The sequence below is a fragment of the Zingiber officinale genome, chromosome 6A, assembly GCF_018446385.1.
Source record: "Zingiber officinale cultivar Zhangliang chromosome 6A, Zo_v1.1, whole genome shotgun sequence".
NCBI classification, from domain to species: Eukaryota; Viridiplantae; Streptophyta; class Magnoliopsida; order Zingiberales; family Zingiberaceae; genus Zingiber; species Zingiber officinale.
In genome coordinates this window covers 23,193,372-23,265,460 of record NC_055997.1, presented here as the reverse complement: position 1 = coordinate 23,265,460, position 72,089 = coordinate 23,193,372, and the positions used below count along the sequence as shown (strand labels likewise).

Below are 72,089 nucleotides of genomic sequence, written 5' to 3'. Positions count from 1 at the left end.
ATAATGTCCTCAAGAGGAGCTCATAAGGATTGTCATGTTAAACCTCGGTGGACTTAGTCCGACATGACGATAAGGTTGAGTGGTACTACTCTTGGACTAAGATATTAATTAAATGAGTTGTCAGTTAATTAGTGGACATTCGATATCTTAAACACAGGGAGACTAACACACTCATAATAAGAAGGAGCCCAAAAATGTAATTTGGGATTGGTGCGGTAGTTCAATAATAGTTCTCTAGTGGAATGAATTATTATTGATAAAATTAAGTTGTGTGTTCGGGGCGAACACGGGATGCTTAATTTTATCGGGAGACCAAAACCAATTCCTCCTCTCGGTCCCTATCGTAGCCTCTTATTTATAGAGTTCTATACCCACCTATACCCACCTTCTATACCCACCCAATAGGGGTCGGCCAAGCTAGCTTGGGAACAAGCTAGGGCCGGCCTAGGTATAAGATTGGGTGGCCGGCCCTAGCTTGAACCCAAGCTAGTGGGGGCCGGCCAAATTAAATTAAAAAAGAAATTTAATTTTAATTTTTATTATGTGGAAGAAATAATTTATTAAAGAGAATTTAAATTAAATTATCTCTCTTGTAAAATTTACAAAAGATTAAAGAAAGAGATTAGATCTCTTTCCTTATTTGTAGATTGGTGAGATATTTTATTTTCTCTTTAAAAATTATTCACATGTTGTAAAATTAAAATTATGGAAATTTCTTTTTATTAACCATGAAGAGATTTTTTGAAGAGAAATTTTATTTTTAAAATTTCCGGAAACAAATAAGGAAAGTTTTAATTGTTGATTGAAACTTGTCCAATTTGCTTCCTCTTGATGTGGCCGGCCATTAGAGATTAATTGGGGAAATATTATTTTATTTTTCTCAATTAAATCATGTCAAGGGAATTAAGGAAATTTTATTGTAATTAAATTTCCTAATTTGCCTAGGCCAAGGAATATAAAAGAAGGGGTGAGGGTGCCTTCACAAGACACAACCTCTATTATTTTCTCTTCCTCTTTGTTCCTTGGTGTGGCCGGCCATCATCATCATCCTTTCCCTCTCTTCCTCTTGTGGTGGCCGAACATCTCTATTCCTTTGGAGCTCTTGTGGTGGCCGGATACTACTCGGAGAAGACGAAGAAGAAGAGAGAAAGCTAGCATCTCTTGGAGCTTGGTTAGTGTTTTGGTTTTCTTCCTTGGTGAAGTTTTTCCTTTGTGGCCGAACCTTGCTTGGAGGAGAAGAAGGTGGTTGGTGGTTTCTCATCTCGGTAGATCGTTGCCCACACAACGTCCGAGGTTAGAAGAGGAATACGATAGAAGATCAAGAGGTTTTTCTACAAGGTATAACTAGTAATTTTTCTTTCCGCATCATGCTAGTTATTTATGGAAATAATACCAAATACAAGAGGCTTACGATTCTAGAAATTCGAATATGTTTTTCGATGTTGTGTTCTTTTGTTTTTTCTTTTCCTTGTGATTTGATTATTCTTTTCGGTTAACCTAAAGTTATTTTAGGAAATTAAATATTAGCTTTCTATAAAAGGTTTTGTCTAGTCGGTGGTGGTTGCTCCCATATCCAAGAAGGCCATGTGCCTCGCCACGTCAGTACTGGGAACCGATTATGGAAACTAATATTTAATGGAATTAATAACTTAAGGCGATTTGGGTCGAACGTGTTAAGTTCCGCAGGAGACCCAAGTCTAAACCTAAAAGAACGAATAGATTAAGTTTTGGATCAAACGTGTTAAGTTCCGCAGGCGATCCAAAATTTAATTTAATAGAACACATGGTAGCTAGGAAAAGGTTCAGACCTTTGTACAAAATTTTTGTACAGTGGAACCTCTAGGTTTTCCGAGTAGCAACCAACAGACATCTCCTGGGGTAGCTCTAGCTCATATGCTACCTTGCCCACTCTTCTGCTAATAAGGTATGGTCCCACATATCGGGGACTTAGCTTGCCCTTCTTCCCAAAACGCATTACTCCCTTCATGGGAGCTACTCTGAGGAACACTGAATCCCCAACTGAAAACTCTAAAGGTCTACGCCATGTATCAGCATAGCTTTTCTGGCGGCTCTGAGCTGTCTCTATCCTCTGGCGGATCTGCTGTATAGCTGCTGTGGTATCTGCCACTAGATCTGTCTGAAGTTCTAGTTCTTTCTGTTCACCACTCTCATACCAGCAGATTGGAGATCTACACCTCCGCCCATAGAGAGCCTCATAAGGTGTCATACCGATAGTGGCCTGATAGCTGTTGTTGTATGCAAATTCTGCTAGACTCAGATATTTGCACCAACTTCCTTTGAAATCTAGGGCACATGCTCGGAGCATATCTTCGAGTACCTGATTTACCCGCTCCGTCTGTCCATCTGTCTGAGGATGGAAGGTTGTGCTAAACTTCAACTTCGTGCCTAAAGCTGACTGTACACACTCCCAGAAGTGTGATGTGAATCTACTATCTCTGTCTGATATAATGGTTCGTGGGACTCCATGTAATCTAACGATCTCCTTGAGATACAACTGAGCTAGCTGCTCCATGGAGTAGGAGATCCTGATAGCTAAGAAGTGGGCTGATTTAGTCAATCTGTCGACTATTACCCAGATGGTATCAAAACCATTCGTGGTTCTGGGTAATCCCACGATGAAATCCATAGAAATATCTTCCCACTTCCATTCTAGAATCTGAATGGGCTGTAAAACTCCTCCTGGTCTCTGATGTTCTGCCTTAACCCTCTGACAGGTTAGGCAGGTGCTGACATATCGAGCAACGTCTCTCTTCATCCCAGGCCACCAAAAATGTTTCTTCAAGTCCTGATATATTTTGGTGGAACCTGGATGCATCGCATAAGGAGTCTTGTGAGCCTCATCTAGAATCTTCCTGCGTAGTTCCTCTTGATCCGGAACACGTAATCTGTCACCGAAGTATAATACCCCGCTATCTGATATTCTGAACTCTCCACCTTCTGATTTTGCTATCCCTTGCTTGATTTTCTGAATTTCAGGATCCTGTTCCTGAGCTGTCTGAATGTCACCAAGCAAGGTAGACTCTAATGTCATAATAGAGAGCTGTCCAACTATGAGTTCGAGACTGAAATCGGTGACCTCTTTCTGTAGGGGCGGTGACATGGCTGCTAGAGATAATAGGGTAGCGCTGGACTTTCTGCTGAGGGCGTCTGCTACCCTATTCGCTTTTCCTGGGTGGTAGAGGATATCTATGTCATAGTCTTTGACCAGTTCTAGCCATCTGCGCTGTCGCATATTCAGATCCTTCTGAGTGAAGAAGTACTTCAAACTCTGATGATCTGTATACACTCTGCATTGAGCTCCATACAAGTAATGTCTCCAAATCTTGAGAGCGAACACCACTGCTGCAAGCTCAAGGTCATGAGTAGGATAGTTCTTCTCATAATCCTTAAGTTGTCTGGAGGCATAGGCGATCACCTTGCCATCTTGCATCAGCACTGTTCCTAGTCCCAACTTCGAGGCATCACTATATATGTCAAAGCTATCTGCGTTCTCTGGTAGAGTCAAAATAGGTGCACTGGTCAATCTCCTTTTCAGCTCGCTGAAACTGTTCTCACAGTCCTCCATCCACTGAAATTTCTTTCTGGTAAGAGCTGTCAGTGGGGAGGCTATCCTGGAGAAGTCCTCTACGAATTTCCTGTAGTAACCTGCTAATCCCAGAAAGCTTCTGATCTCACTGGCGTTCTTGGGTCTTTTCCAGTTGCTCACAGCTTCTATCTTACTGGGGTCTACCATGATACCATCCTTTGAGATGATGTGACCCAGGAAGGACACCTGATCTAGCCAAAATTCACATTTGGTGAACTTGGCGTACAGCTGATTCTGCTGAAGGGTCTGCAATACTGTTTTCAGGTGCTCTACGTGTTCTTCCTGAGTTCTGGAATAGATAAGGATGTCATCGATGAACACGATAACGAACCTATCTAAATATTCTCTGAATACCCTGTTCATAAGGTCCATGAAAGTAGCTGGAGCATTTGTCACGCCAAAGGGCATGACTACGAACTCGTAATGTCCGTATCTAGTCCTGAATGCTGTCTTGGGTATGTCCCCTTCTTTAACCTTCACCTGATGATAACCTGATCTGAGGTCTATTTTAGAGAACACTGCTGCTCCCTTTAGCTGATCAAACAGGTCATCTATTCTGGGAAGAGGATACCTGTTCTTGATTGTGACTTGGTTCAGTGCCCGGTAGTCTATACACAGGCGCATGCTCCCGTCTTTCTTCTTCACGAACAATACAGGTGCTCCCCATGGTGAGTGACTAGGACGGATGAAGCCCTTGTCAAGCAGCTCCTGTAATTGCTCATGAAGTTCTTTCAGTTCTGCTGGAGTCATGCGATAAGGCGTTTTGGAGATAGGATTTGTACCGGGAATGAGCTCTATCTCAAATTCAATCTCCCTGTCTGGTGCTAATCCTGGTAACTCTTCAGGGAAGACTGCTGGGTAGTCACATACGACTCGGACCTCTACTAGCTGTCGGTCCTTGTCCTGACTGGTACTGACTACGTGTGCTAAGAACCCCGTACATCCTGAATCCACTAACTTCTGTGCCTTCATAGCTGAGAGAAATTTCTTGGCTTTTCTCTTGGATTCTCCGATAAACTCGAACTATGCTTCTGCTTCAGGTTGGAATACGACTTTCTACTTACGACACTCGATGGAGGCACCGTATCTGATCAAGAAGTCCATTCCGAAGATGACATCGTAGTCCGTCATATTTAGCACTATCAGATCACAAAAGAGTTCTTTGTCTGCTATAATGACTGGCACGGCTCTGAGCCAGTGCGTGGATGCCATAATTTCTCCTGACGGTAGCGTTGTCAGAAACTGACTACTGAGTACCTCTGGGGGTATCGCTAATTTCTTTGCAAATGCCCTGGATATATATGAATGGGTTGCCCCAGTATCGAATAAAACAGTTGTACTTTGCTGTAAAATACTAATCTAACCTGTAACAACTGTCGAGGCATTTGCTACGTCCTCTCTGGTCAGTGAGTAGATCCGTGCATTTGTCGTAGCTGGAGGGGCTTCTAGTCTGCCCTGGCTGATGTGTGGACCTTCTAAAGCGGCCTGCATATGATGTAACTGAGCTGGCTGGCCTCCATACTGAATTGGCTGTGGCTGAGAAAGACTGATCTTGTTTGGACACTGCTTGGTCATATGCCCTTCCTGCCCGCATTCAAAGCATCCTCGTGTGCCCTTACGACAAACTCCAGGATGGAATTTCCCACAAGTAGCACACTTTGGATAACTGGGCTGCTTGCTGGCTGGTCCTCCTTTTGGATAACTCCCTGGCTTGCGCTTGTTGCTGGAGTTCCCTTTCCAGTTAGAGCCATGGGAGCTGTGGCCCTGCTGTTTCTGAGTGCCTGAGCCTCCTTGACCTTTAGCTTCTGAGAGGACTTGCTTCTGCTGCTTGATGCTATTCTGGTAATGCTCAGTGATTAGAGCACTGCTCACTAGCTCTTCGGTGGGTTGTGGCCTATGAACGCCACCAGCCACGTTCATCGCTATTTCCAGCCTCAGCATCTTGAGCATCAACCGGACTCGTTCCCTTTCTGTGCTGACTAATTCAGGGCAAAGACGAGCCAATCTATTGAATTTCTTCACGGCTTCCTCAACTAATAGATTGCCCTGACGAAACTCAGTGAACTCGTCGTAGTGGCGGTTGGTGACCCGCATGTGAAAGAATTCCTCAAAGAACTCCTTCTCGAAGTCATCCCATGTCATCTAGTTTACTGGGCGCTTCGCTCTAATTCTCTCCCACCACATACGTGCATCTCCTGTCAGACAGAAGGAGGCGCACTTCACCTTCTCATGTCCTGGCCAGTCCAGAAGCTCCATCGTACTTTCCAGTGTTTTGAACCATGCCTGAGCATCCCATGGTTCACTGCTGCCTGAGAAATTCTCTGGCTTGACTCTCTGCCACTAGATCAGATAGGCTTCTCTCTGCGCTCCTGCTGCTGGGGCTACTGGTGCCGTAGGCTGGACTGGTGGAACCTCTAAGACCACTGGTGTCGCTAAGTTAGGCTCCGGGGTGACAGTGGGAGTGTTCTGCTGACTAGCCTTTAAGGTGGCTATTTCCTGTTGCTGTTCATCTAGCTGCTACTGTAACTGAACTACTAATGCTGTAAGGTCTGGGGGAGGCACTAAACGGCCTACCTCATGCTGGGGCTCAGTAGCTGGTGCCCTTCTAGCTGGGCGTCCTCGTGTCATTCTAGAGACATAGAGGACATACATGACTAACACAAGCATAATAGAGTAACTATTGTTATCATGTTAACTACTATCATAAACAAGCATGCTTTAGTTATATCTGAACATGAAAACAAGAAACATAACGAAAGTGAGAGATGTTCTTACTTGGAAGCTGCAGGTTCAATGCTGATGTGTGTGTAGGAAGTATGGGAACTTGCTCTGATACCACTCTGTTGTTGAGGCCGATCGCAACATTATGCTGTGCTAAACTATTCCATGACCATCACTAAAACTAGATGCGGAAGCTGTGCTAATTAAAATTTTACTCAACTACTAACATTTCTTGGTTCTATACATATTAAGGTAGGTAAACTAACTATTCATGACATGTTTTACCTTCCCCATGGTCAAGGAACTGAACTTAGACATTTTCCCGCTGATATCAGACCTCCCAATCGATCCATGGATCGATTGGAACGTCGGATCGATCCAGTGATCGATCCAGCACGCTACTGTGCTCGGGCAATAATTTGGATCGATCGGCTGATCGATCCAAGCTGGTCAATCGATCCATTGATCGATCCCAGAGCTTTCTGTTCGCGACAGAAATGGCTGGATCGATCGACCGATCGATCCAGAGGCCTACTGTTCGCGAAGCCAGATGCCCAGTCGATCCTTCGATCGATTGGAAACTCTCGAATCGATCAGCTGATCGATTCGAGTTTCTGATTTCGTGCCAAAGGTCTGATTTCAGCGCTTGCTCGTGCCAAGACTACTTATAACATTTCTAAACTAATTGCCAAACATTCTAACATCACAAAAATAGTGTTCTGGGCATGATAGGATGCATGATTAACTAATTCATAACACTTAACATATGAAGGTGCAAAATAACAAAATGCTAAAAGGTTCTAATGCTTAAAAACAAGCTTGCTGTAATTCCCTAGGATCTCTACTCCAAGTTCCTGCCCACACACATCTTCGTAGCATTGCCCTCCAGCCTCCGCTAGTCCATCTTTCCTTTACCTTTATCTGCAGTATAAGGAAAAGAAGTATCTATAAGCTTTAGTAAGAAACCATCTACCTCACTAAAACATGCATACGATGCATCTATGATTTTAAAACATGCTATTAAACATATGTTAAACTTGTTGAAGCATGGCCTACTGAAATCACTGAACATGAACACTAAAACATGGCATACAAAGCGAATCATAAGCTAGCATGTGTATCAATAAGAAAGGACTAACTGAAACATAGCTGAGTTAAACTAAAACTGAACTAGAACTGATTTGACATATAATCACATGACTGATTGTGAGTTTGGAAAACTAATATCATAATAGATTAAAATACATAATCATGCTGCTAATGGGCCCGGCAACTGTACGTGCTATGCGTGCATCCTTAACTAGACCCGGGGTTGCAAATCCCGAATTTAGTAAGGTTTACTAGGTTATCTAAACCTAGGGACGACTGTGGAAGCCCAACCCAATGGATATCTAATCCAGTACAGTGCCACTGAAAAGTAAAATACTGAACACTAGCTAATAAATACTGATCTTGCTTTTACTAGGTTGTCTAAACCCAGAACTAGGTTATCTAAACCTAGAGGCGACTGTGGGAGCCCACCCATTGGACATCTAGTCCGGTAAAAGCTGAAGCAAGACTAAATAAACTGTAAAGATGCTTCTATTGCATTTATCTAAGCTACTAAAATGCCTAAATTGCATTTTACTGAACTACACAATTTATCGAACACTTGGCATGCGCTAATTCGCATCCTTTGTGTCAGAAATCGACGTACTATTAAACTAACACATGGAATTTACACGGAAGCTACTTATACTGCAGGTGAGGGGTTTCTTACCTCCTATTCGAAGTTTCTTACGATTCTAATCGCTAGATTTCCGGAGGAGACAATCCTTTCGACGATCTTCTCGCGTCTATGCGTTCTTCTCGCGGAGAGGAACCTCCTCGTGTCGAAGTCGTCGCCGGAATTGCCCTTGGAACCAAACCCTTGCTTGTTCTTGTGGTTGGCGCCGAGAGAGAAAGAGGAGGGAGAAGGGGTGTCGGCGGTGAGGGTTGGAGAGGAGAAGAAGTTGCCGAACCAAACAAAAATAAACCAAACCCCACTTAACTTTTCTATTTATATTAAGTGGAACTTTTGGCCCAACTCTAACTTAAATAAAATTGTCTCCCTTTCCTTTCAGCACGGTCCTGCTGGGTTCAATTGGTTACTAGAATTATCCGTAAACCATAGGTCTCGGGTTCAATTCCCGCTTAGGCCGTTTTCGTTTTTCTATTTATTTTTGCTACTTCCGCTACTCTAAAAAATTCTGTAAAAATATCCTAAAATTCCAGAAAAATCATAGAATATTTCTAAAAATAGTTTTGACAATTTTTGGGCGTTACAAAACCATATGGATGGCATCATAAAAGGAAAGACTTTATCAAAATTTTATTTTTAATAAAACTTCCTTTTCTCTTATGATATGGCCGGCCCCCTTGCTTGGACACCAAGCAAGGCTTGGTCGGCCCTATCTTGAGCTCTAATCTTGGCTTGGCCAGCCCCTTGCTTGGGCTCCAAGCAAGGATATGGTCGGCCCTTAAGCTTGGTTAAGAAGCTGGGTTTTGGGTAGATATAAGGTTTTATAAATAAGAGACTACAACAGGGACCGAGAGGAGGAATTGGTTTTGGTCTCCCGATAAGCTTAAGCTTCCCGTGTTCGCCCCGAACACCCAACTCAAGTTCATCAATAATAACTCATACCACTAAAGAGTTATTATTGCACTACCGCACCAATCCCATATTATAATATGGGCTACTTCTTATCATGAGTGTGTTAGTTTCCCTGTGTTTAAGATATTGAATGACCACTAATTAAATGAGTTACTGACAACTCACTTAATTAATATCTAGCTCCAAGAGTAGTACCACTCAACCTTATTGTCATGTCGGACTAAGTCCACCTGCAAGGTTTACATGACAATCCTTATGAGCTCCTCAAGGGGACATCACCAACCTAGATTACTAGGATACAGTTTCATTCTATAATCAACAACACACCATATAAATAATATCACTTCCCAACTTATCGGGCCTATTGATTTAACGAACTAAATCTCACCCTTTGATAAATTAAAGAAATAAATATTAAGTATATGTGCTTGTTATTATATCATGATTAAGAGTACATACTTCCATAATAACAGAGGTTTTGTTCTTTTATATAGTCAGTATAAAAAGAACCTACCTCAAATGGTCCTGCTCAATACACTCATAGTGTACTAGTGTAATTTTATAGTCAAGATAAACTAATAACAAATTACACTACAACCACTCCAATGGTTTGTCTCATTCCATCTTGGTTGTGAGCCACTATTTATAATTTATAAGGAACTGATAATCTGATCTTTTGTGTCACACCAAATACCATGTTATCTATAATATAAATTAAATGGACAACTGCATTTAACTAAATGCAGACATGACCAATGTGATTCTTATGTTTATAAAAAAAGATAAACTTTTAGTATACACTAACAATTATTTCCCCCATCTTTTTTTTGGCATAATGGAGCGCTTACCAATACACTTGGCCGAAGAAGCATTGCTTGCTAGAGTTGTACAATTTCAATGGATGTATCCCATAGAAAGGTTAGTTTTTGTTTCCTTTATGAATGGATTATATTTGTATGAATATTCAACATTTTGATTAATTGAAACAAAATGATATCTCTTTAATATTTCTAGATATCTATGTACTATGAAAAAATACATGCAAAATCATGCTCATCCTGAAGCTTCTATTGCTAAAGGTTATTTAATGGAAGAGTGCATGAATTTCTGCACAAGATATCTAGATGATGTGGAAACCAAATCTAATCGATCCAAAATAAATTTTGATGGCGGTAATGATGAAGGATGTGCTACAAGAAAAGGAGTGAACATAACTCTTCATAGAGTTACATGGACACAATGTCATCGTTATGTCTTAATGAACACTGATGTTGTGCAACCATTTATTGAGTAAGTAAAAAAATATTTACAGTACATGGTTAGTTAATATTACACCCCTTTTATTTTATGAACATATTATATTGATACAAAATCTACCAAATGAACAACATGCATATGACAGAACTTTGTGTGAAGTTTCCATGTTACGGATACCATCAACTTCAAAGTATGCATAATGATACATTTCATACATGGTTCAAAACTCATGTAAGTTTTTATTCTGTTTTCTATTTAGAAATAAATCTCTGATTTCATTCAACAAACTTCTCTGAAACTTTATGTGCATACTCATGTATTGTAGGTTGAAGAGCAGCTAAATGTAAGAAATTTTAACTTTTTGGAAGTAATCAAAGCATTAGCAAAGTGCCCAAATCCTCGAGGGAGAAGTTTCAAGGCTTATATGATTAATGGATTTCATTTTCATACTAAGTCTTTCGAAACTAGTTGAACAACACAAAATAGTGGAGTAATGTTTAGGGCAAAAACTACTAGCTATACTAGTAGGAAAGATAGGAATCCAATTACAGGAGAAATTATTTACTATGGAGTATTGAAAGATATTATTCAAGTACACTATAGTAATAGGATGAAGTTTGTTATGTTCAATTGTGATTGGGTTGATAATCAAAGAGGGGAAATGGAAGATGATTTCAAATTTACCTTGGTGAATTTTGATCATCTAATGTATAAAGGCAATCAGTTGTCTGATGAACCATTCATATTTGCTAGTCAAGCAGAGCAAGTATTCTATAGCAATGATCCAATATAACTCAAATGGCATGTTGTTCTGAAAATAAGTCACAGAGATAATTATGATGTTTACTCTATTGGGACACTTCAGGGGTTAGAGGGGGTGAATAGCTCGTCTCGTTTGGTTGCTCGCTTTGTAGATGTTGTTGCAGCAGAAAACTCGAAGCAAGCTCCTCCAATGCTAACAAGATGGATTTACTTGGTATCCACCTCAAACGAGGTGACTAATCCAAGGATCTAGCCCTCTCTCACACATTCACTATCAAAACACTCCTTCTCGGAAACACTCTGGAGATGGAAAAGCCTCATACAAGTTCTCAATACAATAAGAAGAAAAAGAAGCAAATACAATAGAAATCTTACAAGATTAAGAATCTCCTTGGAAGTACAATAGCACTTGTCTCCAAGAAGCTTCAAGAACCGGCGGTGAGAATGTGCTCGGTGAAAAGAGTGGAAGAAGAGATATACTCAACATTGCACGCGTCCAAGCCGTTTTGTTACCGTTCGAGAGCCTTAAGCGATTAAGAATCTCCTTAATTGCTTACCATGTCAGCAACTTGTATAACGACTATTTTTCTAAAACTTAATCGATTACCCTAATTGATTAAGCCTTCATAATCAATTAGAAAGCTCTATGTTCGCGTGAGAAACACTACTTAATCGATTATCGTAATCGATTAAGTCTTCCTAATCGATTGGCCCAATCAATTAGGAAGCTCTATATGCACTTCACGAAATTTGCTTAATCAATTACCCTAATTGATTAAGCATACCATAATCGATTACAGTCCTTTCTGTTTCAAACAGAGAGTTCCTATTAAGCGAAATGCTTAATCGCTTAACACAGTGTAATCAATTAACTTAATCAATTACCAACCCCTAACTTCTAAACTTAAGTCTAGGGTTCCTTGTCCAATATCTGGTCAACTATGACATATTGAGACTCCTCATTGCCTAGCATCTGGTCAAGCTTGACCTACTAGGACTTCTCCACCAAGTGTCCAGTCAATCCTTTGACCCACTTGGACTTTTCTCCTCATACCAAGTGTCTGGTTAACCTTGACCCACTTGGACTTACCATCTCTGTGCCAAGTGTCCGGTAAACTTTGAACCTACTTGGACTTCCAAACTCCAGGTGTCTGATCAATATTGACCCACCTAGATTTTCAACTGTCTGGTTTCACTCACCAGGACTTCCTCACTATTTAGCTTCATTCACTAGAGTTTTTCACCTGACTTCATGATGTGCGTAGATTATATATATTTTTATACATGATTTGATGCACATCTACTTGTACTACATGCATATAATGTATGCTTATTGCACTCTATTTCATTATAATGTCATACTTCCATTATATTTTGTTCGGAGATTTACTCTTTGCATATTTTGATTGACAGGACGTGATTTAGAGCACAAACAGAGCTTAAATGGAGTCTAGAGCTTCCAAAATGCCTGGGATGTGCTTATGAGGCATGGATGTATGAAAATATGGCACAAAACAAGGTCCACACAGTCGTGTCAATTCCACACGGGTGTGTCAATTCCACACGGCCATGTCATTTTCAACACTATAGACTAAAATTAAAATGGTCATAACTTTGTACTCAGTTAGAATTAGGAGTTTTGCTTTATATCAAAATGTAGATAACTTCAAGATTTACAACTCTTATGAAGACTTTAACCATATACAAGTACGTCTTGAAGGCCTAAAATGTGTTTCTATGAGACATGGCCTTGGCACACGGCCGTGTCAAATCCTACACTGCACACCAAGAGTAAATGGGCATAACTTTGTGTTCAATTGGAGTTTTGAGCTGTTATTTATACTGAATTGTAGCTAACTTCAAGATATACAACTTTGATGAAGACCTCAACTCAAGAATACCATGTTAAGAGGTGATAAAATGTCCTATAAGGCTAGGTCATGTGAGCCACACGGTCGTGTCACCCAGGTCGTGTGCAAGTCGTGTGAGCCACACGGCCGTGTCAACCCACCAGCACAACCAGAACATGGCCGTGTGAGCTACATGGCTGTGTGAGCCACATAGCTATATCAAATTTCTAGAGAAGAAGCAGAGCTAGGCCATGTGAACCACATGGCCATGTAGCCCATCCAGAACTAAAGCAGAACATGGTCGTGTGAGCCACATAGACGTGTGAGCCACATGACCATGTCACATTTCTAGAGAAGAAGCAGAGCTAGGTCGTGTGAGCCACATGGTCGTGTAGCCCATCCAGAACTAAAGAAGAAAATGGTTGTGTGAGCCACACGACCGTGTCATCCTGGCAGAGAGCAAGATGTATGAGGTCGTGTGGGCCACACGGTCGTGTGACGGGGTCGTGTCATGACCAGTGTGGACTATTATAAAAGGGGTTTTTTCTTCCCTTTTCACCCATCTTTGGCTTGAGGCTCTTCCCCATTACTTGGGGAAGGGTTCTACCCTTTGGGGAGGCCCTAGATCTCCCACATATTCACTGATATGTCCACCTCCGGAGTAAGGGAACGCCTCTAAGGATGCCACGCTTCAAGGGTAAGCACTCTTCTCTCTCTACTTCTTTGTATTGGGTTGTAGTTTGCTTTTTTCTGTCTTTGGTTGTATTTCCTTTGCTATGGAGTAGATTTCTATATCTAGGATGTAGGAAGTAGTTGTGATGTGATTGTGAATGTATGAACTATATATTTGGATATTTTCCTATGCAATGAAGTATTTATATCATCATCTATGTGTGTTATGCCTTGTATGCGTTTGACAAAATGTGTGTGAGGTAAATCCATGTAGATGTAGAGTTAGATCACCATGTAGAAGAAGAGTCTTGGAATGTAAGAGCATGGGACCTTGTGACAGAAGGTATCCCTTACTTTCTATGGCAGTTCCTTGAAACGGGGATCGAATCTCTACTAGGAAAACTAATTAGAGTTTAAAGGGTTCCCCCAAATTAATGTTATAGGAAGTGACTTATGTAATCTAGGAACGTGGACCGTGGGCCCTTGTATGAGAAGGATGTTCCCTATAATCAGACTTCCTAAATTACCTCTTCTATTTAATTACATTAATCTACCGCTAGGAAGTGATCTGTGTAATCTAGGAACGTGGACTGTGGACCCTGGTGACAGAAGGATGTTCTCTATAATCGGACTTCCTAAATTACCTCTTCTATTTAATGGCGATAGAACTTGGGTAAACTCTTCGGTGCGATCTTCACGGGATAGTACCGAACTTTAGTTAGAACTCCTACACGAGTGTAAGCATGGAGTTAAGTAGATGAACAATACATAGAGACATTAAATAGCATCATAGTGAAACTGAAACCCTAGTATCTATCCATCCCCAAATCCAACTCAACCTTTTTCTCTACTCTTTACATTCTCTCTTTTCTTCACTCTCTCTTTTCCAATTAACCTTTGATTGTCTAGATAATTTGTCGTGCGAAATTAACTAGTGCTTAATCAACAACCCTGTGGGATCGATAATCTTTTGTATTATTGACGACGTAACTGTGCACTTGCGGTGACGTAACATTTCACTTACCAGAACTTTTCATCACCTAGCTTCAGTCACTAGGATTTTCATCTTCCTAGCTTCACTCACTAGGGCTTTCACCTGACTTCACTCACCAGGATTTTCCATCTGCCTAGCTTCACTCACTAGGGCTTTTCACCTGGTTTCACTCACTAGGATTTTCCATCTGCCTGGATTTGTTGGGACCGAAAAGTAGCTAGAGAGGGGGGGTGAATAGCTCGTCGCGTGCTCGTGTGCTTGGCGTTGTTTGTTTCTTCAAAGATGCAGCGGAAATATACAAGAAAACAACACTCAACGCTAACACTAAGGATTTACTTGGTATCCACCTCACAAGAGGTGACTAATCCAAGGATCCACACACTCACGCACCCTCCACTATGAAACACACTCCTCTATGGTAACTACCGAAGGCGGAGAAGCCTTTACAAACTCTCAATACAAGAAGAAAGGAAAGGATATGAAATACAAGCACAAGCTTACAATAAACTGTAACCCTAACTTCTCTTCTTGCTTTTTATCCGCCTCTTGACTTGGAAGAACCTCCAAGAATCTTCAAGAACTGGCGATCTGAACTTGAGAGAGAGCTGTGGAGTCGCTGGTGAAGATCGGAGATGAATCATAGAAGCGATGCCGAAGGAAATGAACGTCTGTAGCTTAAATCGACACTAACGGTCGAATCTCGATCGATTGGATTTCTCCCAATCGATTGGGGAGGCTTTGGATCGATCCACGGATCGATCCAGAGCGCCTATGTGCTCTAGGAATTTGCCTGGATCGATCAGCTGATCGATCCAGGGCTTATCGCGACAAAACGCACCATCCCGATCGATCCACTGATCGATCGGGGTCTCTGGATCGATCACTTGATCGATCCAGAGGCATTCTGTGCTCGCGACATTTCTTTCCAATCGATCGGCTGATCAATTGGGAGGAGCTCTGTCACAGGGACTCACCCGATCGATCGGCTGATCGATTGGGAAGCATCCAATCGATCAGCTGATCGATCCAGATGCTGGTTTTTGCCCAAAACCAAGTCCCAAAGCCCCCAAACCAACATCCGGTCAATCTTTGACCTGTTGGAACATCATGACTAGCATCCGGTCACCCTTGACCTGCTAGGACTCCCTCACCAAGTGTCCGGTCAATCCCTTTGACCCACTTGGACTTTTCTTCATCTTGCCAAGTATCCGGTCACTCCCTTGACCTACTTGGACTTTTCTTCATCTTGCCAAAGTATCTGATCACTCCCTTGACCTACTTGGACTTTCACCAGATGTCTGGTCAACCTTGACCCATCTGGATTTCCCCCATGCCTGGCTTCACTCACCAGGACTTCCATTTTGCCTAGCTTTACTCACTAGGACTTCTCTTCTGCCTGGCTTCACTCACCAGGACTTTCACCTAGCTTCACTCACTAGGATTTTCTCCTGCCTAGCTTCACTCACTAGGTCTTTCACCTGGCTTCACTCACCAGGATTTTCTCCTGCCTAGCTTCACTCACTAGGTCTTTCACTTGGCTTCACTCACCAGGATTTTCTCCTGCCTAGCTTCACTCACTAGGTCTTTCACCTGGCTTCACTCACCAGGATTTTCACCTAGCTTCACTCACTAGGATTTTTCCCTGCCTAGCTTCACTCACTAGGTCTTTCACCTAGCTTCACTCACCAGGATTTCCCTTCTGCCTAACATCCCAGTTAGGACTTCCCAGTCAAGTATCCGGTCAACCTTAACCTACTTGACTCTTCTTCAACCAACCTAATCAGACCCTGATCAGAGGGGAATTGCACCAGACAATCTCCCCAAATGCACAATTACATTGTCAAACATCGAAACCCAAACCAAGACTCAAGCTTGGTCAACCAGGTCAACCTTGACCTGAGGGATATTGCACCAACAGGCTTCACTCGCCAAGACTTCTCAATTGCCTGACTTCACTCACTAGGATTTTCTAGTCAAGTATCCGATCAATCTTAACTTGCTCGACTCTTTTTCTTCTGCCAACCATCCTGTTGGTCTTACACTTTCCTAATCTCCAGTTAGGACTTTTCGAAGTCAAGTATCCAGTCAACTTTAACTTACTTGACTTTCCTTCACATCACATTGGTCAACCTTGACCAATCTGTCCAAATGAACAATTGCACCTGCAATCTTCATATATTGTCAAACATCAAAACTCAAATATCAAGACTCAAGCTTGAGCCAACTCAAGCTTAGTCAACCTAGTCAATTGTAACGTAGGGAAATTGCACCAACTTACTCTTCTTTGGATCAAGTGGATTCATATTCTTCTCAAACTTTGGATGATAATATTCCTATTAGGGATAATGCTTGGTGAGGGAAGATGTAGTTGTTGATGGAGCCATTGATCTTGGACAGGACAAAGAAGGTGCAGAGAATGATGAAACATATTAGGATTGTTATTTGTATTGTTATTCTTTAATATACATTTTTATTTATTATTGATTAGAGACTTATTTTTTTATTGTATATTTCTATTTCATTTTTATTCTTCTTCATTTATGCTTGATGTATAATCAATTTTTGAGTATTAGTCTGATTTATTTATACTTTAATAATTGGTCATCAATGTTTTCTTTTCTGAGTTTAGTTTCAAATGTGTAATTGATCTTTTATGGTCTCTAGACTAATATGTTGATTTTTTTCATGACAGGTCATCATGGTTAGACAAAAAAAATAAAGGGATAACTATGCTAGAAAATTTGAATGGTGATCAAACAAATGTGGTAAGAGGTAATTTATCTCAAGTACATCCTCCCACACGTGTAATAGAGAAACCGCAACAACAAAAACCAAATAATATATTACATCCAATAGTTCATCATCCACAAACAAGATCCAAGCATCAATCACAAGTTCAACAAGCATCAACATTGCAAGCTCAAACTTTGGAGCTCATTGATGAACAATAAAATTCGCAATCAATTGATCCACCTAATTCACAACCTAGTTTAACCTTGCCAAATTTATGTTAGTTTATAAAGATTTCCAAAGTGTTCATTTATTTTTAAAATTTTTTATATTATTTGTCACCCCTCTTTGTTAGTCCTTTTTTACTTATTGCAATTTACAAGTTTTTTACATTTGTTGAATTTATAGGAAAAACTAACAATGGAGTTACTAAAAAATAAGGAAGAGGTCCTGCTCGAGGGATTTATATGAGGGTGAAAAATTAATAGTTGATTTCAACGAATCATTCTAGGCTATTGGACTGAATGCGGGGAAGTATTCATCATTGCTTGGTCGAATTGCTCATAATGGTGTCCAAGTTCCTTTAACATATGTGGAATGATCTAACGTGCTCACACATGTTATAGATTATATCTGGAATGAAGTTCAAGTTAGTTCTCTATTTTTTACCATTTTTACCCTATTATTAATCATATCATATAACTGATACAACAAAGTAATGTTTCTAACCTACTTATAATAATTATGTTTGTAAATTTTTTTATAACTGTTCATATATCTCCTATAAATTATATAGGAGAACAACAATGCCCCACTGGCACATAAGTCTATATGCCTTAAATATGTTGGTGACAAATAAAGAAAGTGGAAGAATTAAATTAAAACTAATTATTTTAATGGAAAGAAACGTAACCAATTGTTAACCAATGTTCCTAATCATGTTGAACATAAGCATTGGAGGATTCTCATCTAGTACTAGAATATAGACAAATTTCAAGTAATTTCTTGTCCTAAATAACATTGTTTATGATTTTTTTTATTATTGTCATTATAACTTGTTCAAAAAATCTCTATTTTTTCTATTTTTAAGGAAATTGCAAAGAAAAATACACTCAATAGAGAACTTGCAAGACCAATCAATTCATAGGACTGGAAGGACTTCGATGCCTAACTTCAAAATAAAAGTATGTATAATTATAATATATTATGTTTTTTTGGTAACAAATGTAAAAGGATTTATTATTTTTATATAGTTGACAAAATAAAAGTTGTCAATCGATCCCTTAACAACATACATTGAGGCTCGTTGCAAAAATAGAGTTCCCACTAATGTCGAGGCTGCAAATTTAATAGTAAACATATTCATTTACAATTCTTATATTGTTAAGACATCATTATCCTATTTACTTGTGAAGGATCTATATTAATTGATATTAATAAACATCTAGGGTCAAATGCAAGAAAAGTTATCAGCGGTACCTGTTGAGGATCAAACACCTAAGTTGAGATAGAAAATTTTCAATAGTTTCATGGGAATGAAAGTCATGGTTATGTTCGCACTATGGATTTAGTTCCTAGTCCTTCTGACATGCATACTCACCCCTTGTTATCCAATGAACATTCAAATGAGTTAATCAAAATAGCTATGGAGAAAGTTGTAGTAGAGTGTATGAAAGTAGTGACTCTTATTCTAAATCAAATGAAATTCCAAATAGATGAACTTAAATCAAAGTTAGAGAATCATAGATCCCCATTGACTCATCTTTATATGGAATTCAGTGAATTTAGTAATCAAAAGGTATCTTGACTTTATTTAAATAACTGACTTTTAAGATGAATTTTGATAGTTTTGTGATAAGTACACTGTTTTTTATTTAGGTTGCAGATAATACTATTTCACATGTACAAGGATTAGGTAACCAACAAGTATATTGGTAGTTATTTTCACAAGGAATTTTTTTTATTTTATTAATAATTTTAGCAATATAATGTACATACTTTTATGTTGTAGATAAATCTATTTTACAGGTGCAACAACTTGAAAGGTACAAATATATTGACAACCACATGAACCATCATTTTTTATTACGAGATGAAGAGTTTTGTTTAACTTGGGGTTGTTTGTGTTGTTTATATACATAGTTCCAAGAAAGAGGATTATGTGTTAAATAATGAGATTTCTTATTGAAAAGTTCTATTTATTAATTTTTTCTGAATAGTATATATGTTTAGTCATGTAATCTCAACTTAGGGTTATTTGTAGTCTTTAAAAATAAATTTAACTTAAGGTTGTTTGTGTTGTTAATTTATATACATAATTGTAAGAAAGAGAGTTATGTGTTAGATGATGAGATTTCTTATTGAAAAAATTCTATTTATTGATTTTTCTAAACAGTATATATGTTTAGTCATATAATCTTAACTTGGGGTTGTTTGTGATGTTTAAAACTTAATTTAACTTGGAGGTTGTTTGTGTTGTTTATATACATAGTTGCAAAAAAGAATATTATGTATTAGATGATGAGATTTATTATTTCTGTTTATTGATTTTTTCTGAACAGTATATATTATAAATCATCTTTACCTTTGATAAGAGTTTTTTTTTAATATTCAGGATTTTGATGAAAAAGGATTATAGAAGTTATCTCCATATCATAAGTTGTTCTTTAGACTTTCTCTTGTGTAACATTCATGAGATTAGTAGTCTTTTCTTATCAAATTAATTGTAGATATGTAGATATTTCTATTATTAGATGAATATCGGCATGAAACATACGTACTATACTGACTTGTAAGTTAAAAAATATTAAAATTTTATATTATGTATACCACTTTTAATTTATAAAGAGAGTTTTTCCTTTTGTTTTGAAATGGTAATTTAATAAATCTGATCTAGATTAATTTGTATAATTAATGTTTTTTTAAAATTATTAATTTTCATCACAAATGGTGCATCTAACAAGTCAAAATATTAAGGGTAGTAATTTATTATCTTCACTTCTATTTGAGACGGCATATTACCATCTCAATTTAGTGTCTCTAGTTTTTTCATAGGATAAGACATAACATTTGAGATAAAAAAAAATAATTGTCTTAAATACTTTTGAGATAATTGAACAATCGTCTCATTACCATCTTAAATAGTATTTGAGATAGTACAACTATCTCAATATTTTTTTAAGACGTTTGTATTGAGGACAGCTATATTACCATCTCATCACTGTCTCAAAAATATTTTGAGACACCAAATTTATAATTTAAGACATGTTTTGTTGTGTTTCAAAAAATATTTTTTCTAGAGTGAGAGCAATATTTTCAAGTCCCGCAAACAATAATAATAAGATTTCGCAAAGCAACATCGCCAAGTTCTGCAAGGCAATATTACCAAGTCCCGCAGAGCAATAATACTAAGATTTCGTAGAATAATTGCCAAGTCTCGCAGAGCAATATTACCATGTCCCGTAGAGCAATAATACTAAGATTTTGCAAAGCAATGTCGCCAAGTTTCGTAAATCAATATTACTAAGTTTTACAAAGTAACGTTGCTGCAAAGGGATATTATTAATTTTCTCCAAGCAATATGATGGGATTTATCCTCACGAATTAATTAAACTCCTCCAAGCAATACAATTATACTCTTTCGAGTACACTCTTCCAAGCAATATGATTGGATCTCTCGAAAGTAACATAAGTGGATCCTATCAAACATCATAGTATTATGAAGCTTCTGGTTGCTAACATGTGGTGATAGATAAAGGAAGAAGCAAGTAGTGGATGTTGAGGTTGAAGTTAGTTTCCTTGATTCCTTCCTAATCTTAGGTGGCGACTAGTGAATGGAGAAGCTCATAGTGGGTGTCAGACGGTTCTTTTGATTCCTTTCTTAATTTGTGTGGCAATCAACAAGTGAAGGAACGATAATGGATTGTTAGAAACCTCATCCTCACTTAGGCGGGAATAGGTAAAAGGGCCCGAAGATTAATGATGTGAAGATTCCCTTTAGATATCTATACAAGAACCATAAGAGGTAAAGTACATATATGTATTCTTATTCTTGCAAACAAAGACAACTCTCCTCCTTCAAGTTCTCTTCTTCTTCTTTGTTCTTCTTCTTTGTATGATTTATTATTGACTTAAGCGTGTAAAGAATATGTTGATAAGTTAGCCCAAATTTTAATATGTGTTACATCTTAGGATATCAAATCTCACAAGCTGAAATCTAAGTTTTCTAGAGAGGAAGAATCTTAGCGAGTAGAAAAAGAAGTCATCAATTATATTTTATATTTTCTCAATCCATGAGTCAATCTAAGGCCATCATGAGTCGATCCACACAAGTCGACACATACAAGGTGCGAACCTAAACAGGTCAATCTGTCGGAATTCAATTTAAAATAGATTGATAAAATTTTAATAAAATTTTAAATTATTTAGAGAATAAATCAACGGACTCCATACAAATTAACGGTTCTAATAGCCCATGGAAGCAAAGCATAGATCCAAAAATGTTTTAAATATTAAATTTCCAGATGAAGTGGTCAAAATTGGGCCGAATTTAGTTTGGAGGCCCTCATTGTGCTCGTCCAAATGCCGCCGACCAACACTTGCCAGTTTTGTCGGATACCACAGAATCTTTCATCACTCAAATCTAAGTATTTAAGACAGCTCTCCGTCTCCAGTGTTGCCACGCCGTCACACTGACACAGGCAACCCTACGTTTTTATCAACTCCACTCATTGCCGACCTCATCCTTACTCCGCCGACTTCACCATCAAGCAAACTCGAGCCTTCGGAAGCCTATTTTATTACCCTTCCTTTGGTTTTACTCCAACTGTTCCTGTTCCTCCATTATATATTTACACTGCCCCGGGACAGTAGCTCCAGCTGTATACTCTCTCCGGAAGACTTCTGTCACTGCCATTAAAGTTTGTAGCCGACCTTGTTGCTCTTCTTCTCCCCCTCACTGCCATTAAGTATCTGTTGAACACACTTCCCCTTTCCATTCCCAAATTGCAGCGGGGATGGACCGGAGTATGAGTGAAAACAAGTTATGCCCATTCTCTCTTCTCTTCCTTTTCTTGATTTCCTCCGCTTCAGGCTGCGATAGGTGCGTGCATCAGTCCAAAGTAGCTTACTACTCCTCTGCTTCCGCCGTCGCAGGTATCGCCCGCCGCCAAGATTTGATTTTGATGCTCTGGTGTCGATCAAGTCCCGATTTTTAGAGGTTCCGTTTCGGAAAATTTTGCAGATGGAGCTTGTGGATACGGATCCATGGCTGCGGGCTTCAATGGAGGCTATGTGGCGGCAGGGAGTCCCCGCGTTCACAGAGGGGGCGTGGGGTGCGGAGCTTGTTTCCAGGTTGGAGGTGAAAAACACCCTTTAAAAGTCCTCTTGAAAAAAATTTCAGTGGGTTTTTATTCTGGCTTGGATCAAACAGATGAGATGCAAGAACGCGAACATCTGTAGCAGAGGAGGAGTGAAGGTGACATTGACAGACCTCAACAAGAGCAACAGCACAGATTTCGTCCTCAGTGGCCCCGCTTTCATGGCCATGGCGAGGAATGGCATGGCGCGAGAACTCAACAAGCTCGGCATTCTCGACGTGGAATACAAGAGGTACGTAGTGGATAGGAATTTTTTCCGTTTGCAGTGGCAAGTTGAAGGCGTTTTTCTCTTGTTTTAAATCAAAGAATGAATCGAAGCAGGATTCCTTGCGACTACGAGAGCAAGAATCTATCGATCAGAGTGGAAGAGAACAGCAGGAGGCCAAGCTACTTGGCCGTCAAGTTCGTGTACCAGGGAGGCCAAACTGACATAGTAGGAGTCGATGTAGCCCGGGTGAGCGCCTACACCGACAGGTCCGGTTCAGTTTGCAAGGGCTAACACTTTTCCCTTCCTTTGGAATCGGCAGGTCGGTGCGTCGAATTGGCAGTTCATGAAGCGGGATTATGGTCCGGTGTGGAGCACGAGCCGCGCGCCGGCTGGGCCGCTGCAGTTTCGGATGGTCGTGACCGCCGGCTACGACGGCAAATGGGTTTGGGCGCGGACCGCAGTCCTGCCGAGTGACTGGAACGCCGGTTCGGTCTACGATTTGGGGGTTCAGATCGACGACGTCGCCCAGGAAGGGTGTGACCCTTGCGACACACGAGACTGGAAATGACGTCAGCACACTTTTTTTTTTTTAATGTATCTTTTCTCCTTGTTTTAAGGCAAGAGTCTTGTAATGTATTTGTTTTTTATGCCATGATTAAAAAACAAAAAACATCATCCAAGATTTAATGCAAGGAAATCTGGATAGAAAATGACTCCTGTCTGGGCCAGGTCAGCAGTCTGTTTGAGTTTAGTTGGACAAATTGTCTTAATTTAAGTATGATTGAGATTGATTAACGGCTAATGAATGATTAAGATGGATGAATCTACCTAGATTTGATTTAATCTAGTGATAACAAGCTAGGACACCTGCATAGCATCCTACTAATAAATAAAGCATGATGCACAATACTAAGAACCTTCATGGATTAAAATTGTATATTAACGTGTTATGTTTTAATGAGAGTCTACTTGATAAATCTAAGTATTTGTGGAAAATAGATGTAGACGTCATTAAAATAATAAATTGGCTTGTCCTTGTCCAGGAACGGTTGGTTTGTAAGGGTGAGTAAGCTTACAGATTAAGGATAACATGCATGGCCAATGATTAAAGAAAAACTTGTCACCCGTGGCGCCATCACAGTACGGTGGCCAAACCTGCTCCTTATCTTCTTTTGATTGAGATCTATGAACAACAAAGAGATAAGTGTTGATGAACAGCTTAGAGAGGATAAGTACTGGATGGATATAATTTATAATCTCTAGTTATTTCTAAACATTCCTCCAATAATTTATCAATATATTGGAACATTTTAATGAATTGCGTTGTTTGCTTGCGAACACAAACAAATAAACATGTGCTTCAATCAGAGGACAATAATTTATTTTAAAAAAATTACATTCGGTGAGGGAAATTTGCATAAATGAAAGTTGAGTCAATATACAGAATTGATGCAACAAACAATCAATAAATACTTAACTGGATCAATTTTCAATCTGATTTTCATGGGTATGTTTTGTTAAAAACTCTATTCTCAGGCTTTCAGCTGAAGTATTCGTTTCGCTTTGAAATTATAATTAAAAGGAATATCCAGATGAAAATTTAGTTTTTTCTTCATAAATACAATACTACAAGCTGTTACTGAAAGAAAAAAATTAAATGACCAGATTGTATCAACAACATGCTGGTTAAAAGCCGTCAGAAACTGATGCCAAGCCAGGATTGATCAACACCACCGACACATGACAATGTCCGAGCAGGTGTAAGGTCTTGCGCTTGCTTCGATGTCCTCCATCGTTGGTACAGCTTCCAAATCACGTATGCTGTGACTAGAGCAACAAAAAGTGTACAAGTTTTTGCAGATGCCCTTGCTAAATGGATGAACCTTTTCTGGAATTCCCCTATAAATCAGATAAAAGTTGTAACATGCTTCAAAATGGAATCCTCATCAGCAGAGATGCAAAGAATGATGAATTGATACCTAAAGTACAATATGCGTCGTCTTCTCACCATCTCGTAAGTAGTCTGATTTGTCAAGGCTAAATAGCTGAGTAAAAAAGGTAATTAAAATAGTGAAATTAGTAGGATATTTAGATCAGGTGTGAGTCGAACCTTCAAAGAGCACATAATTCTTCAAAAAGAATTGATGAAAAAAAACTCGAACACTATGTTAAATCAAACAATTATGGTTAACAACTTTCTTAGACATGTATATAGAGGTTTTCGTGGCTGTGGTTTGAGTGTCAAAATCAAACATATCAAGTTACTAGTAAAATGTTATGTTTCTTCACATACACGGTGATGGTGGAAATAAGATTGCGGCATGAAAGATATCAGCAAAATATATTCTCAGTGAGGTGCCTGTATGAAGAGCACTGTACAAGATGGATCCAGTAGAAACTACAAATGTCATGTAGCTATTTAACATGCATCTGGGCAGGTTTCATTTGAAAGTTCAAATCTAATTAAGGTACATAATTGAGTATATAGCTTACCGAACTTTGACAAGTTGGACGACAGAATGAGACATTTAGAAAAGCATTTTGATAAAGTGAAAATGGGGCAAGAACCTGAGACAGTTTTATTTTTACGACTGATGTTACCTGTGGAAGAGGAGCAGCAGGATGAGAAAGATGAGACAAAACATAAGCGCAGCTAAAAGCACTATAACAATGAACTCCTTCCACCTGATAAGGTCATTCCAAACAGACTTCTTAGCATCCCAATGCATATATAAAGGGTAAGAAAGTTATATTAGTTGTCATAACCATGATCTTGTGTTTGTATTTCTGATAAAAAATGCAGAAAAGATTCGTGATAGTCAAACAATGTTTCCTAGGAAATGGGCAAAAAAAATTCCAAATAAACAAGTCAATAATAATCGAGAAAGATCTTACCAAGTCTTCACAGTCTCAGAGCGCAAATACGAGATATATAGTACAACTGTCCATATGCAAAGGATTGTTTCTAGAAAAACGTACCACCTAAAAATGGAAAATTAAATTAGCTGTCATCAAGAGAGTCATTGTTCAAGTGAAATATGAAAAGGTGAGTTCACATAGCACACAATCAATATTCCAAATATTAAAAACAAGAGTTCCTTACAGGTGTGCAAAAAAAATCAAGGATTGACTGACTTCAAATGTAGATTTATGTGAAAAGAGCGCACAGTTTGTACTTTACAAACAAAGGTTTAGACAATAAACAATTATAATAATCATTAGGAGCATCGAAGGTCATCTATTTACAAACTGATCTGATTTTACGAGGAAAATATAAATAGTGAAAAGTTGTTGAAAAGGACTCAAGACAATCACACAAAAAAAATCAACCACATAAATAATACAATTTTACACATGTTACAGTGAAGTCATATGGAGGAACCAATTCTTACTCTTTCGTAGTTTCAAATTTGTAAATATTGCAAGGTCATCCCTGAAAAAAGCTTAACTACCCAACATAAATTAGTAGTGTTGGATATATGACTCAAACATAGTATCAATAAAAAGAAAATATATACTACTCCTAGAATTAAGTGGTGGAAATTAAAGGATGGAAAGTAAAATTTATTTAAGGAGAAGATAGGGAGTACAAGTATTAGGTGAAATATACGGTGATTCTAATACAACATGGGATAAGACGGTATCAAAGTTGAAAATAATAGCTAATAGTGTACTCGGTGAGTCAAAGGGACATGCACCACTAAGGAATCTTGATGGTGGAATGAGAAAGTAAAGGAAAAACGAATAACTTATAAGGAATTATATATATGTAAGAACGAGAAAAACTTAAAAATATATATAATAGGCAAGAAAGAAGCTAAGAGAGTAGTGAATGAAGCAAAGAATGAAACTTTGAACGATTATATCAAAAATTGGATACAAATTAAGGGGAAAGAGAGATTTATAGAATAGCTAGTGAGAGAAAGAAAGACAAGAGATCTTATCTAAATAAAATATATTAAAGATTAATGTCATAGGGTACTAGTAAACGATGGAGAAATAAAAGAACCGTAGAATAAGTATTTTCATCAACTTTTTAATGAAGATTTAGGTGACTAACTTAACTTAAGAAATTTATGTAAGTTAAATGAGCATAGAAATTTAAATTTTTATCATGGAATTCAAACTTTAGAAGTAGAACAAGTTTTAAATGGAATGCATAATGGAAAAGTCATTTAACCAAAAGATATTCCGATAGAGGTATAGAAATATAACTGGCTTATAAAATTATTTAACATGATATTGAAAAAATAAAAAAAGTCTAATCAATGGAGGATAAGCACTCTAGTTCTCATATATAAGAACAAAGGAGATATTTAAAATTGTGCAAATTATAGGAGTATTAAACTAATGAGTCATACCATGAAACTTTGGGAAAAAATAATAGAAAAAAATTAAGGAAGGTGGCCAAAAATCAATTTGGGTTCATGCATGGAAGGTCGACAATAAAAGTTATATATCTTCTGAGACAATTAATTGAAAAATATGGAGAATAAAAATAAGATCTACATATGATATTCATTGACTTAGAAAAACTTATGATAAAGTCCTAAGAGAAATTATATAGAGAATTCTAGAAAAGAGATATGTTAGCATAATATATATTGAACTAATTAAGGATATGTACGAGCATGTAACGACTAGAGTAAACACTTCAGGCGGAGTAACTGAAGCATTTCAAATAAAGATAAGGTTATATCAAGGATCAGCTCTAAGTCCTATCTTTTTACACTAATATGGATGAACTCATTGCACACATTCAAGACACATTATCGTGGTGCATGTTGTTTGCAGATGATATTGTTTTGGTAGATGAAACACATGAAGGAGTAAATACTAAACTAGAATCTTGACGGGAAACACTAGAAAGGAAAGGTTTTAGGCTTAATAGAATAAAGATAGAATATACGAAATTTAAGTTTACCAATATTAGACATAATGAGACAATTGTTAAGATGGGAGATAATGAGTTGCCCGGAATCGAAAGCTTCAGATATTTAGGATCAATGTTGTAGATTTCGGCCTAGGTGGCCACCTAGGCACCGCCTAGGCACTAGGCGACTCCTAGTCAAACCGAAAATCATCTATTCAGCCAAAGTAGGCGGTACTGTTTATGTGCGGTGCTAGGCGCCAAATAAGCAGCCTATTCGGTCTAGGCGGCCGGTCTGTTCGGTCTAAGCGGTTGGTCTATTCAGTCCAAGTGATTTTTTTGTTTTAAATAAAAATATTCGGTCTATTCAGCCAATTCGATGTTCATTTTGATATGTTTATTTAAAAGTACTAGAGCACCTAAGCGGCGCCGCTGCCTAGGCGCTAGGCGCCAATCGAGCGCCCGACGCCCCCGACTGGCGCCTAGCACTTTCTGCAACATTATTTAGGATCATTTTTGCAAAATGATAGAGGGATTGAGAGAGATACAAGCAGGATGGTTGAAATGGAGGAGAACGTCGAGTGTTTTATGTGATCGTAAAATACATCTAAAACTTAAGGAAAATTTTATAAAACCGCAGTTAGACCTGCTATATTATATAGAGTTAAATGTTGGGCTATGACTCGAGCACATGAATAAAAGATAAGAGTTGCCGAAACAAGGATGTTAAGGTGGATGTGTGGAAATACGAGAATGGACAGAATAATAAATGAGAACATTAGAGAGAAAGTCAGAGTTACATCTATTGAGAGAAAACTTTGAGAAACATGTTTAAGATAGTACCGGCATGTACTTAAACGACCAATAAATGCTTCGATTAGGCGATGTGAAGTTATGACAAACATGCATATCAAACGAGGAAGAGGAAGACCAAAAAAGACTTGGTTAGCAACAATAAAATAAGATAAAATTTATTTAAGTATAGATGATAATATAATAGGAGATAGAACTCAACAACGTAAAAAGATCCATATAACCGACACCACCTAGTGGGATAAGGTTTGGTTATTGTTGTATATTCGTAGAGTCAATTCTACCATTGTGAAGCCTATGAGAGATTCCAATTTGTTAGTCAAGTGAGATAATCTCAATATGCGAAAATCACATAAATAAAATTTACAGCTAAATAGCACTAAATAGGTAACGGATATAAATACAGACCTCCGAAGATAAAACTAAGATAAGCAAAATTTATACATAAAGAACAATTATCTTAATATGTATAATAACAATGCTGATACATATCTACGAATAAATAGACTAATGGTTTGTTGTAAAGGAAAACCATTCATAATAAGACTTAATAAACTGACGTCAAAGTCATAATGAAATAAAAGTTAAAGATTTGGCTTATGATCCACTTTTACCAATATAGAAACCAAAAAGATTAACACCTGATGAAATAAGTCGCTACCAAATGGATAAACTCTTTAGGATAAGAAACTTGCTATCCTAACTGAAACAATTTATTGAATGAATTTGCATTTACTTTATGCTGGAAGTAGAGAACTTCAGGTTGACAAAAGAAACCACATGATTTGATCGACCATTTAGCTTGCACAAGACACAAAGTCAGATGTCAAATAAAAAATAAAATTACCAGCTTGCTTAATTAGCTGTTAATTTACTCGGAATAAGGTTCGAAAAATCTCCTTTACCCCTTGCCCTTGCCACAAAAATAAGTTGAAATCAATGAAGAACATGAATGGCTTCCCTCTCATGTGCAACAATGTTTAGTTTTGTTATGGCACTGTATCCACTAGTTTTGTTTATTTGCGTAAGACCTAAGTAAACAATGAATTGAGGAACTAAATATGATAAACTGAATCTAAACAACAAGAAGGAAATCACCTTGATACCAAGGTGGAAAATCACAAAGTGATGGATGGATTGAGGGGGAAGAGGCAACTATGAATGCATTCATTGCTAAGGCATCTTGTCTAATTTTGCTGAATATCGAATATAGAAAAATAGGTATCTGGATCTCCTTTTGCAAATATTCGACTTCAGCAAGGAAAGTATTGTTAAGATCAGAAGGTAATACCATATCAATATTTTGTAAGTGGAAGTTAACTAGAGGACTTAAATCTCCCAACTCTATCATGAACAACTACAAAGAGTCTCAATATTCAATAGCACAATATCGGCAATCTCAAACAATGCCGAACAATTTCATGAGCATAGAGTTGTATGCTTCACTATAGTGTAGCTCCCTAATAAAATCTAATAAATTAAGATTTTGTTGGTGCAATTGTCTTCGGATCAAGGTTGACCAGTTTGACTAAGCTTGGGTTGGTTCGAGCTTGAGTTTCGATGTTTAACAATATGTAAGAGAAAAGTCAAGTAGGTCAAGAGAAGACCGGATAGTTGACTAGGAAATTCATAACTGAAGGTTAGGCAACAGAAAACCCTAACTAAAGGTTAGGCAACGCAATGGAAGTCCTAACGGAGCTAAGCAGTGAAAGACCTAGTTGGGAACTAGACAATGAAAGTCCTAGTGGGGCTAAGCAATGGAAGACCTAATTGGGAACTAGACAATGAAAGTCCTAACGGGGCTAGGCAGTAGGTGACCTAGTTAGGAACTAGTCAATGGAAGTCCTAGCAAGGCTAGGCAAAAGAAAAGTCCAACTAGGTCATGGAGGATCGGACACTTGGCACGAGATGGTAAAGTTCAAGTGGATCATGGAGGACCGGACACTTGGCACAAGAAGAAAATCCAAGTGGATCAAAAGTTGATCGGACACTTGGTGAAAAAACCCCACAGGTCAAGGTTGATCGTATGCTAGGAAATGGGATGTCCTAACACATCACAAATGACTGAATGTTGGACAAAGGAAGTCCTGATAGGTTGAGATCAACTGAATACCATGCAAGATAAGAATTCAGCTTAGAAAGGCTGAATTCACGGTTATCAATTGATTGGTGAAAGGAACCAATCAATTGGTAAACCCTAAACACAAAATTCCGGGTTTAGAGTTGGGCAATCGATTGAGAGCATTTTCACGAGAGAACAGAAAGTCTTGGAATCTATTGAGGCAATTGATTTAAGATTCACCAATCGATTGGAGGCTTTTTACAAAAGAATAGAAAGTCTTGGAATCGATTGAGGCAATTGATTTAAGATTCACCAATCGATTGGAGGCTTTTTGCAAGAGAATAGAAAGTCTTGGAATCGATTAAGGCAATTGATTCAAGCTTTACCAATCAATTAGTCTAATCAATTGGAGGCATTTTTGTGAGAGAACAAAGCCTCAAAATCGATTAGGGCAATCGATCAGAGGCTAACCAACCGATTGGTATGACTCACCAATCGTTGGTTAGATGAAAAATGAGTCGTTCTGCAAGTTTTGAATGATCGAGTTGACGTGACAATCAATTAGGCATAAGGCCAATCGATCAAGAGGTGTTTTCCTGCCTTAAAGAAACTCTAGAAAAGGGGGCTTCGTGGAGTTTCTTTGTAGCAGTTCCTGAGAAGTTAGAAGCGAAGTGTTGCTTCCAACCGATCATGAGGCATTTCCAAGCAATAAGATAGCAAGCTAAGCAAGATTTCATCATTGTAAAGTCATGCTCAATTTCCTTTGTATTTGCTTTTGCTTTTATTGTTGTATCATTTGTACACGAGGTTGTATAAGACTTCCCGCCTCCGAAAAATTTCCGAGGAGGCATTCATAGTGGAGTTGTGAGTGTGAAGAGTGAACCCTTGGATTAGTCACCTCAAGAGATGGATACCAAGTAAAATCTAATTGTTCGCATTGTGGAGTCGTCGCTTCAAGTTTTCCATTGCAACATCAAGTTTGAAGAAGTGAAGCGAGTTATTCACCCCCTCTCTAGCTTATACGTGTCCTAACAAGTAGTATCAAAGTAAGGTTATTCTTCATTGGACTAATCGCCGATGAGAGCAAAGAGCTAGAGGAAGAAGAAGCTATATTCTTGAAGCCCTTCAATACCAACAAGTCATTGGACTAATCTTCAAAGGTGCTCAAGTGTGCAAATGGATCCCCGAGATAGATTCGGATTTGATATCCGAGTGCTCCATCATTCAGCATGGGAAGCTTCGATCTTTGAAAATGAAGGATGGAGAACTTCTTGATGATAGATATAGAGCAATGGTTTGCTCTAATGGAGGGATTTAAAGTTCCAACGGATAGCAAAGGAAAACTCCTTAAGAAAAAGAAATAAACCAAAGAGTAAGTTCAAAACATTCGCGACTCATGATAAGGTAACTAGATTATTAGTTAATATTTTGCCTAATAATATTTTGTGTAAGGTAGGTGAATATAAAGATGCCAAAAAGTCATGGAGTAAGTTGACCAAACTCCATGAAAATCCAACCTCAATGCCAAATGAAGATAAATTCAAAAAGGAAGACTCTTTGATTCAAGAACATGAAAATTCGGAGGTTTGAGTCCGAGGAAAAAATTAAGGAAGCATCCACCTCAAGGATTGAGAGGGAGAGCTTATTGACACCAAAATAAGAAGTCTCTATATCCAGAGTCAATGAAGAAGATGTTGGATCGGAAAGAACGCTAGAGGGGAGATGAATAGCAATCATCGAAAATTGATAATTAAATCGAGTACGCAGCAGAAGAGAAAAATAAGAATAACGCTAACAAACCAAATTTTACTTGGTTCGGAGCCTTTGTCGACTCCTACTCCAAGGCTCACACTCGTCGAGTGCTTTCGTTGGGCAATCCACTAATAGTTCGCAAAAAGGGTTACACGATAAGTACAAGAACTATAATATAAAATTACCGACAACAAGGGAAATAAAAATCAGAGTCTCAGGTTGTCAGATAAGTTTCTCAGCATCGCAGGAGCAAGAAGGCAATTGGAAGAAAGTTGTTGTTCTTTACTCCTGGTGGAAGGCTACTTATATAGACAGTTCTGAACGTCTGGATCCTTTCCGGGTGCCTGGATCGTGACGTCAGCTTATCCAATGAACACGCTCCAAGCTAGCGACGAGATAACTTTTGGCATTCCGGACGCCTGGACCAACTTTTCAGCCGTCTTTATTTCTTGCAAAATAAAGTTAGTCCGAACAATAAAACTTATATTACCCTGCAAAACAAGTGTTAGCACAATTATAGTCAAAAGTAGTAATTAGATTCTGTCTCCACCAGAATATAGTCAAGATCTCAACTTAGATTTTCCAAATGGATCTAAGTTGGATCGACGTCTACTGTTCTCTCAAACGGAGAACGCGTCCTCACTAAGTCACTCTCCTTCAGTGACTTACCTTAACTTATGGCTTTGCCAGATATCCGGTCAGCCCGTCGACCTGTCTGGACTTCATGTCAGCTATTCGATCAGCCCGTTGACCAAACTGGACTTCGTGCCAGAAATCCGATCAACTCGTCGACCTATCTGGACTTCGTACCAGCTATCCGGTCGGCCCGTCGACCTAGTTGGATTTCTTGTCAGATATCCGGTCATCCCGTCAACCCATCTGGACTTCTCTTGCACACTTAGTTAAATCGTTAGATCATATTAAACCTAACTTAACTTACTTTGGTATTCATCAAAACCTGAGTTAGACCGTTAGTGCAACCTGCACCAACAGAAGCATCATGTGTCACCCCTACAAGTAAAGAATGTATAACAATTTCGATTGTTAAAAATAAAAATTATATAATATGCTTTGAGTGTAGGGAGAATGGACACTACAGGAGCAAATGTCCAAAATTAGTCAAAAAGAAAACTAAGGTGGCACCTAAGACAAAGGAGAGAGCAAGAGAAGGTAGTTCCTTGATATGAAAGGCTAAAGAGCACATTGTGTGCTTCTTGTACAATCAAAAAGGACATTAAAAGCAAAGGAAGAAGCTCAAATCAAGGGGGAGCTTGTAAGAGCAAAACTAAGGTATCATTAGTTAATGGTATTTCCTTATTTCAAGATAAAAGGCATGTTAGAAATAAATGTTATCATTTTAGAGTTATTTATCATGAAAATAGAAAGCATGACAATCCTAAGGAAAATTACAAGTCATATCATGCTAGAACAACCTTACCTAAGAATAGTAAGGTAGAAAATGATTTAGACAAGAATCCTAAGAAATATAGATATGTGCCTAAAAGGAAAATTGTTCAAGGAAATCATGGAAATTCTAAGTTTGAGGATTTAAGGATTGAAAACCAAGTTTTGAGATCAAGACTTAGATAATTATTGAAGACCCTAGAGAAAATAACAAATAATGTCAAAGAGCCAAGGAAGCAAAACCTAGGTTTCGGAAGACAAGAGTCATCTAAGAGCAAGAAAGGTTTGAGATACAAATCTAAAACTAAGAAGAATGTGACATCATATCATAGAGTTTCATATAGCTATGAAACTAACCTTAGGAATAGGAGTCAAGTAAAGTTACAAGGGATGTTATCCCTAGTATTGACCTTGAGTAGATTAGCATGACCAAGGGCTACTAAGAAGTCTAGGAAAGTCATTAGGAAGATTTCTAGGGAAGTTATCCTAGTGAGTACCTAGTACACCCAAGGAGCACCAATAGGTATTGGGTTCCTAAGAGTATGATCTCTTCACACTAAATGGGTTTAGAGTGCATCAACTCTATTTGGTAGGGTAGTTAACCCAACCATAGTGAAGTTGATATTTTAGGGCATTTTCAAGGCATTGTGATACCTTAAAAATGAGAAAGTGATTTTTACTTTTAAAGAGTTTAAATAGTTGCCAATAAAAATTTAATGTATTGAGATTAATCAATTAGAAGTTAAGGAATGTCAAGTTGGAATTTTTTATATTTTCTAGGGAAATGGGGCAACTTATGTTTCTCTTTGCATAATGGTTAAAGGATTGAACTTAGATGAAATGCTAGGTATTTTCTTTGAGCTATAATTGCTATGTTTTATGTGTCCTATCACATGCTATAACATCATATCATACATTCATATTATTTTGAAAAATATTATATGTATAATTTTGATTATGCTATCTAGAATGTCAATTAATGTTATTGTCCTTAATTATAAAGAATTAAAAGTAATGTATGACAATGAAAGAAAGATCATCATAAATAATGATACTTTTAATTCTTTATAATTAAGGACAATAACATTAATTGACATTCTAGATAGCATAATCAAAATTATATATATATATATATATATATATATATATATATATATCATTATTTATGATGATCTTTCTTTTGAAAGTATGCATTATGATGTATGTTCATTGTCATACATTACTTTTAATTCTTTATAATTAAGGACAATAACATTAATTGACATTCTAGGTAGCATAATCAAAATTAAAATGTCTAATTAGAGATGCATGATCCCTTAGTTTAGGGAAAACCTAACTTTATATCTCACAAGATAATAGGTTGACTTGCATGTGTCTTGAGACACATTAGATACAAGTGAAATGCAAGGAGAATGAGCAAAAGTCAAAATATTGATTTAGTTCATCTATTTGAGTTTTAATTTCATCAAAACACATGGATTATGTGAAGTCCAATTATAGGGAAAGCAAATGTGCAAATCATGTGCATTTAACACAAAGATCATGGTTAAAAATTTATTTTGAAAATGATTTCAAAATTGCTTTGGAAAATATTGGTAAAGCCTATTTGTTAATAGGAATCACCATTGATTAGTTAGATACAAAGTTAAAGTGAAACATTGAAGTTTTCATTATTTCTAATTTTTTATCGTTCTTTGAAAATAAGATGTATTTTCATATAAAACTATTTTCCATGATAGTATGTAACATAAGTAATGTTTATGTGAAATTCGTGATTTTTCGAATATCATAGAATTATTTATGAGTTTTTGAATTTCATCTGAAATTGAATTAAAATTTCAAACTCATCAATCAATTAGGCGTTGTTGTCAATCGATTGGCACATGCGTTAATCGATTGGCAGCTCACGCCAATCAATTAACATGGGTCAAAATCATAGCCACTGTTTTTGCTAAAATGAATTTATTTCAATGTATTAAACCGCAATTAGGTATTTTAATTATACCTAACCCCATGAAATGGTTGGACAAGTATTTAAGGGCAATTTTTTGGATGAAAATGAGAAAGAAATGGTTAAATGGAACTAATGGAGCTAAGGAGGAGGTTTAGATTCAAGATTGAATTTTTAACCTCATAACTTCAATTTTGGGATTTCCTAAAGGTTTAGGAACTTCAAATCATTATTGGTGCAATGATAGAAGTTGGAGCATGCTTTAAAGGGAGATAACCCTTAAAGGCATGATTTGGATATGAAAGGAGATTTATAGATGGATGTATGCTCAAAGTTGAGCATTGAAAATAATGAAAGGTTGGGAACCTTCATTGTGATAAGAGGAATGAATCTTGGGAGAAGATTTTTTATGTGCGTCAAAGGAGGAGAATGTAGGGTTTAAATTAAAAGACCCTCATTTATAATTTGGCATGAGATGAAGAAGGAAGTTGGGCTAACATGAGTTAGTCTAACTTAATCATATTGTCAAACATAAAAGGAGGAGATTGTTGGTACAATCCTCCTCAAGTCAAGGTTGACCAGTTTGATTAAGCTCAAGTTGGTTTGAGCTTGAGTTTAAATGTTAACAATATGTAAGAGAAAAGTTAAGTAGATCAAGGAAGAACCGGATATTTGACTGGGAAGGTTAGACAACGAAAAGTCCTAACTAGAGGTTAAGAAAGACAATAGAAGTCCTAGCAAGGTTAGACAATGAAAGATCTAGTTGGGAACTAGGCAATGAAAGCCCTAGCAGGGCTAGAGAGTGGAAGACCTAGTCGGGAACTAGGCAATGGAAGTCTTAGTAAGGCTAGGTAAGGGAAAAGTCCAAGTGGATTGCGAAGAACCAGACACTTAGCACGAGACGGTAAATCCAAGTGGATCATAGAGGACCGGACACTTGGCACAAGAGAAAAATCCAAGTAGATCAAAGGTTAATTGGACACTTGGTGAAAAAGCCTAGCAGGTCAAGGTTGACCGGATGCTAGGGGAAGTCGCAAGAAGTAATGGATGACTGAATGTTGGGCAAATAAAGTCCTGGTAAGTCGAGAACAATCAGATACTAGACAAGATACGAATTTAATTTGAAAAAGATGAATTAAGAACCAATCGATTGATAAATCCTAAACCCAAAATTCTGGGTTTAGGTTTAGGCAATCAATCGATTGGGAGCCTTTTCGCAAGAGAACAAAAAATCTTTGAATCGATTAAGACAATCGATTCAAGTTTCACCAATCGAGTGGGCTAATTGATTAGAGACAAGATTGGAGACATTTTTGCAAGAGAACAGAAAGCCTCGAAATCGATTGGGGCAATCGATTAGAGGTTAACCAATCGATTGGTATAGCTCACCAATCAATTGGTCGAACAAAAAAGAGTTATTCTGGTTATAAACGGTCAAGCTGACGTGGTAATTGATTGGGAATGAGGTCAATTGATTAGGAGGAGTTTCCCAGCACGAAAGAAACCCTAGAAAAGAGGGCTTTGTGGAGTTTATTTGTAGCAGTTTTTGAGAAGTTAGAAGCGAAGTGTTGCTGCATTTCCAACCGATCAAAAGATGTTTCCAAGCAACAAGATAACAAGCTAAGCAAGATTTCCTCATTGTAAAGTTGTGTTCGATTTCCTTTGTATTTGCTTTTGTTTTTCTTGTTATATCCTTGAACACAAGGTTGTACGAGGCTTTTCCGCCTCCGAATAGTTCCCGAGAATGAGGTATTCATAGTGGAGCTGTGAGTGTGAGGAGTGAACCTTTGGATCAGTCACCTCAAGGAGGTGAATACCAAGTAAAATCCAAGTATTAACATTGTGGAGTCGTCGCTTCAAATTTTCCACTGCAACATCAAGTTTGAAGAAGCGAAGCGAGCTAGTCACTCCCCTAGCTCATACGTGTCCTAGAAGATGTAATTGTTCACAAAGACAAATTAGATTTTAGGCAACATATTCCATTGCTTTTATTTTGGATATCATAAATAGGGTTGGCCAATGCTCCAACATGATACTGGTGGACTCACCAAAATCGGCAATGATTTCCTTGCCCGACACAAGTACCTAACCATACACAGTGATGATCAAATTGAAGGATGCATTTGTCACAATCATGGCAGTGCTTTGCTCGTGGAGGCTGCAAATACACAACAAACGTTGGAAAATTTTATTAAGGTGCTAGAAACTAAAAACACATGGAAAGAAAGTGAATAAATTGATAACAGCTTTGATCATACGAATCAGATTGAAACATAAACAAATTCACATTAGCAAAAATGACGAGTGACAATTATTTCATGCAACAAAAGGTTTGATAGTGTTTTTCCATCTAAAAGCTTCAGTTATATCCAAAACTAATATAATCAGTTTCCAAGAAACAGATTGAACAAAACAAAGTTAAATCAGTTCAATTCAGCTATTAGCCTAAAAATAAATCGAAAATAAATATAACAGCAAAACAAAAAAGAATGACAGTAAAGATTACGAGACAATAGGCATGAGTTTGGGGCTTAAATCAAAAAGCAAAACATCAAAAAGAACCTTGAAACGGTGCTATTCAGAACAATATAACTAATTACATATGTTTAATGGAAAGATAAGCATTTTGAAAGGCATTATGTAAAGAAATTGTTACAACCTAGTAACAGCAACTTTGGCATGCACATAGTGAATAAAAACAGACATTGTATCATAAAAATCTTTAGGTGTTTGAAAATAAGAAACAGTCTAAAACAGTATTTCTAATCATTAATGAACAGAAGTTTTCTAGGGAGGTATGATTAAAAAAGGTGCTGAATGAATACCTGAACAATATTGCAGTAAGTGCAAGTCCAATTTCTGTCCAAACAACAAAAAAAAGGTTAACTAGTAAAACAAAATCTGCAAACATAATCATTCTTCGATGTCACTCTATATAGATAATACCTACTAGGTTAACAGACAAAACAAATGGTCATGCAAATGCCAAAATCCTAGAACATGTAGCAGTAACTTGGCAGACAAAAAATATGAACTCTGTAATGACATGCAGAATGGGACTCCCCCTTTATTCACATCCAATTAATTGGATTTTCATAAGATCCATCAAACTCTGTAATGAAGAATTTAATAATTTAATTCATTATTTAATTCTTCCTTCAATCTCCGTTGGAATGAATTCACAATATTTCATTCTGAATTTATCATATCATAATTATCCATATAATATAATGGATTAGAGTCATGATTATTTGGTCAAATTGGATATTTCAATATGTATATGTAGGGGAGTCTGTTCAGTTTGAACTAAACTGGAATAAAGCTAAACCAATTCATTTTTATCAAGTTTTTTTAACCAAACAAAACTGAATAAGGTTATAAATTAATATTTGCAATTTAAGTTTTAAATACAAAATTATTTTAAAAAATCAACAATGATAATGGAGAATAGTTGGTATATAATTGAAGCTCTTTATAACATATGGTAATAGAGAAACTAGGAGTATACTTTTTGGTTAGAATTTTAAGAATAATACTATATATTAGTGGAAATATGAAAACAATAAAAATTATATTTTGGTTTCCAATTCAAAATGATTGTTTGAAAAGAAACTGAACCAAGTTATATAATCAAATTTATCAAGCCAAACCAAACAGAAATGATAATAAAAAAAATTAAATTTAGCTTTTCTGGTTGAACCAAATAATAGACACCCCTATGTATACATATGCATTCATAGACAAAAACATCTTTTCTGTAATTTTGATAGAGGGAATTCAACAACTAACAAAATGTAGCCAACTTCATATATTAGAACAACATCCATTGAGTCTCAATTTGGATTTGGCTCAGGATTGCCGTTTAAATTCCAAGAATTTCTCTGGATTTGGATGTTACCACTTAGCAAGTTTCCATACAAAGCATCTCTTTTGGAAAATCCATTGATTTCTTATTTCCTTACAATATTTAACATTATAGATAACCTCTTTCACATGAGAATTTTGATTGTGATCATTTGTGAAACAATGAATAGAGAAAACGATGCTTAAAGACTGATTTTCTTTCACCCTTTTGTCAATAAGAAAATTGACCAGTTTGAAATACTTAATTACATTAGTTTTACATTAATGAAATACTTGTAAATGTACTTACTCCTTATGAGTGATGACTAACTTCATATCATCAATTGCCATCAGTTCAGTCCATTACTGATAGACTGGGTGTGTGTTTAAGCTTTTAGATGGAGGATCATGTATGAAAGAGATCACAAGCTGATAATTACCAATTTATTTCATCACAGCCATAGAACAACATATTCACTTGGCTAGGTTTTGTTTATAGCCATCATGATCAATCTTAGGAGGAAAACAATCTCAAGACTCAAGAGAAGACAAGTCATGTCTAGATGTAAATACTAGGCAAACCAATGGGCATAGGTGGGCATATTCCTCTCTAACAATAGTAGTTTTTTTTACCCATTCTCTCACAGTAGGAACCAAGCTACAAGTTATAACCATGCCAGCCCAAGCAAGACGCTACACAATAATGAAAAATTAAATTTGAATTTCTAATAATATGTTGTAGCCATTGAAACAACCACCATAGCACAATAAAACACATGAATATATGGCTCCCATTAGACTCATGATATCTTTCTGTGTCCCATATTTCCCCATTGTATTAACATCACTCTCTTGTTGTCCATTTTATCCAATTTTTTTACTATGATATGAACTAAAATGCACTTAATGTTAAACATCCATAAAACACAATCAAGTAATAAGTTCCGTGCATAATCTAGCATGCTTGCAGCAGTACCTGATGGCTGATCCAGGAGGATACAGGTCCATAACAAGCTTCAACCATGACGATGAATTAAAGTGGGTAGTCTGTGCTTCAAGATGGTGGTTATTCATGGAACAAATTATATACCCATCTCTTGAATTGGACTGCCTTTGCTTGATCATTGAAAAGGAAAACACAAAGAAGTAAAGATTTCATGTTTGAATTGCATTAACATAATTGTGGCTTGACCTATGGTCCTACTTCAAAATTGAAGACAGATTGTTAAAAGTGGTTGATGTTCCATTTGCTGCCCTCATTGCATCAATTACATACCTAACAAATGAGAATACAGAAAAGACATTAGTGGAAAATTAATGTTCCAACCAAAAGGAGTGGTCATAAGGATGAGAAGTATGAAAAGATAATATGTTGGTACCCTGGCGATGAGCAAGAAGTGAAGAAATATTGAAATAATGTAGCTGAAAAAACCACCAAGTATGCTGCAGTATACCTAAAATTGGGCATTCAAGGTGGAGAATAATAACTGTTAAACAGGGAAAAACTAAATCTCAAAGGAGTGTAGACAATTCAAATTAATAGAAGAAAATAACAAAAAGTGAGAACACTACAACTATCCCAACATGTCTTTGGAAAGAATAAATATTATAGTCAAAGAATCACCATACTTGAGGAATTAGGAAAAAACATAATATCTAAAAACTTATAACTTAAATTTATGGTGAATAAGAACCAATTTGCATCTATTTTCTTTGTAGTCCATGTAACAGGGATGGGTAAAAAGAGGGGAAAACACAGGTAGATAACACGATACCATGTGTCTAGCATAAGGATTCATGTATGCTATTGGAAACAACATAAGAGAGATTTCAGGAGACTCTTTTATCAAGGTATATTTGACATATAATTGGGAAACAGAAATATAGGTGGGAGCTTGCAAAACGCATACAAATGTAGGACAAACATTATCACTTCCTTTCCAATATCAAAACTGATCCAAAAGTACATTGACTAAGTAGAAACTAAAAAAAAAAAAAAAAATCCTACAACGCTCACCAGAAAGTCAAGCTACTTTTCTAATTGAAGGTCTCAAATGGAAGCAGATGTTAATCAATCATAGATGTTAAGGCATGTCACCGCTTGACATTTTAGCAAAGGCCAATAAAAGCTAGTTCCTCCGACATCCTTAGGCACTAACTTTTATTTTGTAGTTTACATACAGTGTTTTTAACCTGAAGTTAGACAGTCATCAAATCTGTAAAGCACGAGGGAACCCTTATATTGAAGCGTATAATTTAATTACAACTTCAAGACACAATCACTCTCCCTACCACCTAGTCCGGGATGATCCAGAAAATCAAGTCAAGATAACACCACGTGAAAAGAATGATATCTTCCCCTAAAATAAGTGTTTCAGTGACGAAGTAGTGGACAACGAATAGCTATAATTATAATCTTGCTGTTTATTGAACAAAAACCGAGACCACTGCTGGTGTGCGCGATCTTCTTTTTTTTTCTGATCTCCGCCAATCATAGATACAAAAAAAAACATTTAATGGCCATAATTAGGAAACAGAAGAGAGAAACAAGGCAAGGGTTTTGAAGGCTACCAAGGCTCCTCTCTGGTCCTGCGTATCAATGAGACATCGAAGACGAAAACCACTCCCACGAAAATCACATGAAGAAGCACCATCGACAACTTCAATCCCCATGATAATCTAGTCGCTGCTCAAACGCCCGAAATTACCCAGACAGCGAGTGCATCGATCATAAAAATTAATAATAATAAAAAAAATCTCGAATTCTTCGGGCGAGGAAGATATCCTACCACGGTCGTAGAGGTCGGGACAGATCAGGGAGCAGCGGTCGGAGAGCTTCTCACGACCGGTGGATGAGACGCCGGCAGCCGCCATCTGTCTCTCGATCGATCCAAGATCCACCTCTTCGGGGGCCGAGAAGGACACCAGCGATGATGGACCGGGAAGGAAACGTAGGAAAGGGTTCGGTTGTGTGGGTGTGTGTTTCGTAGGGAATAGCGTAGCGCGCTGTCCACGTGTCAAGTACGGAATGGTATAAAATGTGTAACATACACGAAGACGAGTAGTTGATCCTCAAAAGGCGTGAGAACAGGCAGATGGGTGTTGGGCCCACGCACAAATAAGATGTCAGCCGAAGTGATCACGCGTGTAAGATCACGATGAGGTGTCTCTGGATCAGCGGATGGACGCGATCTCTTCTGGGAATTCATATGGAGGTCACACCGCACATGATCCCGTCGAGATGATACAGATGGACTTGTTGGTGAGTTCTAATTTTAGAATTATATTAAAGGATCGATTCAATTTGATCATTTTTGGAAACAAATTAATGGGAGATCAATTGAAATAATTTTTGATAATGTTATTCACACCCCTCGTGGCCTTCGCCTAACAGGCAACAGCGCAGTAGCACTCATTAGAACGGCGCACCTCTGTTTCTTCGCTTTGCGCTCTCGCCGCATCGATCCCCGTGCTCTTCCACGCTCGTCGCTCGTCGCCCCCTTCCCACGGTCCTCCTCTCTTTCCCTTCCTCCGCGAGACCAACCTGAAGCGGCAACAAGACCATGCACGCCAAGACGGACTCCGAGGTCACCAGCCTGGCGGCTTCCTCGCCGCCCCACTCCCCGCCGCGGCGCCCCATCTACTACGTCATGAGCCCTGCCCACTCCCACCATGACCCTGACCGCGCCTCCTTCGGCGGCTCCACCCCTGGTGCCTCCCCGCTCCATCCCCACCACCACCGCTACTCCAGTTCCCCCATTCACCACTCCCGCGAGTCGTCCGCCACCCGCCTCTCCGCCTCCCTCAAGTATAACACCTATGCCTCCTGGCGCAAGCTCCAGCCCCATCCTCACCACCGGCCAGGCAACGCCACCTCCTCTGCCTGCTCCGACGACGACGAAGAAGACGAAGCCCCCATCCCTGTCCGATGCTACGTTGCCTGGTTCGTCCTCGGCTTCGTCCTCCTCTTCACCCTCTTCTCCCTCATCCTCTGGGGCGCCAGCAAGTCCTACAAGCCCGACGTCTTCGTCAAGGTCAGTAACCCGAATCAACTCGTTTCGACCGTTTCCCTAACTCCGCTCAGTAACCCGAGTCGACTCGTTTCTCGCAGAGCGTGGCGTTCCAGAGCTACGACATCCACGCCGGAACCGACATCACGGGCGTGCCCACCAAGATGCTCTCCATCAACTCGACGGTGAGGATCGCGTTCCGCAACCCAGCCACCTTCTTCGGCGTCCATGTCTCCTCCACGCCCTTCCAACTCTACTTCTCCGACCTGAAGATCGCCACCGGATTAGTAAGCACCATCACCCCCTTCCTTCCTCTAGGACTTACGTTTTCCATTCCCCATTTCGGGGTTCCCCCAATAGCAATTTTCCACGTAGTCCGAGCATCGTAATTCTAGATGTGAGCAGGTTCTCCGACGTCGAACAGTGGGAAAGGAAGGAGGACAAAGTCTTTAAAGTTCTGACAGTGCTTGGTACCTAACCTGTTTAAAGAAACATAGTCGTAAAAAAAACAAAACGAAGAAGAAGAAGAATAATTGTCGTTCTTATTTCGAGTTTTCTTTTTAATCGTGAATGGTGGTACTGCCGAAATTTGAACAGATGAAGGAGTTCTACCAGTCGCGGAAGAGCGGGCGGGTGGTGACGGTGGCGGTGGGGAGCCGGCAGGTTCCGCTCTACGGCGGCGGCGCGGGTCTGAGGAGCCGCACCGAGGACGGAGGGCCACCGGCGACGGTGGCATTCGAGCTGTCGTTCACGCTGCGGGCGCGGGCGTACGTGCTGGGCCATCTGGTGAAGTCGAAGTTCTACCGCCGCGTCCGGTGCACGCTGCGGTTCCGCGAGGACCGGCTCGGGAAGCCGCTGGGCCTCTCCAACGGCTGCGACTACCGCGATTAACGAGGCCGCAGAGAAAGAAAGTTCATTCGAAGTCCGTGACGCGGCAGTTTGTCGTCGAGCCATTGGGTCGCTGACAGCTGTTTTTGAATTTGAATCGATTCGAAATCAACTAATTAATATGCGCGTTTCATTTCTGAGGAAGTCTATTTACTAAATTATCGTAAATTATTAATTGAAACTGGCTTTAAAAAGCAGTCTCATCGCCAATAAGGCACTATGCACTGAATTGGTAACATAACAACTCTGTCACTTACCACGTCTTTTGCCTCGTTTGTTAGCAGTATCATCGCCCCAAGTATTACCGAGTTGATCCAACGAATCCTTGATTTATTCGATTTTTTAATTTACCTTGATTAGGGTGCATTCAAATTAAATAATATAATATATATGATATTTAAAATTTCAAAATGTTTCATTCCAAATAAAATTTGAGCATAAATTTAATTTGAATTATTCAAATGAAATGTCTTAAATTTGAATTCGGTCTAAATTATTTATATTTAAATTAAAATTATATAAAAATAATTAACATTTAATTCGAGTTTGATTTACCGATGGTTCATGAACATTTGAATAAAATATAATGAATTTTAATTTGACTCAAAAAAAATTTATCAAATATGTTAAAGTTCAATTTGAATTTGATAATTTTTAATATAAAAATTTCACGAACCAACTTGATTCATTTACTCTCATACTATGAATTGTTACGAGGCTGACCCAGTGGGGGGCTAACGTAGGACTTTTTTAGGAACATTAGCAACACCATTTCATTATTTGAGTTTGAATGAAACAAATTTGGATCATAAATAAGTTGATCGGTTCAAAACCAATAAATAAGTGAATTGAACTATAAATGGGTCAATCCTTTTATGACCCATTTATAAATGTACAGATATTTGATGATTGGCCGAACATTAAAAGGACATTACGAATAGTTTAAGGTGTTTTGTTTAAAAAAATAAGAAATCAAAACAACACTCTACAAATAAAAAAATTAGTTTAATTTAATTTAAAAAAATTATATAAGAACATTTTTTTATATATTTTTAATTAATTTCAGTAAAATTATTTAATCTTCATTAAAATAATTTTAATATGATCAAATTCATCCGATATATAACAGATATTTTTTTTATAATTGAAGTATTTCATTTTAAAATCTAATTAATTCTTAAAGTGATTAATCAAGTCCTATAAAAAAATTTCATCCATTATCGGAATAAAATTGAAAAAGTACATATAGATCTTAATGGAAGTTTTTTATTTTTTTTAACTCCCTAAATATAATATACTCATTTGAATACTTCTTACCTACAATTGAATCCTAGCTCCGGAATCTATGGCATTGATTGATATATTATTGTAACAAACAACTAATTGATTGCTACGGTATTATAACCGTCAATTAATTAAAGTATTATTTTATGATAAAATTAATTATATTTAAATGATTTTCATAAGTTTAAATTATTTAATTAGTTGATAAAGATGGTTTAATATAAGTGTTTTTTATGTATTTTTTTTAACATAATTGAATTTATTTATTTATTTATTTTACATATTTTAAATTTTTTAACTTACATCAAGTATCTGATACAAAATCTAACTCTTCGAATAAATTAATCTTACTCTCTATTTAGATGGTGATGCGGTGATAATGAGGGTCCCACCCCGCTATCACAGTGGAGGTCAAAAAAAGGTCAAAGTCATCGCAGTCAATGCGCAGATGGCATCGGCTGGTCGAACGAACCATGCCCTGATCGGGAATAAGGCTCCGATCCACCGCTGCCTTCAACACATAGAGAAGTCAAACAACCAACGTTCAATGAAGACAGTGCAGAAGCCATCCGAGCGGCTTCCCCGCTCGACAAGGCACCAGTATTCAGCATTGGCAAACGGAACTTCGGCCAAGCGGCTACCCGTTCAGCCAGACAACCGAGCTTGACATCAACAGAGTTCAACTTCGGCCGAGCGATTACCCCGCTCGGCCTGGCAGCAGGTCTCGATAGTGGCAGAGTGGAGCTTCGGTCGAACAGACACGCAAAGGAGTATCGAGGTTCTGGCCGACCGGACGATGAACTAGAACAGCGAATCACCGACTAGCAGTCAACCCGCTCGGCCTAGCAGTACACTCCCTCTGATATCCAACAACATCCTTTTGGGAGTTGGTGTCACCGACACCAGGCATGGACAACCAGAAGAGTGTACGACGGAAGCTTCCACTATCACTTTAGATATATGCTCAACCCGTTAAGGTACTGTATTATGGGCACTTTACTGACAAGTCTTTTCAGGAAAAATTTTGAGAAGTATGCCCACCTTGGGAAGCGTGTATGCGCGCTATCGGAGCTCTATATAAAGGGGGTCCAAGCATTGACGGAGGTCTGAGCGAAGTCCACAGGAGTTCAGCGTGAGCGCCACATTCCCAAGTTTCCGTCTCTCCGACTTTCGGGCAGGATCAGATGGGGTGAGTGAAGGTTCATTAACGAAAGGGGAAGGGAAGGGAAGGACGGAAAAGAGATGGGAAGTCAAATATTTATATTCTCCTTGTTTAAAAGGGATAGAAGGTTCATTAACGTAACATATGTTACCGTGTTTGGGAGGAAAGGGAGGGTCCTGAACATTAAATATATAAAATTATCAAATTACCCTCACTTTTTAAAATATTATTTAAACTATAAAAGTCATTTTATAATTTTTAAAATCATCCAGCATTATTAAACCCGTGGCAATTTAAAATCTATTGTATTAATGCACTAGTTTCTGTTACTTCTAACTAGTAATTACTTTGTTGGACTGTAAAAGTGGCAGATTTAGGCAATCAAATTTAAATTTCAGGTCGACATTATATTCATTTTCCCATATTTGAATTGCTTGCATCTGTGCCATTTCTAATTGATTGGCAATAAATAAATCATCCAAAAAGCACAAAGTACATAACATCAAAAAAAAAAACATAAAAGGCACAAAGTAAAGATAAATCATCCAAAATCAAATAACAAGTCTTATATTACATGATAATAATCCAACAAGCATTCAAAATCTTCCAAGTACATGGCAGCATCCAAATGCATAATACATAGCATCCAAATATATCTCACATAATAATAAGCAAAAAAACTAATCATATCGTAGATTTTCTCCATCCAACATTTGAAGTAACAAGTCTTTGCAATATTCAAAAGAACATCCAAGTAAAACTCTCAACATCTTCGGGCATTAAATAAGAAACAAATAGCATGTAGAAGTTATATGTTGCTCGACGCCTAATTGATTCAACAAACTCCACACTTCATGCTCATCATCAATCATTTCATGTGTTGAATTCATAATGGTTTGAGTTACATGGTCAATTGCATTGCTTATATTCTCATCATCAACTTTACCTTTCTTTGCACTCTTGTTCTTTGATGATGATTCAACAAAATAGTCAGCTTAAGATTTAGATGGTTGAGTTGGAATTTGGGCATCCTTATTAACTACTTCTGAATTGTCCAAATGGATTTCCTGTTGAGAAATCATAAATTCAACTTCATCAATGGTTTCAAAATGATGTCCACCAACATTATTCTCTACTTCTATGCTAGTTCTTCTTTTTTGCATTTCTGATGCAGTTTCAGCATATTGTCCTGTAGCCCTTATTTTTCCACATAATTGAACTAACTTCTCATAATTTCGAATAGGCTTGGTTTTTCATTCAGCAGTTGCTTGTTTTATCTACAAGTTACGATATAATTGTATTAAATATTCATTTATAGATAGTATCACAGAAGAAAATTAAATATAGTTTTCAAATGCATATTATGAAACACATATTAACTAGTTGTTGCCAAACTTCAAGTTAAGCGATAAAGATTTCTATGATGGGATCTCATCCAAAACTACTCATACCATTCTTGAATATATCATAACATATAAACCAGCATCTTTTAATATGTTTCATGCGATTTTGAATTCTGTCCTTATTGATAAGTTTGTCGGGAAATTTTGCTTTCAATTCACTCACAATATTTTCAAATGCATGTATAGTAAAAGTTCCACCAACCCTATTGCCTATATTATGCTGATTCAAATATGCATCAATAAGAGCATCATCCATTACTTTAGTCCAGACACTGATTATTCGCCTTGCTTGCATTAGCATTTTGCAAGTCCTTTTTTCACATCCTTAAAACAAAAATATATTAATAATCAAACACACAATCACACAAATAGTCATATGATATAAAATTCAAGTAACATAATAAGTTAAAATGTCAACATTCATAGTCATCCAATTACAAGATAATTTGTCCAAAATCACTAGATAAACAAATAAACATAAATATCACATATTATAATTTAACCACATAGTCGCAGCTATGAAATCCCTAAACACACTACAAGGAAAAACAGTAATACTAATGCAATTATAGACGAATATTTTTTTTCATCGGTAATCACCAACGGAAAACAAATTCCACCGGTACAATTATAGATTACTAACGAAAAACTTATTTTGTCGATAAATATCGACAGAATTTTTATTTTCATCGGAAAGCACCGACAGAATTAGTTTTCCGTTTGCAATCTATAATTGTCCCGATGGAATAACTTATTTCGTCAGTAATCAATTTACCGACGGAATTAATATTCCGTCGGTAAACCCATTTTTTAGGGCACCCGATCCTCTTTTTCCTTTCACGCGTGCTCGCTGCCTCTCATTCGATCCCAATCTCTCTGGGCCTCTCCTCTGATCCCGATCTCTCCGGTGGTTCGGTGTGTTCCCATCTTTCTCCCTCTTTCCTGCTTCTCTCGAAGTCGACAGTGATTGGCGGCCGAAACAGCACTCGCCTGGAGGCCGACACAGCACTCGCCTGACGACTATGCCAGTCATCAACCCACAGTTGCAGCGGTCGCTAACACGCGACTAGCGGGTGTTATGGCGCCAATAGCGGCCAGGAGCATGTGGTTGGCCTCTTTGTTGGCTGCCAGTGCGTAGGTTGGGCGGCCATCAGCTTGTTCCTTTTGAATTTATCTTAGTATGTCATATTTTTTATTAATTTTCTCTAAATTTTATTTCTTTTGCAGTATATTACATTTGCTGCTCTTCTCCAGTTGGACTACATATATTCAAGTATAATTTATATGGTTGAATTTAAATGTAGGTTAAGTTAGTATTTTGATATATAACATGATATAGTCATATATATGGTGATTTAGTGTGGGTAGATACTATATGTTTAATATATGAGAAAACAATATAGGTTTATTTTGGTTCACTAAATTGAATATTTAATAGAAAGTGAACATTATGTGTAATCTAACCTATATGTTTCAAGAGTTCAGGCCTATTGTCATTGATGATCATCATTTGCTCATGCTGACTATCCATATATTAAAACTTATAATATATATGCAACATTTTTAGTTATATATAAATATAATATAAATCTATCATATTTGACTTTTTGCAAGATTTTCTATTATAATCTTAGATATAGATGTACTATTTGGATTATGACGGCTGTTGTAGCTTTTTTTCTATTATTTTGTTTGTAAGAATGTTTCTATTATGGATATGGATAGATATGAGTTTTCTATTACTATTTGGATTGTGAAATGTATGGATGTATGAATGTGAAATATATTTGTGCATTGTGAACTTTTTATATCGTTTGTATATATGAAAATGTCATCGTTTGTGATAGTTCTTTATGTGTATGAAAATTGTATACAGTTTATGGGTTGAATTAAAATATCACCTGTGAATTGTTTTTAAATTTTTCGACGGAATTAATAATCAATCGGTAAATATTGTTCGATATTTACCGACGGAATGTCCAATTCCGTCGGTAATCTCCGACAGAATTGAACATTCCGTCGGAAACCCCTAAATGAAATTATGGTGTATTAAGGCAAGAATGCCGACGGAAAACCTGTTTCGTCAGTATATATATACCGACAGAACAGGTATTCTATCGGTATATTTACCAACAGACTAGGTATTCCATCGAAGTATACTTTTTTGATGAATTTTACACTGACACATTTCTGTCGATAAATGCCTCTGCCGACTGAATAATCCGTCGGTAATGCTGTTTTTTTTAGTGCAATTCTCCCCTTCTTGCATCGTCACTGTCATCTCTATTACTACGATTTTCATCTTGATGTTCACTATTATTATTAAGTTCAGCATAAACCTCGGCAAGCAAACCCTCATCTGGATCAATATTAATCAAGTAATTGTGTAAAATACAACAACAGAGAATCATTTATTTTTGTGTTTCAATTCCATAATGTGGCTCTATTGAACTTCTTATAATAGCAAATATTTTCTTAACGACTTCAAAAGCTCTTTCAATTGCATTGCGCAAAGAAAATGTCGAAGATTAAATAACTGCTTGTAAGTATTTTGTAGTGGATTACGGTTATATTTTTTTTAAATGATAACGTTCCCCTCGATATAGTGTAATAAGACCGCTTTTTAACATGAATCCAGCATCAACAAGATAGTATTTTCCTAAAAAAATATATGTTATTAAATTATAAAAATAAGGAAAGTCTAGTCACAATATATGTCATTTAATTTACCTTCTGAAATTTTAAGGTAATCTTGTCTGATTAATACATTCTTTATTATTCTCGAGTCAGATGTTGTCTCTTCCCACCCAGCTAAGACATAAGTGAATTTCAAATCAAATATGCATGCTGCTAAAACATTTTGAGTTGAAAAATCCTTTCAACCACGAAACTTTGGGGCATCAATGAGAGAAACTTTAACATGAATATGTGTTCCATCTATTGCTCTAACACAATCCTAACATACTAAATCTAAATTATTAATAAGTTTGAATATATAGATATGCAGTTATACTAGTCAAAAGATAAGAAAAGTATTTTTAACTTAAAAAATGGAGAGAATCGATTGCTATTAAAGATTTTTGAAGGAACTTGTGACTCATCCGGTTGATAGAGAAATTTATGTTCTAATTCCATTATAGCTCTTAAAAAATTATGAAAATGATGACTCACTATTTCTCTCGATTGATAGAAAAAGAAGCCAAGTGCATGATTTGTAACATTGTGACCTAGCAAATAGAGTAATTTTGCTACTTGTTCTTCCATGGTGATTCTTGTTGTAGGTCGTAAACCACCTTCTTTAACTAAAAGATTAAACAATTCCATAAATGCAGAAAGACACATTCTAATTAAATTACGACGTTGATTATTGTTAGCACTTTTATCATTAATTCATTTCGTATACGTTCTCCTTCTAACTGTATAACATGAGGAATTTGACTATTTTGTTTGTGTCTATTTTGTACATATCAAGCTGCAACTAAACAAACAACTTGTGTTGATGCGAGTTGATGCATACAGTGCAACTTAATAAAATCATTACATTTATCATCTTCATCACCCATCTATAATCAAATAAATGAGAAAAAATAAATAAATTATAAACGGGTAATATCTATGCTTTAAACCATGACAACTTTAGTCTTACCTCAAAAACACATTAATATAAGTACACATACAAAATAGACAAAATAAGCACACATACTACTTTTGTTTTACTCTTGGTTCAAGAGTTTCATAACTTAGTTTAACATTTAAAATTTAAAGATAAAGAATTTGTGTTTACTGATGTGGTATTAAGTTTAGTGCGCAAAGATTCAATAACCACTCATACCTAAGCCAAGATAAAAATTTGAAGATTTATTTTGAAGGGAAGATAACATCTTGAGGTGATGGAGTCAAAGAAAGAGAGCAACAAGCTAACGATATGGATCATAGTCAACCCACTCTAGATGTTAATGATGATCTATTATGCATCAATGGAGGCCCAATTACAAGGGCTAAGATTAGAAAGATAAAGGAAGCACTTAATGTACTAATTGAAGATGTGAAGGCCAAAGCTACCATTGAAGAAGGTTTGACCAAGAGCAAGTCATTCGGCATAGTCAACCTAATTCAAGCATTAGATGAGCTTAATTAGCACTTAAGTCTCATGTCTATGTAGTAGGGATATGTAGACTCAATTTCTACTTTTATTTGGGTTGTAATAAAGTCATAAGCTTAAAATGGCTAAGTAGTTTACATAGGTCTTTACTAAATATGCTTTCTTTTGGCCTTTTAGGATTTTTTTTTGTCACCCTATAGCTATAAATAAAGGGGGTGACGACCACACATGTATCTTTGACATATTTTTTAATCTAAAGCACGGTGAGTCTCTCGCTTGTTGGTTCTTCATTGAACTTGAACTTATCAAGGCATCTCCTTATAGTGTTCAAAGACTTATCAACCTCAATCCCAAGGTTGTGGCATCTTCCATCTCATATACCAAGGTTCATGCTTTTCTAAGCATCGGGTCGAGGTTTCTTTCATCCATCTTATCTTCTTTAGACCTTCTTTCTTTCTGTTTTCAATTCGTTGTGGGTTCTTGAGATATCTTTCTCGTTGGGTTCACATCATTTTATAGAAGAGTATGTTGTTGAAGGGGAAGCCCTTATCACTAGGCATGCTCTAAATGTGCAAGTGAAGGAAGAAGATGAAGAACAATGAGACAACATATTTCATACCCGTTGTCACATCAAAGATAAAGTATGTAGTATGATTATAGATGGAGGAAGTTGCACTAATGTTGCTAGTACTATCTTGGTTGAGAAATTATGCTTACCTACCACTAAACATCCTAAACCTTATAAATTACAATGGTTGAATGATTGTGGGAAGGTTAAGGTCACTAAGTAAGTGTTAGTTTCATTATCCATTAGTAGGTATCATGATGATGTTCTTTATGATGTAGTACCAATGCATGCAAGTCATTTGCTTTTAGGTAGACCATGGCAATTTGATAGGAGGGTCATGCATGATGGGTTCACAAATAAATATTCTTTTAAGATGCATGGTAAACTTGTAACTCTTGTACCATCGACTGCTAAGCAAGTATATGAAGATCAATTGAGGATAAAAAAATGAGAATGAAAAAAGAAAAGATTGTGAGAGGAAGAAAAATGGAAAAGAAAAGGAGTGTGAGAAAAGAAAAAGTGAGGATGAGAGGAGTGAAAAAATGAATGAAAAAGAAACAAAAAATCTAGAGAGTAAAAAAGTGAGCTTTTATGCAAAAGAAAGAGAGGTTAAGAGAGTTTTTTATTCTCAACAGTCGATAATTGTACTTTTGTACAATGATGCTTATTTCAACACTAACAACCTTAACTCTTCTTTGCCTAGTGTTGTTAAATCTTTTTTGTAGGAATTTGATGATTTCTTTCCGGAAGAAGTTCCTAATGGATTGCCGCCACTTAGAGGAATAGAGCACCAAATTGACTTCATCCCAGGAGCAGTTGTTCCTAATCGACCAGCCTATAGGTGCAACCTTATAGAGATGAAGGAGCTTCAAAAGCAAGTTGAAGAGTTGATGCGAAAAGGGTATGTTCAAGAAAGTTTGAGTCCTTGTGCAATTCCTATTTTGGTTGTGCCTAACAAGGCTGGAACTTGGAGAATGTGCGTTGATTGTAGGGCTATCAACAAAATTACGATAAAGTATCGTCATTCTATTCCTAGATTAGATGATATGCTAGATGAACTATATGGTTCTTGTATTTTCTCTAAAATTGATTTGAAGTCTGGCCATCATCAAATTCGTATGCATGAGGGAGATGAATGGAAAACTGCTTTTAAGACTAGATATGGTTTGTACAAATGGTTAGTCATGTCATTTGGGCTAACTAATGCACCTAGTACTTTCATGAGATTAATGAACCATATTTTACGTGCTTATATTGGGAACTTTGTTGTAGTTATTTTGATGATATTTTGATTTATAGTAAGAATTTAGATGAGCATGTCAACTATTTACAAAAAGTTCTACTTGTTTTGCGAAATGAAAAATTGTATGCTAACCTTCAAAAATGTTTGTTTTGCACTAGTCAGATAGAGTTTCTTGGTTATATTGTTAGTGCTAAGGGAATAGCAGTTGATGAAGAAAAGGTTAAGGCAATTCGTGAGTGGCCAACACCAAAAAGATAACTGAGGTACGTAGTTTTCATGGGTTGGCAAGTTTCTACAGAAGGTTTGTTAAAAATTTTAGTTCTATAGCTTCACCCTTGACTGAAGTTGTTAAAAAGAATGTTGGGTTCCGTTAGGATAGTGAACAAGTTACAGCTTTCAACTTACTTAAGGAGAAGCTAAGTTCGGCACCATTACTTGCATTACCTAACTTTGCTAAAACTTTTGAAATTAAGTGTGATGCATCAGGAATAGGTATTGGAGAAGTGCTAATACAAGAAGGTCGACCCCTTGCTTATTTTAGTGAGAAACTCAGCGGAGCAGCTTTGAACTATCCAACTTATGACAAGGAGATGTATGCATTGGTGAGGGCTTTAGAGACTTGGCAGCATTACTTATGGCCTAAAGAATTTGTTATTCATACTGATCATGAATCGTTGAAGCATTTGAAGAGTCAAAGTAAGTTGAATAGGCGTCATGCAAAATGGGTAGAATTCATTGAATCATTCCCTTATGTGATCAAGTATAAACAAGGTATGGAAAACATTGTTGCTGATGCTTTGTCTCGAAGGTATACCTTGATCTCTACTTTAAACACTAAATTGTTAGGATTTGAATACATTAAAGATTTATATTCTAATGATTCTGATTTTGGAAATGTGTTTGAAGTTTGTGAACATGCTGCTTTTGGGAAGTTTTATAGGCATGAGGGGTTTCTTTTTAGAGTGAATAGGTTGTGTGTGTCTAATTGTTCATTAAGAGAATTATTAATCCAAGAATCTCATGGTGGGTGACTAATGGGACATTTTGGAGTAAGAAAAACTCTAGAAGTGTTAGTAGAGCATTTCTTTTGGTCACACATGAAATAAGATGTAGTTAAATTTTGTGAGAAGTGCATTACATGTAAGCAAGCAAAATATAGATCTTTACCTCATGGACTGTATACACCTTTACCAATTCCTAGTGAACCTTGGGTTGATATTTCCATGAACTTTGTTTTAGTACTACTAAACTCCAAACGAGGTATGGATTCTATTTTTATAGTTGTGGACAGATTTTCTAAAATAGCTCATTTTATTCCTTGTAGGAAAATAGATGATGCTAACCATATTGCTAATCTATTTTTTAGAGAGATCGTGCGACTTCATGGAGTACCGAGGAGCATAATTTCAAATCGTGATGCAAAGTTCCTAAGCTACTTTTGGAAGACACTATCGGGAAAATTGGGAACAAAGCTTTTGTTTTCTACAACTTGTCATCCACAAATAGATGGACAAACTGAGGTGATCAAGATTCGAGGACGAATCCTTTTAGGGAAAGGGGGAATGATGGAGTCAAAGAAAGAGAGCAACAAGCTAACGATATGGATCATGGTTAACCCACTCTAGATGTTAATGATGATCCATTATGCATCAATGGAGGCCAAATTACAAGGGCTAAGACTAGAAAGATAAAGGAAGCACTTAATGTACTAATTGAATATGTGAAGACCAAAGCTACCGTTGAAGAAGGTTTGACCAAGAACAAGTCATTTGGCATAGTCAACCTAATTAAAGCCTTAGATGAGCTTAATTAGCACTTAAGTCTCATGTCTATGTAGTAGGGATATGTAGACTTAATTTAGACTCAATTTCTACTTTTATTTGGGTTATAATAAAGTCATAAGTTTAAAATGACTAAGTAGTTTACATAGGTCTTTACTAAATGGACTTTCTTTTGGCCTTTTAGGATTTTTTTGGTCACCTTATAACTATAAATAAAGGAGGTGACAACCACATATGTATCTTTGACATATTTTTCTATCTAAAGCATGGTGAGGCTCTCGCTTGTTGATTCTTCATTGAACTTGAACTTATCAAGGCATCTCCTTATGACGTTCAAAGAGTTATCAACCTCAATCCCAAGGTTGTGGCGTCTTCCATCTCGTATACCAAGGTTCGTGTTTTTCTAAGCATTGGGTTGAGGTTCTTTCATCCATCTTATCATCTTTAGACCTTCTTTCTTTCTGTTTTCAATTCGTTATGGGTTCTTGAGATATCTTTCTCGTTGCGTTCACATCATGAGGTTTGTGGTAGTGCAAACCCAACAAGTTTGAGACTGTGTCTTAGGCTTTACTGTAATTTTCTTGGGAGTCCACATGATGACCTTATTCTTGGTTGTGCTACTAGCTAGAATCAGGCTTTAGATAAACCTGATATTTTTTAGAACATATTGTATTCTATTAATGTGGGGCTCTCACTATTCCTTATTTCAGATTCTGTTGCTCATTTTGATCTTTATTACTACCTCCTGTTACCCCCCCCCCCCAAAACTACTTTGTTATATTTGTATGTTAAGATTCCTCGTTAAACTGTATTGTATACCAAATCTATGTATCTTCTTTTATTTGATTAAGATTTTAGAGGTAGGTCCACTTCCTCAAAAAGATTCAAATTACTTCTAAATTTATAATGTGTTTTTGACATTCCTCTTTGCTGAAGTTAAGCATGACTATTATACCTTCATAAATATGAATCCTTTAAAATTTGACTTTTTGGATTAGGTTTGATACATCAACATCAAAATAAAATTAATAAACTTTTTCATGTTGAAGTTTCTGTATGTATAATTTGTAAGCAAATTACATGACTAAATGACATGATAACAATGTGAACTTATATCATTGAGCATTGACCATCAGTGAAAATAAAAGAAGAATCAGAAAAGAAAAAAAGTACTACACAGTAGAGAATGGAAGTAGAAGAAGAAGAAAAGATTAGGGTTACCTATCTTTGGATAGATATGTCATAGGGTCGGCGGTGGCATCGATGTTGTGGAGTGCGAGAAGTTGCGTAGTTGCCTAGTTGGGCGGTGGAACGAGGAAGATGAAGCAACGGTGTAACAAGAGGAATTAAATAAATCTAAAATAACACTTGAGAATTAATATTATGAATAAGGATAAAATTGTAATAAAAGTTTTCTTAATTCCCCTTACCCTTCCTTACACCCTAATTTGGGGTGTAATCAAATCTTCTATTTCATAGGTAAGGTTAAAGTTTACCCTTCCTTACCTTGCCTTTCTTTGGCTCACCACCACCTAAACAATGTCAAAAAATTGTCTTCACCTTATTTTCCCTTCCCTCACCTGCTCTCAAATAAAGGGTTAGAGATGGTCAATCTGATCCTATAAAAACTTTCCATCTGATCATAATACCTTTAAAAGTGTTCATAATGGATGACCCTACAATTCCACATCCCAAATTTATCATTACACATGAAAAAATATCCTATAATAAGTTATAGTTGGGAATCAAATTATAAATATTTGAAATACTACATAATTGACCACATGTTATAGTATTTATATTATAAATATTAGATTTACTTGGTAGCGGGTGGAAATTTTTTGTGAGACCGGACCGGTCACCCTAGGGATAGTTAATGAGGCTAATTGGGATTGTCATTTTTTATATTATAAAGACCACAACTCCACATCCACGTCCCTAGGACTATGGTGTTACAGTAGGACATCTAGGTTGTCTCCTAAACACTCATGGTTCGATTCCCAACTATGTCATATTTGCAAGAATTTTTACTCTAAATAGGGGACACAACCAAAGGATGCTAAGCTTCTAGGTTGACCGTCACGTGTGCTTCCCGATTTATCCTAGTGGCCGATGGGAAACTTCTGTAGAGCCGGGCCAGTCACCCCCAATAATAGTCAATGAGGCTAACTGGATTATTACTTTTAATATATATTATAATTACTATTTGCTCCGACGGGCATAGCTGAGTTGGTAAGTGGTAGGTTAATTACCTTAAGAGGTCTTGAGGTCGATTCTCGAGGCTGGTGATAACCATGATTTTGACTATATTATCTTGATTCATAATGCATGTTTTTAATGATATTTTTATAACTTAAAGTCATATTTACTCTACATTTCATAATTTCATTTTATCTTGGACTTAATTACAAATTGGCTTATTATTATGGTATTTGGTGCTAATATTTGATTATTATTTTGTAGACATTAAAAGGGTCATGGACCCGATCAGATCAGACCACATTTGGGCTCAAATCAAGGGCTAATCAAGTCGATCAAGCATTGGAGTGTTTTGGACCATCCATTGAAGATCAGAGAGATCTGAGTCATCCGTCTAGGATCTGGTCCATCCAAGCTACGAGGAAGCACATCACAGTCGTAGATGAAGATCCAAAGGTTTTGATCCAGATCTGAGTTCATCCAGCCGTTGATTAAGGTCGAAACATTCTGGACCGTCCGATCAGAGAGGAGTTGTTTAAATAGCGAGAAGCTACAGTGTAGAAGACGGGCTCGATGTTTCCGCGACAATTGCAACTGTTCATCATCTCCGACGACCACAACTCCCATTCCTTAATTCCATATCTAGTTCTTCTTCTTCTTCAACGAGGACGATCTTCGAGCTTCTGGCGTCCATCTCCCGAGATCAGTGAGTGCCAGAGGGAGGTTTCTCGGCGCGATTTTGGATTTGTTCACTACCGCGATCCTGAAAGAGGGAGGTTTCTCGATCAGCGATCTTCGCGTCCACCAGAGCTTCGAGGGAGGTTTCTTGGAGTTTCTGATCTTTTTTCCAATCGTCATTCCATAGCAAGGCTAGCTCGATCTGATCAATCGAGTTGGTTTGCGAATCATAGATTCATCCTCTGTTCTTCTACTGAATGGGATTACCAGTTAGATTTGAGTTTGAGGGGAGGTTTCCAAGAGCTATGAACATCACCTGGTAATAGTTGGGAGCTAGAGATTAGTAATTGGGTGCTTGATGGGAGGTTTCAGATAGTATCTCTGCTTCGTGGCATATTGTTGAGGTTTGAGTTTTGGGTTTGGGATTGTGGAATGCTAGGGTTTAAGTTTTCTTGTTTTTTTTGTTTCTGAATTGTGCTCAAACTAGCTCAGATCATCAGATCTGATTAATTTTCCTTATCATTTCTTCTTGTTAGTTTACTGCAGTTCCTTCTTTGAATTCCTTTGCTGCAAAACCCAGTTCTGATTTCTAACTTGTAATTCTAATATTGTAGAGTAATTGCAATCTGAATCTTGTTAAACATCTCAATTTGTATGCAAAATCGTTGCTGATTTGAAGTAGAAATTCTGATTAGCATTAGTTAATTTAGCTGAGAGTATTTAGTTAGCATGACTTTGATGTCTGCATTGGATCTGTTATCACTGGAATCTGTTGTTGGAGGTTTTGAATGCTTGACTTAAGTTTTGATTGTTACTCCTATTCAACATTCTTTGGTTTAAGCATTTGAGTTCAATTGTTGATGTTGATTATAAATGTGAATGGAATGCTATTTTGGCTTCTACAAGTTTTATTGGTGATTAGATCTATTATTGCTGAATTATGAATGTTAGAATCTGAATTAAATAGAAACTAATCTGATGAGAAGAATTGGATCCTATTTAGAAGAGAATAATCCTTCTCTGATTCTATCAGTGATTTTATTAGATGAAGCCAATTTGTTATGTGAATCAAGTGGAAATGCCATACGGAACTTGTCGATGTAGGAATTCAATTTAAATCAACACATTCACTAGTTAACTTTGGAAAAATACAACTTGGGACTCCTTACTACACGTGTTTCATTTAGTTTAGTTGAGTTTTCAATCTTTATTAATTTGATATGTCACGTGACATGAAAATGGCCAACACCAAATTTTGGCGTCGTTGCCGGGGAGCAACTAACTAGTAGTGTGTGTTTAATTTTAGATTGTGCATTTAATTTGATTGATTTTATTGGTTAGCATCTTTGATTTGATTGCTTAATTCTTTTTGTATTTTCATGTTGGTTTGTTCTTGAATTTGTAAGTACTTTTACTGTTCATGTCTTCATGTGATTGAAGTTTTATGCTTTTGAGTCTTCTAATTTTTAATTCTAGTGTTGTAGTGAAGAACAGGAGATCTCTTTAGCATGAATCCATATTTTCAGAATTATGGAGGTAGAATGGAAAATCAGTGTTTTCAGCCTGAGTGTCAATATTACCCAAACATGAATCAACAAAATAGGTATGTGTCACGCCCCGAGGAAGTCCCTGACCGAAGAAATTTCGGCAGCACCTCCCCTGTACGGGTGACAATCTGAAACATTTATACAAAGCCCTCAGGGCCACATATACCTTGGCCAACACGGCCGGAACAATAACAGTAATAAAAATATAACACAAAGTCATCCATACAGTTTATATCATCAGCCCACTCAGCTGGAACAAAAATCCAAATCACAGCAGAAAAATGATAGAAAACCAAATACATGACACGCTAGCCGGCTAGGCTTACACCACACCACAACACAATACTCCGGAAACAAAATCGGAACACAAAGCCAAATACACACATACTATATACCACGATAAACATAAATAAAATGCGAAGACTGGTCTTCTAATGTGACGTGGGGACCGGCAGTCAGGATACTCCAAGCGACTCCATAAATAACCTAGTACCTGAAAAAGATAGTGTCCACGGGGGTGAGTTCAACAACTCAGCGAATACCAATAGACATGCCTAGTAAGATATATCTAACAGCAATAAACATGGAATACAGCTTCCTAAATATATATAGGAAAAATGCAAGACTGAAAGGTAACTGAGGAAGCTGTACTCACCAGGAACTCCTATCCAGAAACAAAAGGGTCATCAAATCAGATACACAATATACCTCCTGTATGCATGTCAAACAAATGCATCCACCAAAATGCAGCATATAAGTGCAGCAAACACAAGCAAATAAATGCAATAAATGCATATGGTGCCAATGACATGGTCACCCCTGACGCCAGTCAGTTATCTCACACACAATGGTGAGACTGAGTGGGTAGGGCTGTGACAACCGTGCACTCTGACGTCACTGCTCCTGATGAGTGACCGAGTGGACGGGATGCTGTCGGAGTATACACATACTCCTACCCCAAACCATAAATGGGGGAGCGCAATGCTCTCATCTCCCGGTACACCATGACGGGGAGGGATCCCTGACGTGCTACAACGCTGCGTCACACTACCCATGAGCGGACCAACGGAGCACCGAACAGAGCAAAACTGACATGCTACCACGCTGCATCATGCTACCCATGAGCGGACCAACGGAGCACCGAACAGTGATGAAACTGGCGATATGCTCTACAATAATTGAGCAGCCTATCACGCAGCATGCAATCATGCGAATGGTGCATAAAACTAAGTATGACAATATCCTGAACCAAATCCACATATATATATATATATATATATATATATATAAATATATGTACCCTAGTACAAGTAAGTCAAATCCACAGATCTAGGGTATACATGCCCTCTATGGTATAACAACCTAGGTCCTGAACATATCTACCTCCATAAAATATATACCAACAATGTACATAGATCAAAGTAAAAGGTCTAGGTTCACAGATCAAGTATGATATAAAAATATAGATACACATGTCAGATAATAAAAATCCAGAGTCTAGTCCTAAATTTAGTAAAGCATGATATGTCACTTACTCTAGGAACTAAAGTACTCATGGTAAAAATCATGAAGTATAAACATTGATACATGACAAGCGACCAAACAGATCATGCTATGGGTATCAAACCGTGACATACCAAAGGCAAACATGATCATTGCTTGCAGCTATAAATACTATACATATCCAATTGACAATATCATAAAAAGATAAGTCAAGAGGTACCCGCCTCAAATAGAAGGGTCCAATCCAGTCCAAATCCAACGTCGAGATGCTCGTCTCGAATCAGAGTCCTGCGTCAAACAACATATAAATATTTTATTTAGTTAAATTCATAAAAATAGCTAAATAAAATCCCTAAGACTAATTTAGGGTAAAACCTTAATGACCTCACGATTGACCTACCTAAATTAGATCAAATGCTTAAGCAGGATTAATTACCCTAATCTCAATCAATCCATTAGCTTAGAAATCGAAACCTAAATCCACTACACATAAACAACTAATTAAAACCTTTAATGTAAAACATGATCTACCACCTGTTCTAATACAATTAACCAACCATACCAACCATCTAATAATCCAAATTTATCCCTAATTGATACATAGCACACACCTCAAGCTCAACCCAAACGTGTACTGCCTGAAGGAGGTCCAGTCGAATCCAAGGTGCTGCTGGATCAAAGAGCAACCCACAACACAGAATCTTGCTAAAATCTTTCCTCACCGATATCAACCGAATCAAACAGCAGGTCACTAATCAAGCAACCACCTTCTAGTCTCTGCCCGACAGCCCAAACACACCTCACTGATCAAAACAAAACCTCACCGGAAATCAATCGATGGAAATCACAGATCAACCAACAAACCTAAATCAAACAAGATCCTTGAATCCATAAACTTCTTATCCCTACTTTACCTTGAGGATCACTGCCATGGCACAGGAACACTGGCGATGGACCGGCAGTGGCACGCAGAGACAAAGGAAATCAGACGATCGTGTGGAGACAGCTAGGGCAGAGAGGAAGGGAAGAGGGTGATGGCCGGCCCTAGGTGGCTGCGATGCCAACTCCTCTGCTGTGGCGGCGCTGGGGTTCTGTGGCCGACGACACTTGGGCAGAGATGAAGAGAACGGCTGCTAACGCCAAGCAGAGGGGAATCAGGAGGTTCAACAGCGGCGGCGCGATGAAGAATGGATCGGAAAGGTGGCTCGACCGGCGGGGCCCTGGATCGGTGTCGGCGCTAGAGCACAGGGGAGGCCGGAGGAAAGTTAGGGCACGGGATACTTGTCGGCGGCCGGCGCTCGGGAGAGGAAGAGAAGGAGAGGCCGGCGGTAGACTGAGATCTCTGCGACGACGAGACAACGGCAGAGGAGAGGGAGAACTGTCGCGTACGAAAGGGGACAGCGTCGCATGGGTTAGGGCACGGGAATAAGAGGAAAAGAAAAAGGAATAAAAGAAAAGGAGAAATAAAACTTTTCCTCTTTAAAATAGGGTAACCTAAACAGGCTTTTCCGGACCCCGTTTTTATCCCCGTTAACTCATCCGTACGAGCTCCGAAAAATTTCTAAAAATTCCGAAAATTTTCCTTATTATTATTCTTTATTTTTCGGTATTTTATAGTATGAATCATTTCATAATGGTTTTAATGCTAATTGGGTGGATAATTCATGTTTCAGGTATGAAAATGCACAAGGACCATTTATTGAGCCATATCTAGTCTACCAGAGTTCATATGAGTTCCAAGAAGTTTCAGGATAGTTTATACCACATTCTTTTCAACAAAATGATCCTCAAATAGATGAATCAACATGGAAACTCAGAGAGATTATGCAACAAATGAGTGAACATCAAGAGCAACAATTTTCAAGGATACAGAGCATACAGATTCAGTTAAATCAAATTGCATCATCCATCAATCAACTGCAAGCATGAAATTTCAGTGGAGAGATGGAAAGTAGCGATTCTGTCAAGCCTGACCCTACTTCCATTACTTCACATGATTTTTCTAGTATTTTTTGTGATAATGATGTAATTATGCAAATTTATGATCCTACTGATATTGTTTTTGAAGATGATTTAAGTGTAGGGATTGCTTACTGGAAGCATTACCTCAAGAATCACTAAGAATTGAAGATGTAAATGTAGGGACTTGTGCTATGGAGCCAAGCACCCAAGAATCACTACATGAAGTTGTACAGCTACCTGAACCATCACTTGAACCAGAACTTGAGCATTCACATGATGAAGAGGAGGTAACAATCACCACTCCAAGTACCTCTCAAGATGACAAGGTGAGTATTTTTTGTATTTTTTTCAGAAAATTTTATAGAGGTACCGTTCATTGATTTCATTAGGTGTGATTCATTTCTTGATAATTTTTCTACCCACACTAATATTCTCCTATTTTTTTTTTATCCCACATGTGTATGAGATGTCTTGTCTTTTAATGATGTTGTAGGAGAATACAAGCTCCCGGAGTGGATGCTTAAACTGAACCGCCTCCGTCCTCCAGAAAAAGCTTTGATAGGAAAAATGAAGACTAAAAAGAACTTTAGTGGAACCACAATTACACCTCTACCGGTGTGGATTTTGTTGCTAAATCTTCTTCGACCACCGGAATTTAAGGAGAGTTGGTTCCAGTTTAGCTTTCTTTTGCTTTTTAATTTATGCTTTGTTAATAAATTCTTTTTATGCATTTCTTTAGTTTCATACTTTGCATTTTGCATTTTACTTTCATACTTTACATTTTGTTTAGTACATAGCATGTCATTTTTAATAAAATTCTCCATGAATTTGTCTAGTAATACTTTTAAGATGGTAAAAGTTTCTTAAATTTGATCATCAATTTTAGGTCATGTGACATAATTGGATGCTCTTCTTACATGACATTGGTTAATATAATGATGGATTCTATATTGATCGATTGAGCTTGTTTGCATGAATACTGCCTAGTGAGGTCCACTTTAAGTCTATATCTCATTATTTTCTCTTATGTGGCATGCACTCATATCAAATTATACTCTAGAACTTACTTTGCTTCTTTTCAAAGTCACAATAGCATATGTGTGCATGGAAATGAAGGATATTGTCATTTTTATTCCATCATAAATTTTAATTTCTTTTCCCACAATTTTCTCAAACATTCTCACTTAGCATTCTAAATCTTGATTATCTTTGCTTGTCAATTCTTCTCCAAATGAGGCATGCAACTAAAGAATGCTGGACTTCTTGGCCGCTTATCGCGAGTGCTTCCCAATTTACCCTGGTGGCTGATGGAAACATTTTGTGAGACCGGGTCAGTCACCACCAGGGCTAGTCAATGAAGATAACTGGGTTTATCATTTTTTATTTTATAATTACTATAGTCCCCTCGGGGTGGGACAATGCTTGAGTCATGGAGTGTTGTCATATGAGGTATTGGGGTCGAAACTTAACACATCCGAGCATGTCTTCTAGTCACCCATGATTTATCTCCTCCGTGTTGACCTAGAGACGGATTGGCAGAGCCGCTGAGGGCAAGCGAATCATCTTTTGCCACGTATATTATAATTACTATAGCCCCCAGGGCTATGATGCAACAGTAAGGGCACTCATTTGTCTTCAGGCACCTACAGTTCAATTTCTAGCTATGCATATTTAAAGGGACTTTTCTTCCAAACGAGACTTGCAACTAAGGGATGTTGGGCTTCTGGGCTACCCACCGTTAATGCTTTCTGATTTATCCTGGTGGTCAGTAGAAACTTCCATGGGACCGGGTCAATCACCCTAGGCTCGACGTTACCCAACTTGGTTAATTATTTTTTATATATATTATAATTACTATATTCCCCTTGGGATGATCTAGTGGCTAGTGTATGAAGTGTTGGGCAAGCGCAGTCGTGTTTTACCAACTATATTATAATTACTATAGACGCGGGGGTAGGATTGAGTTGGTTAGTGCGAGGCAAAATTGTTACCATATGACTAGCTAGTGCGTGTTTGAATCTCGGTAAAGCCGAGGAAAAAACAACTCTTCCCCACATTGGCGAACTACAACTTTCTGATTTACCTACTCACAGATGGTCATGGGCCCGACCGTGTGGGGCCGTTAGGATAATGGATTCCACCTTTTACTACCATATATTATAATTACTATAGCCCTAGAGGCAGAGTGTCATGGTCAAGCCTTCCAATGATAGATCATATATCTAAAGTTCTATTGAATATTTTTCTCCTTAATGGGTAGTGGACTTGAGAATATTGGCTATTAGGATGAGCTTTTATATGCACTTCCTTGATTTATCCAGCTTGTTGGTGGGAAACTTCTGTGGGGTCGTGTCAGTCACTCTAGGTATGATGTTACTTGACATTGGTTAATTATTTTTTTATATTATAATTACTATACTATCTTTGGGATGGACAATTAGCTAGTGCATGATGGTGTTACCATCATAAGGTCTAAGAGTCAAATCATCATGCACACTTCCTCGATTTACTATGGTGGTTAATGAAAAAACTTCCATAAAATTAGATTGATCATCCCAAGATAAAGGCATTGAGGACTATTGTCTTTTGCGACTCTATTATAATTACTACAATAACATTCAAATAATGATATATTTGATGTAAAAAATATTCTTCATCACGTAAATTTTTTCTTTCGAAATACTTATTTCCTATGTACAGAAAATACTTATTTCCTATGTACGGAAAAGTCAAGATCAATTTCATCAACTTTTCAATTTTCATGTTCTGATATAAAACACTCTCCATTTATGGTCAAAGAAAAGAAAGGAGGAAATTATTTTATTTTTAAACAAATGATAAAATCCCAGGCGTTCACTATTTATTTATTTTTAAAATATACCCTTTTATTACCGTAAACATGATGATTCTCACCCCGAGACTCCTTCCAAACTATCCCATACAATTTAAAAGGGAAGTAAATCACCCTTCATCTAACACAGTAGTCTTTTTGTATAAGGTTAGATGATCCCTAATATATTTCACATATATCAAAATCACATTACTCATTACAGTAACATCATATGTAAATACCAATTGTGATAATCTGTTTGGAAAAATATAGGTTTTTAATTATATTTTATTTTTTAGGTTGACATCAAATATTCAACTCTTCAAATCGATTAATCCTTGGATGATCGATCTGGCTCTATGAAAATTTTCCATCGACCATTAGGATATATCAACTTTTTACTAGAGGGAAAAACTTCACGCACCGCAACTCTGGATTGGATATATATATATATAAAATAATCTATTAACTAATTTTAGTGAAGTCTAAAATGAAATTACATTAATATCTTTTTTTTATATATATAAAATATATACTATCATAGTTCTCTTTAATCCCACATCTTAGTATTGACAACACTGAGAGTGAAGAAGCTTCTATACATACCTCGGATTGGTGACATTAGAAAGTATATCTTTCTTGGTATTTTGGCTAAGATCAAGTGTAATATATGTTCTTATTAGTTTAATATCTAATATAAAAAATAAATTAATTTTTTATAATGGAGAGTTCATTACAATAGCTTGATACTTAAGTTCTCAAGTGTCACTCTTACCAAGTCCCAATTTATATATATATATATATATATATATATATATATATATATATATATATATATATATATATATATATATATAACATAAGGGTGCAAATATATTCTCCCTAATGCATACTTATTTACCGGTTAAAAAAAATAAAAAATGAGGTATAATTCCTCCTAAATTTAATGTATTTAAACTCCCAATTGATTAGAAGCTCATACCAATCAATTGACTTAGGCTTCCAATTGATTCAACCTAAGTCAATCGATTGGTTGGTAGAAAAAGAGTCGTGTTTAATTAAATAGAAAATATACTCGATTTAGTTAAATTGTGCTGAATTTAAAAAGAATTATACTTCATTTTGAACTTTTTGTATCTATAATATAATAAGGAGGGCTTCTGTTCTCTCATGATAAACCAATCGATTATCGATCGATTCCCTATTGATCGAAGTTATCCAATTGATAGCAAATATATTAGATTCTAATTAAATGATATTAAATTTATGAGTAATTAGAATTTCCTTTTGCTTGAACTTAGCAAAGATATAAGTTAGTTATGCATAAACAATTAGCATTAAAAGAAATAACAACTTAAAGAAATAAGTAAAAGATACAAGAGATTACTTGGTTATAACTACTACAGAAGTTGTTGAATTCTTAGTTCCATGGATTTTATATAGCTTCTGGAGAAATGTTACTGTTTGTTGGAGGCACCTCCAAGAGGCTCCAGAGCACTTCCAATAAGGATAGAACTTTATCCAAACCCCAATGGTAGTCTAATCGTTATTGACTAGTTGGAGGCACCTTAAATGCCATTGGAGGCGCCTTCGCACCTCTGCTTGAGGCGCCTGCGAGCTTACTTGAGGCATCTTCGTGCCTTTCTATTCGAGTCACCTTCTACAACACCATAGGTGCTCTCAGCTGCATCCGAGGTGCCCTCAATCACAAGGGAGGCGCCTTATATCTTCAAGATCAACTGTTGAGTTGATCTTTTTTGATCACGCTTGCTTGGGTGATGTTTCGGTCATCCGGAGTGAAATTCAACCGAACTCAACTCCAACCTTCTCCTCAAGTAGGCTTCCTTCCCGATTTCTCGTCTCTGGAACATCACGATGTCCTTCTCGTCCACCGATGTATTCTTCCGTAACTTTTCGTCCCTCAGATGTACTGAGCCCGTTGACTCCCTTCCCGTGTTGTCATTCTTGTCTGCTGCGTCTTTCGCTCGATTTCTTAGACATAAGGATCAAATACAATAAGACTTAACTTGACTCGGTTAATCACATCAAAATTAATCCAATATACTTATATCTTATTTTAAGTTTTTTATACTAAATATGAAAATAATTAAATAAATCAATGTATATCAGAGGGTTGGAGTTAGAAAAGTTTGCCTACACGGAGTTGGAATTTTTTATGGAATATTTTTTTTCAAACTAGGGACTAAGGAGAGTTGAATTTGCAAACAGTGAGTTTCAGGCAATCTGCTGATATAATAGCATGTTAATTATAAGATGATTTAGATTATAATTGGGTATTCCACCATTTAATTTCTATGAAATCTATGAATCTTTCCAAACTATATTGATTAGGGATCGCTCAGCTGGCGGGTAATTGTCAAATCCGATCAGACCAGAACGGAGTCATACTCGACCGCTTCCCGGTTCACTCTTCCTCCGGACGTCGCACATTTGAAGATCGTAAATATGGGCACAGAGGGGCTGCAGCCGGCGGGGAGAGTTACCTGGGAAGAAAGCAAAGGCTCAGGCTAACCTAAACGTTGTCTGCTCCGCCCCATCCTCCTTTTCTCGGTGAGTTTTTGATCTATTCTGCATCTCTTTTCTCCGACTGTCCTTTCTTTACCCTCGCTAATCTCTGATCTGTTCTTTTTTTCCTTCCTGATTTCGTTTTTTCCCCGGCAAGTAGAAGGAAAGATGACTGCGGATGTCGAGATGAAGGAGGTCCAGACGTCGTCTAACTCTGTTGCATCCGCCGCCGTTCCCTCCACTCTTCAACGTGCGAATGCTAACCTCTGCAAAGCAGAAATTTTTATTTGGATCTCTGAAGTTTATTATTCTTTTCTTGATTTGTTGGAATGTGGTATGATTTGCTTGTGCTCTATGGATTCAGATTTGAAGGAGATCGCTGCGCTAATTGAGACAGGCGCGCAGGCCAAAGAGGTGCGGCGCGTCGTGCGGGCGGTACGGCTTACGATGATGCTCCGCCGGAAGCTGAAGGCGCCGGTGGTTTCTGCTTTTCTTGGTCATGTCCTTACCCCGGGGTCAGAAGCTTTTGCTAAGCTCTCATCGTTTCTCCCGAAGGTATGAATTGTAGCATGGTCCTTTCCTTTGTTTCTGTCGTTAGGTTAGGATTTTGCAATGACTAATGATTCTTGTGCTATTGATTAGTTGAAAAAAGTCAGTTCAGGTGTTGTATGTATGTATTTCGTTTAGTTTAAATATTGCTGCTGTAAAGATGCATTGGGTGCGGAAATCTGTACTATCCATTGATTTGCATTTGTTTTGTCGATCTATATATCTTTTTTTGTTTTCTTCGGCTTTGTTTATGCTAATTTCTAATTAGATGTAGAACTGACTTCTTTTCTTTTATGCCTTTTTTTTACTCTCTATGTAACTCCAAAGATTTAGGTGGCGTTTGGTTTATGGGTTTGGGAATGAGGGAATGGATTCATTCCCAAACCTTGTGTTTGGTTAATGGGAATGGAATTAAGATTTTGGAATGAAATCCAAAAATTTGGGTATGGATGAAACCCACCCCCTCCCTTGGGTTTTGATGGAATAGGATTGTGAATTAAGTTTTAGACAAAAATACCCTTAGTATATTTGTTCATTTTTTTTTTAATTTGACACACTCTCTCTCATCATATTTTCTCTCTCCTTATTTTATCATCACATTTTCTCTCTCAAGATACTTTCTCTCTCCTCATTCTCTCTCTATATTCTCTCCCATCATATACTCTCTCAGTCTCTCTCCTTGTTTTCTCTCTCTTCATTATCTTCTATCACACTTTCTCTCCCATTATACATTTTCTACTTATTTTTTCATCATATTTTTTCTCTCATCGTACTTTCTCTCTCATCATACTTTCTCTCTCCTCAATCTCTCTCAGCATACTCTTTCTCTTCATTTTCTCTCATCACACTTTCTCTCTCTTTATTCTCTCTCATCACACTCTTTATTTTCTCTAATCACATTTTTTCTCTAAGCACACTTTCTCTCTCGTCATATTTTCTGTCTCGCATTTTCTCTCATCACACTTTCTCTCTCTTCATTTTTCTCCATCATTCTTTCTCTCTCATCATACTTTCTCTCTCCTCACTTTTTCATTTTCTCTCATAATACTTTCTCTCTCTTCATTTTTTCTATCACTCTTTCTCTCAGCATATTTTCTCTCTCCTCAGTCTCTCATTTTCTCTCATCATACTTTCTCTCTCTTCATTTTTTTCCATCACTTTCTCTCTCAGCATATTTTCTCTCTCCTCAGTCTCTCATTTTCTCTCATCATACTTTCTCTCTCTTTACTTTTTTCCATCACTCTTTCTCTCTCAACCCACTTTCTCTCTCCTCACTCTTTCATTTTCTCTCATAATACTTCCTCTCTCTTCATTTTTTCCCATCACTTTTTCTCTCTCATCATACTTTTTCTCTTCTCAATCTCTCCTCTCATGCACTCTCTCCTCATTTTCTCTGATCATACTTTCTCTCTCTTCATTTTTTCCCAACACACTTTCTCTCTCATCACACTTTCTCTCTCATCATTTTCTCTCATTATATGTTTCTCTCACATTCAACTTTCTCTCCCATCTAATTTTTTCTCTTATTTTCCTGTAAGGGTAAAAAAGGAAATTTAGGTTCATTCCGATTGAAAATATTTAACTAACCAAACATCATTTTTAAGAATGATACCCAAGCTCATATCCATTCCCATTCCATAATACTATGATACCCATTCCCATTCCGATTCCTAGGAGAGAACCAAACGCCCCCTTATAGTGCGATGAGTAGCCGCTTTTGTCTTTTCAGAACCGCTGCATGACATCACAGTGAGATACTAGATAGCTTGTGTATTTTATAGTACGATGAGTTGCCGCTTTTGTCTTTTCAGAACTGCTGCATGACATCACAGGCAAGCATATGCGCCTTGTTTATCAACAACACCTTTGGCATTGAGCATTTGTTGATTGAATAAAAAGAGTTCTTAAGTTCTAGTTGACATGCTAAGTTAAACAGCTTCCATTTCTACGTAACTGTCACTGACTTCACATTTATCTTGTTTCACATAATTAAACACTTTTCCAGCTGTAAGAGTTTAATATTTATAGGCATTAGATACTTGTTAAATAGGTTATGAAACAAACTTTTCACACCCTCCCTATTTTCAAATTATACCTTGCCTCTCAATCTCAATTCATGGTCGAGCTTGCCATGGTGTTTGAATGTTCATGTAAAGACTGATGTAAAATGTTTATATAATTAGTCATCCATCGTTGTCTTGCTATTCAAAGATTAAGTGTTCTCTTTGGCTTACTAGAGGTGATAATGATGCATTGTATGAAAAATGACAACTGGCAATATATTCCAACTACTTGAGGGTTGTCCACATGGATTCATCCCCTTGGTGAGTTTATGAAAAGCCATCTCT

General features: G+C 37.3%; 4 protein-coding genes and 1 pseudogene across 5 annotated transcripts in view; 4 read left to right on the top strand and 1 right to left on the bottom strand.

Annotated features, from left to right (window-relative positions):
• The first annotated feature begins 22,096 nt into the window (after positions 1-22,096).
• Positions 22,097-23,606, top strand: LOC121993798 (expansin-like A2). Of its 2 annotated transcripts, none has more exons than XM_042548106.1 (5): positions 22,097-22,379; positions 22,468-22,577; positions 22,657-22,835; positions 22,925-23,057; positions 23,131-23,606. In XM_042548106.1, the coding sequence occupies exons 1-5, from the start codon at positions 22,241-22,243 to the stop codon at positions 23,377-23,379; spliced, it is 810 nt and encodes a 269-aa protein (XP_042404040.1). In that variant the 5' UTR covers positions 22,097-22,240; the 3' UTR covers positions 23,380-23,606. The 2 variants fall into 2 exon arrangements, with proteins under 2 accessions (XP_042404040.1, XP_042404041.1); XM_042548107.1 differs by having other exon boundaries at positions 22,237-22,379; positions 22,468-22,584.
• Positions 23,607-24,402: 796 nt separating this feature from the next.
• LOC121996127 (protein S-acyltransferase 10-like) lies at positions 24,403-42,467 on the bottom strand. Its single transcript, XM_042549967.1, has 11 exons — positions 42,296-42,467; positions 42,078-42,192; positions 40,886-40,960; positions 40,711-40,782; positions 40,483-40,617; positions 38,489-38,522; positions 37,712-37,821; positions 25,707-25,793; positions 25,413-25,496; positions 24,791-24,856; positions 24,403-24,710 (listed from the first exon to the last, which is right to left on the bottom strand). The coding sequence occupies exons 1-11, from the start codon at positions 42,378-42,380 to the stop codon at positions 24,536-24,538; spliced, it is 1,038 nt and encodes a 345-aa protein (XP_042405901.1). The 5' UTR covers positions 42,381-42,467; the 3' UTR covers positions 24,403-24,535.
• A 360-nt stretch (positions 42,468-42,827) lies between these two features.
• Positions 42,828-44,598, top strand: LOC121996129. Its single transcript, XM_042549968.1, has 3 exons — positions 42,828-43,540; positions 43,618-43,803; positions 44,114-44,598. Exons 1-3 carry the CDS (start codon positions 43,070-43,072, stop codon positions 44,405-44,407), a joined length of 951 nt encoding a protein of 316 aa, XP_042405902.1. The 5' UTR covers positions 42,828-43,069; the 3' UTR covers positions 44,408-44,598.
• Positions 44,599-67,296: 22,698 nt separating this feature from the next.
• On the top strand, positions 67,297-67,442 carry LOC121999021 (annotated as a pseudogene).
• A 1,591-nt stretch (positions 67,443-69,033) lies between these two features.
• LOC121996126 (probable 26S proteasome non-ATPase regulatory subunit 3) overlaps positions 69,034-72,089 on the top strand; it is a 6,308-nt gene continuing 3,252 nt past the window's right edge. Inside the window, exons 1-3 of the mRNA XM_042549966.1 lie at positions 69,034-69,237; positions 69,353-69,442; positions 69,557-69,747. Of these exons, the coding sequence (XP_042405900.1) occupies positions 69,361-69,442; positions 69,557-69,747 (273 nt within the window). The 5' untranslated portion in view covers positions 69,034-69,237; positions 69,353-69,360. The remainder of the gene's footprint in view (positions 69,238-69,352; positions 69,443-69,556; positions 69,748-72,089) is intronic.

Excerpts from the sequence above, each read along its gene's own strand:
- LOC121996129 (XM_042549968.1), top strand. The coding sequence starts at position 43,070 with ATGCACGCCAAGACGGACTCCGAGGTCACCAGCCTGGCGGCTTCCTCG. Across the intron at positions 43,541-43,617 it reads AGCCCGACGTCTTCGTCAAG|AGCGTGGCGTTCCAGAGCTA; the intron begins GTCAGTAACCCG and ends CGTTTCTCGCAG. Across the intron at positions 43,804-44,113 it reads TGAAGATCGCCACCGGATTA|ATGAAGGAGTTCTACCAGTC; the intron begins GTAAGCACCATC and ends AAATTTGAACAG.
- LOC121993798 (XM_042548106.1), top strand. The coding sequence starts at position 22,241 with ATGGACCGGAGTATGAGTGAAAACAAGTTATGCCCATTCTCTCTTCTC. Across the intron at positions 22,578-22,656 it reads GGTGCGGAGCTTGTTTCCAG|ATGAGATGCAAGAACGCGAA; the intron begins GTTGGAGGTGAA and ends TGGATCAAACAG. Across the intron at positions 23,058-23,130 it reads TAGGAGTCGATGTAGCCCGG|GTCGGTGCGTCGAATTGGCA; the intron begins GTGAGCGCCTAC and ends TGGAATCGGCAG.
- LOC121996127 (XM_042549967.1), bottom strand. The coding sequence starts at position 42,380 with ATGGCGGCTGCCGGCGTCTCATCCACCGGTCGTGAGAAGCTCTCCGAC. Across the intron at positions 42,193-42,295 it reads TCCCGACCTCTACGACCGTG|CGACTAGATTATCATGGGGA; the intron begins GTAGGATATCTT and ends GCGTTTGAGCAG. Across the intron at positions 40,961-42,077 it reads AGGACCAGAGAGGAGCCTTG|GTATACTGCAGCATACTTGG; the intron begins GTAGCCTTCAAA and ends GCCCAATTTTAG.